Source organism: Mesocricetus auratus, unplaced genomic scaffold, assembly GCF_017639785.1.
Source record: "Mesocricetus auratus isolate SY011 unplaced genomic scaffold, BCM_Maur_2.0 Super-Scaffold_100020, whole genome shotgun sequence".
In the NCBI taxonomy this organism is placed as follows: domain Eukaryota; kingdom Metazoa; phylum Chordata; class Mammalia; order Rodentia; family Cricetidae; genus Mesocricetus; species Mesocricetus auratus.
In genome coordinates this window covers 21,442,261-21,514,349 of record NW_024429201.1, presented here as the reverse complement: position 1 = coordinate 21,514,349, position 72,089 = coordinate 21,442,261, and the positions used below count along the sequence as shown (strand labels likewise).

Genomic DNA, 72,089 nt, shown 5'->3' with positions numbered 1-72,089 from the left:
GCATTCAGGCTTTCACTTGAAAACAGTTCGCTCCCCGCCTCTACGGAGGAACACTCATTTTCAGCTCTTCCAGGGCTTTTTCCTTCACAGGCACTGCATTGTTTACCTGTTGTTAATGGCTCCACACAAATATTTACCGAGTGTTTCTAAACTGTCTGCCCGGCCTCTGACAGCCTCCTCTTTCGTACCCAGCCTTTTAAGGTAATCTCTCTGTTGGTATCTGTGCAATTAGCTGGGAGCATTTTAATAACAGGCAATAATAATTGCTGTTTGCTGATCGTTGTGAGGAATTTCCCGCGTACATTTATTTTTAGGAAGACTAGATTGCTGTGTAGCGAATGGGGACACTGATAATTGTAATTACTGTGTGAGAGGTTTAGGAGGACAGGGAACAAGAATTTGTGTGTGTGTGTGGAGGTTTCATATTTTGTGGAAATCTGTGAAGCGAATCTTTAGTTCTTATAATTGCTAAAAGCGTAATGCTTATGGAGTGAAAGGTGTTCACAGATAGTCCTAAGCCTATAAAAATGTTTGTGTGCAAGACAAAATGTGCAGACTTTAACTGACAGCAAATAAAAACTCAAAGTCTATGTTTTTTGCTAGTTTTTTTTTCAGAGAAAAGGTTTTTTTTTTTATCATGGGCATAGATTAATTCTATAGGTATTTTTTCTGGAAGAAAAATCAGTGTTCCCCCAATTTAATAGAGTTGCATTTGCATTTATGTTTTTTTCTAAAGGAATAACAAATGGCCAGCTCTCTCTATTAATTTAAATGTTAATTACAACAGAAAGAATTATTTATACCTAATCCTTCCCCAGTATTCATCCCAGAGATAAAATGTTCAGATTTTAAATAACTTTTGCCTGAGTAATTAGGTTCAGGGATCAAAACACTAGATGAACTTCATTAACACATATATGTTCATGAACCAGCCACACTAACCTGCTGTTAACAGGACAGAAACATTAAATTCCTACAAAAATTCTAACTCAGCTCAGATAGATTCTGGGGAATTTGAACTTATACAAAGCAAAAATAACTACTGTTGCTATTAATGTGTTTTAGTTTTATTTTTGCTTAACTTTAGACTCATTTCTTGTTTAGGTGAAGGCTAATGGTTTTGCTGGCTTAGTAGTTATATAATAAAAGTAGACCCACAGACAGTTGACCCTCGTTCTCGTTGGTGGCTGAAATCTCAGTTATATCACTGATGTAAGGGGTGTAGTCCAGTTAGTGATGAGGTCATTGCAGGGTTCTGCTCTTCTCTTCTTCTGGAGATGACATCTAAACTCATAGATGGGAAGATGCCAGCAATGCCAGAAGTCTGAGTTTGGAAACTCCTAGCCTTCTAGCCTGGGGCTGGTACTCTCAGGGAGGGTCTTAAGGTTGTTGGCCTCAGTCTCTCTGAATTCTGCATCCTCTTGTAGGTGGGGCTGCTATAATAAAACACAACAAACTAAGTGGCTTATGCCCAGGGTGGTTCTGGAGCATGGATAGCCCAGGATAAAAGGCATCATTGGGTTTGGTATCTATTGAAAATTTTCTTCCAGATATTGTCTGCTGTGTCCTTGAAGGGCCATGAGAGTTTTTCTCCTGGTACCTGCCATAGGACACTTCCATCCTGGTGACTTGACTTCCAAAGGCACTGCCTCCTGACACAACCTAGGACAGGGAGGCAAGCATTGTCAGACTCTGAAGTGGCCTCCCCTTAACGGTCTCATACACACTGCGTGCTTGTTGGTTTAATTAGGAGAACCTTTGGATCTGTGGCCTCTCCACAGAGGAGCTCTTATGCTGTGACAGAGTGACCTCTTGGATAGCATCATTGGGACTTCAAGCCTGAGATAACTTTGCTCTGGGCTGAGCCAATGTGGTTTAGGCGGGAAAAGGAGGTATCAGTAGGGACATGGTGCTGTTGCCCTCACCTAATTTCTCAACACCGCACCCTCTCAGAAAGGTTTTTAAGGCCTCCCAGCCCCCCATGATGGTTAATTTTGGCTGTCGACTTAATTGTACCTGGAACCAACTGAAGCGCAAGCTGCTGGGCACTTCTGTGAGGAATTTTCTTGATAAGATTATTTGGAGCAGGGAAGACCCACCCTAAACATCAGCACCTTCTGGTGACAGCCCGGATAAAAGAAGCCAGGCAAAGAGAGCTTTGCTTTTTGCCTCTTACCTTCAGTCTTGATGGCAAGTTCGTTTATCCTGCTGCTGCAGCGGCATCCCTTCCCTGATACTAGAATCTGCGCCCTTAGGATTCCAACGTAGGCTAAAGACCTGCAGCTCTCCAGGACTCCTCTTGGCCTCCAGTGCCAGACGGGGACTGACGAGATGTCCAGGCTTGTACAGCGAACAGCTACCAGATTCTCGACATCACAGTATGAGGCAGCCAAGACCACATCCTGTAGGCCAGTCTAATAAATCCCCCTCTAAGTGGATAGTGGACACTATGTATACATATATATATGTATATGTATATATATATGTGTGTGTGTATAATACATTAATATTAATTCCATGTGTTCCTTTGGGAATTCTGACTAGTACACTCAGACAGAAACATAAAAAACAAAACAAGCAACAGCAAAACAGACAAACAAATGAAACAAAAACAGCTTCCCTCTATTATCTTCAGACAGCTGAGCTTCTTGAAGTGATTTGAATGTCAGGTGTGCCTCATAACTTCAGGTACTGGAACACTGTAGTTGGTGGTGCTGTTTGGGGAGGTTTAGGAGTCAACAGCCTTCCTTGCTGAGGGACATTGTCGATAGAGACAGGCTTTGAGCTCATGCAACCTCACCCTTGTTCCAGTTGACATTCTCTGCTTTTTGCTCGTGACTGAGGTTGTGCTCTCGGTTTCTGCCCTTGCTGCCTGCTCCCATGCCTCCCTGTCATGATACTGTTAGCCATCTTGAACCAGAAGCCCAAATAGACTTCTTTCTGTCAGCTGCCTTCATCACGGTGTTTACCATAGCAACAGAAAAGCTGCTAACACAGCACAGGGCTGTCTGTTTTGATTCTGAGACTCTCTGTACAGCCCATGGAGGCCTTGACCTTGGATTGGCCTCTGCCTCCTGAATACTAGTCCCCGGGTCAGCTTAGGTAGCCCCCTTAGTGCTAGCCTCACCACTGTCAGTTTAGAGGAGCTGTATGTATCCATCTCTGCTTCGGCTCTTGACATTCCTAGCCAGGCTTGTGGGCCTCAGAAACTCTCTGAACACACTGAAAGCTTGGCTTTCTGGAGGTCTCAGGGCCTGGGTTTAAGACCTTGGTTTGTACCATGAGCTTTGAACAAGGGCACTTAGCAACGTGGTTGCTTTATTGGCTCTACTGGCTTTTGCCTTCTCCGCAGCCATAAACCTCAGAAATCTGGTTTTGATGCAGTAAAAGATGGGGAGTAGCTGGGAAGAATGACAAAGATGGAAAAATAAATGCAACGGAAGGAAGAAGAATACACTGAGAACAAAAGACCGTCAGTAAATGTTTCAGAAAGCCCGTTTGCAGGCCTCGGGAGGGGAGCTACCTGACACAACACCAGGTTTCCTTTATCTAGGACATGGCAGTTTCAAAATCACCCCACGGTGCCAGCTTTCTTTTTCTTACAATCGTAGAAAACACATTTTTTGAGAATGTTCTGAATCCGACCAAAATTTATGACCTAATTTGCCCTAAAAACTATTTTTGTGTCTCTACCGTGGTGCTCAAATTTGCCAAGTGTGAGATCCCACCGCGAAGCCATTTCTTGAAAGTGATTGCTGACATCGAGGAGCGGGTGATGTAAGACACTTTTCAAAAGCCATTACATAAAACGTAGGGTGATGTGAGACAGGAATCGAGGGCCATGAAGCAGGGACACGGTGCCAGGAATGGGGAAGATGAGATTTTGTTGATTCAAACAAAATAGTTATTACTAGATTACTGCTGGGGTCAAATAACCCATTATCCGGCCATATGTCAAGCCCAGGATGCTGCTTTCTGCCATCTAATAATGCTTCTCTAAAGCAAACCAAACAGAAGTCTTGTCTGGATCTGGCCTGGAACACAGGATATATTCCCAGTGGCTTCTCATGGGGCTGAGACTGTCAGAGAGGCTGGAGAATGGTGCCATTCCACGGGCCATCACCGCATCACTTGGAAAAGAAACTGGGAAGGAGAGAAGGACATGGACCAATGAAGGAGATGGGCCAGGGTTCCCAGGGTGGCTAGAGAATTTTTTTTATTTAATTTTTTGAGAACACCTTGCTCAGCTCATCATATGATACCAAGTTTTCCCTGACTCTCAGAAGATTAGGACAGAACCCCTCCCCGTTTAGAGCAATCATGGAAACTTAAAACCAGCTGAGGCCCAGCCCCGTTGAACGTGATAGCTCTCTAACTGAGAAATAATGTGGTATTGGTGAGCTTGAGTTCTTACCTTGGCTATTTTTTGTTGTTGTGTGTTTTAAGTAACAATCGTGGTTTTTTCTCTTAATTTAACACAAATATGTAAAGTTATGTGTTCATGTGGAACATGTTCTTTCAAATCCCTGCTCCTCATGTGTTTGTGTTGTCCCTCCCATCTGGAGTTGGAGTGTGCACTGCTCATTGGGGTGTGTCATCTGAATGCTATTATCAGTCAGTCATTTCTTTTTTTTTTTCTTTTTTTTTTTTTTTTTGCCAGTCTTGCACTTCATTGCCTTCCCATCAGGCCTTGACTTGCAAAGCAGGTACAGCCTCTCCTTCTTCTGCTGCTTCTTGGTCTTCAGCTTCCCTTCATGTTTGGTGAGCTGGCGGCACATGGCTCTATCATTCATTTATGAACCTACTCGTATATGGGGCTCTGTCTAGATCATTGGTTCTCAACCTGTGAGTTGGGCCGAATGACCCTTTCATCGGGGTCCTCCAAGACCATCAGAGGACACAATTATTTCCATTATGATTCATAACTGTAGCAAAATTAGTTATGAAGTAGCAATGAAAATAATTTTATGGTTGAGGGGTGACCACAGCAGGAGGAATTGTATTAGAGGTGGCAGTGTTTGGAAGGTTGAGAACCACTGCTCTGGATGGACATAGGGCTTTGGCGCCAGAGAAGCTTAACGGTCTTGGTAATTGTCAGGCACTCATGCTGATTGCTGTGCTGGCAAGGTCAGGTTGTGTGACCAAGGCACCGCCACTTCATGTGAGAGAAAAACAGGGACTCCTGGGATCACATGGGACACAGAGGCTGATGCAGAGGAGGGAGAATTGGGTGAGAAGATGGAACTGGAAAGACTCAAAAGCGATGGTTGGATTCAGGAGCTGTTTCAAAGGGAAGGTACAGAGTGGATCGCTTCTGCCAAGAACAAATCCAGACTGGAGTGTGTGCTTCAGACACACCATTTGATTAAAAAGACTGAAGGCAGTTTGTTGATCCTACCAATAGACAGAATAGTTTACATCCCTTTTGTCTTGGATCTGGATTCTAAAGAGGAACAAGACAGTCCCTGTTTTCCAGGGGCTGTCAATCTAGTATCTGGTATGGCAGTATGTCATTAATGACTTCCATGGAGAAGAGGCTGGCACTTGGGAAAAATTGTTCAGGAGAAATTACACTCTGTACATCTGGGAACTAAAGCCTGTGTGCAGCGATTCCCTCCAAAATAAAGCCATTCCTTTTAGAGAAGACCCAGGATGTCAAAGGGAAGGTAAACATCAGGGTATCAAGTGGAAAGGTCTTTAGGACAGAGGATATCAAAGGGGGGTGAAATACCAGGATTTTCTAGCAGAGGTGAGATACTCCATCCTGCAGGGAAGCTCCTTAAACTCTGAAGTAAACAACTCAGTGGCTTCAGGAAGTTCCTGAAACTGATCAGAGTTCCTAGGCCTTTCCCTCCTCAAGCATATATAAGTAGTAAGGTACTCTGACAGACACACTCCGACCATCTGAGCTGCCTACAGCAGGCTCAGACCAGTTGTCTTGGTTAGTTTCATTGTCAAATGGAAATGAGCAGGGTCATTGGGGAAGAGGAAAACTCAAATGAGAAAATGCATCCTTAAGACTGACCTGTAGGTATGTCAGCCATTTTCTTAATTAATGAATGATGTGGGAGGACTGTACGTGAGGGTTGGTTGTATAAGAAAGCAGGAACAAGCCAGTAAGCAGTGTTTTTCCATGGCTTCTGCTTTAGTTCCTGCCTCCAGGTTCCTACCTTGAGTTTTTCCTGTGACTTCCCTTCTTGATGGATTGTATGCTGTTAGGTGAAATAAACCCTTCCCTGCTCAAGTTGGTTTTTGTGAGTGTTCTATAATTGGGACAGAAACCTAACTAAGACATCAGCCAAGTCACCTGGACTAAGCAGGGGCTATTAGAGCTGTCTGGAAGAGGCTCAGACAGACTGAGCCACCTGGAAAGGACACTCTCCCCCTCTGGAAAGGACACTCTCCCACCTGGAAAGGACACTCTCCCACCTGGAAAGGACACTCTCCCCCTGGAAAGGACACTCTCCCACATGGAAAGGACACTCTCCCCCCTGGAAAGGACACTCTCCCACCTGTTGAGCTGTCTGTGGGCTGTGTAGTCAGTGCACTTCAGCTTTTGGGAACTGTCACCTGTGCTAGAGTGGCCTTTGGTGATCCTGCTGTCTTTGAGTCATTTCTGCTTCTGTGAGTAACCGCTCATCAACACTCCTCTAAAGAACCCCACTAAAACTCATTGGCTCACCTAGTAGGACTTTGGTGGTATTTGTACTTTGGTCTGTCAGTGGCTCCCTATCTAGAGTGAGTCGATGTTTGTTCAAGTCTTCACAGGAATAGTGCTGCACCACAAGCCTGCAGTAATGCAATAAATAGCAGAAAACGACACACTGAGGACAGAGATTACAAGGCACACTGCTTGCGTTGGCATACGTTGCTGGTAGCTACGTGTCTGCTTGAGGAATCACACAGAGAGTGAAGAGCCAGGGATACAGAGGGAGCCGCCCTGCTCTTTCCTGGTTGCAACTCTGAATGCCACGTATTGCTCGAAAGAACTGTATTCAGGGCTCCTAAAAATAATGTTAGAAATAAGCCCACTCAGTAGAGAGGTGATACATTGTCTAACCTCTGGATGCAGTCACGCCTGAAGCAGGATCTCCTCTGAAATCTACTTCACTTAGTTTTATTACCAGGATCTCACTCTGACTCCTCTCCTCAACTATCTAGTCCTCCTGTGGTCTCTGTGGAAACATTTCAGAATGGCTTTGTGGTGGTGGTACACACACTTTAATTCCAGTGCTCAGGGGGATCTCTGAGTTTGAGGCCAATCGGGTCTTCAGAATGAGTTCTAGGGTGGCTAGGGCTACACAGAGAAACCCTGTCTTGAAAAAAAAAACAAACCAAAAACCCAAAAGCCAAAATAACAACAACAACAACAACAACAACAGATTTCAGACAATATACCAAGAGCATAGTGTAGAAGATGGGTGGAATTTATTTACCAAGTTGGGTACGCACAAGGGTAAGAGTGGGCAGTGACCAAAGAGACCATTGTAGAGGAAACACTCTCAAAATGTAGAGTGGGCAATAACCAGAGAGACTGCTATGCTATTGTAAAGAAGGCTTTACAGTATTTAACTCCCTCAGAAAGATGGTTTTCTGAAAGACAGTTTCCTGTTCAGGTGATTGACAGGCCCAGGTGGATTAACTCTTAAGGGGTGGGGTAATAGTATGTCTTTGTTCTTTGCTAGAAGCTTCTGGCTAGATACTAACCTATGATCTTTGTGACAGTTTATTTTCAACTCAAATCCTATTCTTAGACTAGTAATCAATGTCCTGTAGTTGAGATTTCTGTTTTTGCAAACATCTGATTTTGAGGAAGGGGTCCATCCTTAATGTCTGCCAAGCCTGCTAATGTCTGACCTTACAGTTTGAATTGTGATGTGCTAGCAGGGATTTTCTTTGTTTGTTTTGGAACAGGGTTTCTGCATGTAGCCCTGGCTGGGCTGAAATTGGTTATGTAGACCAGAGTGACTTTGAACTTGGAATGATCTTCATCTCTCTGCTGCTTGATATCTGGGACTACAGCCACACACCTTTGGGTCTGGTGCTACCAGAAAATTTAACTGGTACAACTGAGCAGCAATGGCTGTTCCCATAGCGGTTCTTCCAAGTCCTCTGATGCTGGAAGGATAGTGTGGAAAGTTAACAGGAATCCCAGGAGAATGCTGGTGCACAGATTGGGGAAGAGGGCCCAAGAGATACCACACAAAGATAGGCGAATCTACAGGCTGTCTGGGTGAGCTGACTGAAAGATGGGGTTCCAGTCTCTAAGTTTCTCAGCTGTGCAGTTGCTGGGAACAAGGGACTGCCTGTTGTACTGGGGGAAGCCAGAGGAAGATGGTAATAGACTACCAGAGTTTTGGGAGATTGAGAAAAATGTCTCTTCTGTCACTCTTGATTTCAATGCTCTACCCAGAGCCATGGAGTGAGGGAAGTTTTGGACAGCTCAAAGTAGCTGGGACAGCAGTAATTGCTTGAATGTGGTTTCTAAAGACTTTTCTGGTTACTAGAGGGGTGGCTTCCAAGCAGTCTTCTGGCAAAATGTGCCTAAGAGAAACTCGAAAAGGGTGTCCCCAAGGCAGTGACAAACACCCACCCTGTGGCTTTAGAGCTTGATGTTCAAGTTGTATGGTAGCCAAGATTTAGGGAAGGAATTAGCCCGGAGCTAGGCTGCCCATAAATACTGTCCCTGTCATTAGGTAATGAGAAGAGAGTTTTAAAAGCTTCCAATTCAATTTCCTTCATTTAGGATATTCTTATTTAATTAGCCACAACCCCAAGGGATCAGCCTGAGATACTGTCGAAAGTAAAGAGAAAAAAAAAAGAAAGAAAAAAAGAAAAGAAAATGAATGGGATAATGATTGTAATGTCTTGTCACATAAGCTTTGGGGTTCTAGTCAAAGAGTTCCTGATTATCAGAAAGACGCCTTTTGATTGGGTAACCTAAGATCTCACGGCTGGTTACCCAAACAGAGGATCGAGTGTGGCATGCCATGTCTGTGACAGCCACTGCAGACCAAGGATGCTTCAGGAGGCCACATGAAGTGAAGAGAAACAGAACATTCAGCTTCATCCTGACTGAGTTCCTTGCACACGGATATAACCAGATTTCCTGGATTCATAATGGGGATGCACATAAGATCAGAAACACACACAGACCTGCAGAGAAGGTGGATGGTGGTCAAAGCCTGGTACTCCTCCAGTGACAGCTGGGAAGGTGAACCGAGGGGACGCAGGCAGCAGCAGCATCCACGTGGCGTAGTTGGGAGAGCCAGACAGAAAGACTGTTTCTTAGGATGACCTCTCTGGATGTCATGAGAGGAAGAGTCTGCTTTAATTGATTATCTCGGGAAGACCCTCAGTGCTTTATTTGTTTAATAGAACAGATGCTTTGAATTGACTTTGGTCATCTTAGCTCATTTCCTGGGTGATCCAACAGTGAGTGTGAGCAGGCAGAACAGGATGTCATTCCTGAGTAAAGCATGACTCATGCTGGCCAAGAGATGAGGTTTCTAGAAGCCGGAGCTCAGAGCTTAGAGCCATGGTTTTTGTTTGGGTTTTATTTCTTGGCTATTTTAAGTGTAGATATGCGTCTGTATATGTGTGCATGCATGCATTTGGTGTGTTTATTTGTGTTTGTGGATATGCACACATGTCCATGCCTCAGCATGAACATGGGGTCAGGGGATAATTGTGTGAGTTGGTTCTCTCCTTCCACTGTGCGGATTCTGAGGATTGACCTCCAGTTGTCATGCTTGATGGCAAGCGTTTTTACCCACTGAGCTGTCTCCCCATGCCCTGGTTTGATTGTTTTGGAGGTAAGGTCTTACTATGTGGGTCTGAAAGACTGGGAACTCACTGTGTAGCCCAGGTTGGCTTCAAACTGTGTGACAATCTAACCTCAGCCTCCTAAGGGCTGAGGGTACAGGATGTGCCACCACACCCAGCTGGGGGCCAGGTTCTCAAGATCACAATCCTGGTCAACCAGAGAAGAAAGCCAGTGTATCTGTCCCGTCATCAGTGACTTCCCTTGTTTAGTCTGGGAAAACTTAGTGACCTGTTTTGCCAGTATGCTAATACCATGAGAGTGAAGACTAATTTAAGTCCCATCATGACAGCCAGTTCTTTCTTTGGAACTGAATAACAAATTCCATTATATCAGCTATTCCATTATATCATTTGAACAGGAGGCTCCTGAATAATTAACATGGTCTGGCTTTTAATACTATGTTGGGTAGCGTGAAAGTGAAGACAGTTCATCTTTCTTCCCCTTAAACTAGAGGAATGACAGTTGTACCTGCACAACTGTATCAACGACAGCCAAGTACCCTAAGTGGGAGAGTCGGATGCATTCCTCCACTCATCACACTTTCAGCCAGGCTCTCTGAAGCGAGACGAGTGCGTCTGCTCCTTCTTGACTTCGCATAGACTTCGCGCTCTGCCCTCTCTCACAGTGCTGCCAATCTGCAGTGGCTGCCACACCTGTGGTCAGCCTCACCCGGTCCCGTTAGGGTAGCCAGCCTTGGTTCCTAGAGTGTGTGCTTACAAAATATCTATGGTTATTTGTAGGGAGAATTCCACAACCACTAGTGCCGGTGTTTGAAGCGATTACCTCACTTTTCTTGTGTGTGTGTGTGTGTGTGTGTTATTCAAAGTGTTTGTTCATATTTTTATCTATGAATCACTAAAAGGTTACACCTAAAAAGTAACACGGTTGAGTGTTTGCTTTCCAAAAGATGATTTCCAGTGTTGCAGACATGTATCTTGTATATCTTATCACATCAACTCATATTACACTTACCCTGTCGCCTGTTAACTTGGCTTCCATATCTGTACTTCTGGGATAAACTCCAGGTACAGAGGTTTTGTATTTGTTGTTCCTATTTCCAAGTCCTCTTTGTTTTCAGATTTTCACAAATGCTCAGGGCCACTCCGTGTAAAGGCAGAGTAGCAGAAATGCCTAACATTGGTTGGTAAGGGGTTGGGGCATGGCTGATTACATCTCCAGGTGATGGCCTCTTTGCAGGGTGTTACGGAAAGTTTCTTGTCCCGCCAGGTCCTGCCACTTCAGCCCCAAATGAGGTTTTGAAAAAAAATATTTTATTTGTTGTTTTTATTTATATGTATGTGTGTGGTTGGTGTGTGGGTGTGTAAGTGCAGTGTCTGAAGAGGCCAGAAGAGTCTGTCAGAACCCTCTGGGGAGTTATAGGTAGTTGTGTGCTGATGTGGGTCCTGAGAACTGCACTTGGATCCTCTGGCATCTCTTAACCACTGAGCCATCTCTCCAGTTCCTGATTTTTGCAGTTTTAATTAGTTTTTACTTGTGTGATGTTGAGGACGGAATCTAGGGCCTCCTGCATGCCAGGCAAACAATTTCACATAGAGTTATACCTCCAGCCCTACTCTGTACATTTAAATATGCTTTTAAAAAGTCAAAGACAAATAAGTAATGTCTTGTGTCTTGCAAAAAAATGATATGAAGGGGCTGGAGAGACGGCTCTGTGTGTAAGAGCACTGGGTACTCTTCCAGATAACCAATGTTCAGTTCTCAGCAACTACACTGTAGCTCACAATCGTCTGTAACTCTCAGTTCCAAGGGATTTGATGCCTTCTGCTGATTTTGTGGGTACTGTACACACATAGTGCACATACATAATGTGGCCCCCATAGGGAGTGATACTATTAGGGGGTGTGGCCTTGTTGGAGCAGATGTATCTTTGTTGGAGGAAGTGTGTCATCTTGCGGGGGGGCAAGTTTTGAGGTTTCCCATGCTCAAAGCTACGCTCAGAACACAGACTCCTTCTGCTGCTTCAGATCAAGATGTAGGACTCTTACCTCTTTCTCTAGCACCATGACTGCCTACATGCTGCCATGTCCTGTCATGATAATAATGAAACTATAAGCCAGACTCAATTAAATGTTTTCCTTTGTAAGAGTTGCTGTGGTCTCTTTGCAGCAATAGAAAGCCTAACTAAGACACATACATGCAGGTAAAACACCCATATACATAACATTGGAAATGAAAGAATTTACATGAAATATAAATGCTTCCACCCACAGTAAAATCTTATTAGTGAGAATACTGTACTATGACTTCCATGTGGTTTGGGCACACACTGGAGTTTGGGGATCAGTAAGATAAGCATGGGTGTACTGTGTTACCATCAGTGGCTTCTGACAGTGTCTTAATTTGGTGATTTTCCATCCTGGCTACACACTAAGATCACCAGCAGCATTTGAGAAATCAGAGCCTTAGTCTTACCCTAGAGGCTCTACTAAATTTTGCTGGTGGGGCATTATATATTTGTACTGTAAAAAACAAAAGCAAAACAACAACAAAAAACCTGCTTGGAAATGTTACTATTACTGTAGATGTTAATGGAAGGGAACAGGATGTATTATACAGAAACCAAAGACAACTAAGAGTGATGCCAAGTAAAGTTTTAGGAAGATTTGGCATACAGCTTTTAGAGATGGTCTACATGGTGTCCTGGAGCTTGAAGAAAACCCATGTAGGTTGGACTCAGAGGATTTATCTGGGCTTTAGCAATGCCTAGTTATCTTGTCTTCAGCATACTTCATCCTTTCTCTGGCTTGGTTTCTCCTGATGTAAAATAGCAACACACCTATTTCACAAGGCCTTTCTATGGTGGTGGAACAGGACACGACCTTATTTCATAACACACTGAAAATGTCTCTACAAGGAAAGATTTTACTTCAAACATTGTTAACTCTAACCGAATCCGGAAGGAAAACAATGGATCCAAAACTGGCTTATTTTAACCTTTTGTATGAACTACTGGTGTTTATGGTCCAGTATATTTAGGGCCCATGTAAAATAGAAATAACAAAATCATAAGAGCCAGGTATCCATTTATTACTCCCCCACACAGAATAATATAAAACATTGAGTGAAAAGAACTTAGAGTAGCATTTACTTTCATGATTTCAGAACATTACTACATTTTATTTATTAGTACTCTTGTTTGTATCTATGATGTGGTGTGTGTGTGTATGTGTGTGTGTGTGTGCGTGCGTGCTTGTGTGCCTGTGTGCAGGTGTTCATGTGCCATGGTGTGCGTGTGGAGGTCATAGGATAATTTTGGAGAGCCAGTTCTCACCTCCACTGTGAGGTCATCTGGGCATTGAATGTAGGTCTCCGGATTTGAGTAGCAAGTACTTTTACTTGCTGAGCCATTCCACTGGCCCTGATTTCAAGTTACTTGAAACTTCACTCAGCTAAATTTGCAGAGCAGCACCAACAAAATGATCAGTTTTCCCATAACCAGTAGTCATAAATGATAACATGAAATATGAGCAAAATCATGACACTACTAACATGACCTTCATTTCCCATTTGGGGTTTGGTAAATTGTGTGCTTTACATTGCGTTAGAGTTAATTTCTATATGTATCATAATGTTTTCCTGTGTTTGCTGAAAAGATATGTAATAGTGCAGACTTTCCACTATGAGACAAAAATGTTTTCCAGCTGCATTGCATTTCTGGAAATGGAATCAACCGTAACCACTGGCACCAAATATTTAGCAGTCTGGACCCAGGCAGACGGCAGAAGGGAGGTGTTTGAACTGCTCCCAGACTGCCTTTGCCACAGGGCAGATATTAGAATGTGATATTTTTATGCTCAGAGTAATTGAGCTTATGGGGAATGCCAATATGGATAGTGCTCAGTGTCAACCCCATCCAGAATTAGCATGCTCTCCCTTTACCTTGGGTTTGTGGGGAGGGTGTCTTTTTCCAAGGGCAGCCAGCACTTGCTTATCTGCTATGTGGCTAGCGCACTGCATAGTTGATTCACATTAAACCTCAGGCCATGCTGGGATCTTTTCCTCCTAGCTGTACAGTCACCCACTTCCCTCCAGTTGGAGGTGTGCTGAAGAAATCAGCCCTAGTGCCGTCATGCTAGCGTTTATCGAATGCCTAAAGCATTTCTACCTTTCTATTAGGTCAAGTCTTCATGTACAATTGAGGATAAAAGTGCCATCATCTTATTTTCCAGGTTAGAGAGCCAAGATGCTTTTGTCTTAAACATAGATTTCAGTCCAGAGTAAGATGACATCTAGGCTAACTGCAGCTTTTGATAATTTAAGTCTTAGACACTTCCAGGTTGGTGTGGCAAATGCTAAACTGGTTTCTTTTCATATAAGAAAAACTGGATGTCATGTAACGTCTGAAAGGACAAGGAATAGTTCTAATTCGTGCTATCAACATCCAATTTGTAATTTTTATTAAAGTTTTAAAAATAAAATAGGGCTGGAGAGATGGCTCAGCTGTTAAAGGCTAGGCTCACAACCAAAAATATAAAAATAAAATAATTTGGAACAAAGGTGGCTAAAGTATCTTTTCTATCAGTTGTTATTTTGTATGGTGGATTATAAATGTAGGTATGCATGCACGCACACACAAACATTTATATATATATAATTTATATATATATAATGTTTGAAATACATATATATTTCAAAATGTTTTGCCAAAGGAAAGAAATTTCTGTGTACGTTGCAGATGACCCCTTTGTTAACATCCTTGTTTAGACCCCATGATGTCATTCCTTGTCCTACTGTACACCACCATTTCCATAGCGACAAGACAGTAATGGGAAGGGGCAGCCATTGGCTCTTGAGATGATGGAAATGCATGGACAGTTCCATCTTCCCCAACAATATGCAGATTACTTTAGCATATGATAAACAACAAAGAAAGTGAGGCCTTTTTTGAGGAGGCAGCTTACTTGGCTTTTGGAGTGTGTCCATTTTTCTGACAGCTTTTCTATCATGCTATCTTTCCTGCCCCCCCCACCCTCAAGACCAAAATAAAATCATTAAAAAACAGCCTGACATTGCATGTGACTCGGTGACAGATGTAGGGGTTTGTGCTGGCAGAAATAGGTCCCGAACAGAACGCTTGCACAGACTTAATTGCAAAATGAATTTGACTTGAATAAACTTCAGTTGTCAGGATATGACTGAAGAGTGAGATGTTTCTTTGAAATGAAGAGTTTTATACATACATGCATGCACACATATACACATACATATACAGACACACAGTTACTGTTTTCTATTATGTCTTGCTAAAATATTGTTGAGGTACTTAGATACTTAATGCATTTAGTAGATGGTCTTAACTCTGGGTAATATGATGTTCTTTCTGGGACATCAGGAAAAGTGTCTTAGATACACATTTCTATTATTAAGTATTTTCAAAATCGAGTTCTTTAAGTTTTTTTGTGGTTTTATTTTGTGTATGAATATTTTGTTTGCATATGTAATTGTGCACCATTTGTGTGTCTGATGTTTGCAGTGGCCAGAAGAGGGTGTCATATTCTCTGGAACTGGAGATACAGGTAATTATGGCCCACCATGTGGAAGCTGGGAATAGAAACTGGGGCCTCTGGAAGAACAGCCAGTGCTCTTAGCTGATGAGTAAGCTCTACAGCTCTGAGATATTCTTTTATTGAAAACAATTTTTGGTAATTCCCTGAGAATTTTGTGCAATGTATTTTGATCACATTCACCTCCTTTTCTTCCCCCAATTTCCCCCAGACTCAACTCTATCCCAATGGCTTCATGTCCTTTTTGTTTTTAAAGAGACATTCTTTTTGAGAAGGTCATTAAAATTGAATGAACAGTATGTGTGCTTTTATATATCTTTGGAAAGTGGAGAGTCATTTTAAGTATTCCTTCTGTGTACAATGTACACACTGTGAACATAGTTTATCTCATGGGGATAAATACAAGTGCAGAAACTGTTTCCCTGGAAAAATGAGGAAATGTCTGCATCATCTCACTTTGGGACCAAATACAGTTGTTCCTCCCAGCCAGTCACTGCTATCATTACTGGCATTGCTTGTTCTTAAGACTTTTTCCCCTCTAGGTTCAACTTGGTCAAACAGTCAATGTTGGTAGACTAGGGAGCAGTGACTAAACACCACAACATGAACACAGAACAGCTAAATCCTGTGCGAGCAGAGTTTAGGGCTGAAAGCACAAACTCTACAACCACGCACCTCTCCTCTAAACCATGTTAGTAACATGAACAGAATTCAGGCTGCCTGTCTTTGGTATCACATCCTGATGTGAGAATTCCATTCACACAGCCCAGAACCTGCTTCATTGGTACTCACTTCTGCTTTTGTTCTATTTGACGAAAGTCAATGACTAACATATCTCAAGCAGTTCTCCGGACTCCTCTACCAGAATGACATGGGTAAAGTGCAGAGCCCCCAGCCCAGACACAGAGTTATGTCTGGGTGCAAGATGTGACAACATGAATTTTCAATGGATTCTCTTCAGTTATTACTGTTATTCCTAATGATCACTACCTTTTAAATTTACTTGTCTATTTATTTGACACAGCATCTAACCATGTAGCCTATGAAAATTGAGCTGGCCTCAAAGGCACAAGAGATCCACCTGCCCCTGCCTTCCCAGTGCTGGGATTAAAGGGGCGTGCCATACACACACACACACACACACACACACACACACACACACACACACACACACACACACACACACACACACACAGCCCATGGGCAATACCTTTTGGGAAGCCTACCCTAGGGATCAATGAGATGCTCAGTGGGTAAGCTTGCTCGACATCAAGGCTGATGAATTGAGATTTATTTCTGGAACCTACATGGTGGAGAGGGAAAACTGATGCCTACACACTGTACAAATACACATGTAAAAAAATAAACAAGTGTAAAAACACATTTTTTAAAAAAGAAGCCCCTTCTGTAAGAAATGTGGAGGGTGGTGCTGTCCCTGGTGCTAGGAAAGCCTTCAGGCGCCCTCTGCATACAGGGAGTTAATGCCTGCTGTTCTTTCTGTTGTTCTTCTCCAGGGACTCTCTCTAGCCCCTATTCTGAGCCTATCATTGTCTTCCTAGTCAACCCTTACTAGACCATGCAAGTTCTTCCTTGTAGCTCCCCCCCCAAAGTCTAGAAGAAACTGCTTCGTTTGTACAACATTGTTAGGGATGGGTGCATGTGTTTGAGGGGAAGGTAAGCTGTAGAGTTGTGTGCTTTATGCTCAAGAGCTATGCTATGTGGGATAGCCTTGACTACATGAACTCAGGTCTTCCTAGCTTCCTAGCATCCTAGCATAGGGACGGAGCCTTGACTACATGAACTCAGGTCTTCCTAGCTTCCTAACTTCCTAGCATAGGGACAGAGGCCTTGTGTATAAACATTTCCATTTACCAGGCGTGGTTATCTCCCTAATAGTTTCATTCAAGTCCACACAAATCTCAGCTATCAATTCTTAAGAATAAACTAAATTGTGCTTAAAATGACTGCCTTGGTTTAAATAAGACTGGCTCCCATGGGTTCATAAGTCTGAATATTTGGTTCCCAGTTGCTGGAACTGTTTGGGAAGGATTAAGTGGTGGCCTTGTTGGAGGAGGTGTGTCACTGGGGGGAGCTTTAGGATTCAAAAGACTTGCTTCATTTCCAGTGTGCTCTCTGCTTCCTGTTTAAAGTCTGAGATGTGAGCTCTCAGCTGTCCCTGCCACTGAACTTCCCTCCACTGTCATGGACTAGAACACTCTGAAACTGTAAGTCCAATAAAATGCTTCCTCTTACAGGTTTCTTTGGTCATGGCTATTTATCACAGCAATATAGAAGTGGCACAATGATGATGGACATTTGGAGAAACTTACTTGGAAAGCTTTAAAAAATCTACCAACAACCCTCCAGGGAATAATTTTGAGCTGGCCTAAAATAGTCCGGTTCCAGCTTAGTGAGCTGACATGCTGGAGGCAACGGTAGGAATTAAAAGGACAATCCATCTACTTGCCACTGGCAGGGAGCTCCAAATGAAGCCTGTTTTGGAATCACAGGAAATTTCACTGGTTGAAGATGTAGAGAAATCACAAGAGTTAGAAATCCATATGAACGGTGGCAATCACCTTTATCTTCCTCTAGGATGGGCATGGCCTGGTGTAGAGTGGCACTAAGGACTCCCTCTGCCCTTGCTGAGCTGTGAAATTTGAGAAGTCAGATGGACCTTCACCCTTTTGAGTTTCTCACCATTTAGTGCTGGTACTGAAATCACCCTGGAGAACTTGGTGTACCTCACAGGTGCTCTCTGACCCTTCCTCTTCCTGGCATTGGTTCTCAGCTGGACCAGGCCATACTTAGCAGAGTTTATATCACAGGGGAAAGGGGAAGGAAAGGGGAAATGTCCCTGATACAGAGGCAGACAAGGCCTGTGAGTAAGACCTGGTGAGGATGAGGGAAGCATTCTAACAGAGTGCTGGGCTTTGGTAGATTAGCAGAGTCATATAGAAAATTCCAGACAGGAATATAAGCACAATAAAAGGATGCTACTAATCCAATCACTGGCAAATGCTTGAATGTGTTCTTTCCTTTCAGAATGCCTCAGGATGTGGAGGTGACTGTTAGCCCCAAATTATAGATGAGACTCAAAGGCACAGCCTTCTGTGTGGGACTATGATACCGGCTGACTGTCTCCAAAATGTCTCCTCTTTGACACTCATGGATAATGAGCAGCCTGCATTAACTGCCTGCCTCATGATTTTTGCCCAGGCTTAGGGTGAGAAGCAGAGTGGGGGAAACAATCAGAGAAGAAGGCAAAGATTCAGCAGACACCTTTTTTTGCCCAGACTGGCTTCTGATAAATGGAGGTCTCTAAGCAAAGGTGTTTTGTTAAGCAAAATTGCGTAATGGACCCGGAATATGGGTAAAGCAACACCTCCCAACGCACTTCTAACCGATGAAGCTGAAACCAGATCTGCAGAGGTGAAAGATGCAGGTATTGCCCAGTGATAATGGACTTCCAGGTGGCCGGCCCACCTCTGTCTCTGCCTTTGGACGGTAAAGCTGGCCAATCACTGCTTTCTGTAATAGTTCATGAGATACAGTGTAGGCAAATGTTACATGCAAATCACCTTCCCTTGGGCCTTTTTATAAAGCCACCCACTGCAAAATCATTCACTTGAGAGCCTCAGATGAGAAAGGTTCCGTGAAATCTGAAGGTGAAAGTATTCCACACGATCCCTTTGTGGGGGCAGATAACATCCATGTTTTTTGCCTTGTACAAAACTTAAGTCCAAATGGATCAAAGATCTCAACATAAATCCAGCCACACTGAAACTTTTAGAAGAGAAAGTGGGAGATACTCTTCAATGAGTTGGTACAGGAGACCACTTCCTGAACATAATACCAGTGGCACAGACACTGAGATCGACAATTAACAAATGGGACCTCCTGAAACTAAAAAGCTTCTGTAAGGCAAAGGACACTCAGTCAACAAGACAAAAAGGCAGTCCACAGAATGGGAAAAGATATTCACTAACCCCACATCTGACAGAGGGCTAATCTCCAAAAATACAAAGAACTCAAGAAGCAAGTCTCCAAAACACCAAAGGATCCAATTAAAAGGTGGGGTACAGAACTAAACAGAGAATTCTCAATAGAGGAGGCTAAAATGGCCAAGAGATACTTAAGAAAGTGTTCAACATCCTTAGCCATCAGGGAAATGCACATCAAAACAACTTTGAGATTCCATCTTACTCCTGTCAGAATGGCTAAAATCAAAAACATCGAAGACAATTTATGCTGGAGAGGATGTGGAGAGAGGGGAACACTCCTCCACTGCTGGTGGGAGTGCCAACTCGTACAGCCACTTTGGAAATCAGTATGGAGATTCCTCAGGAAAATGGGAATCAATCTATCACAAGACCCAGCAATTCCACTCTTAAGCATATATCCAAAAGAGGCAAATTCATACAACAAGGGCATCTGCTCCACTATGTTCATAGCAGCATTATTTGTAATAGCTAGAACCTGGAAGCAACCTAGATGTCCCTCAACTGAAGAGTGGATAAAGAAAATGTGGTACATTTACACAATGGAGTATTACTCAGCAGAAAAAACAATGGAATCTTGAAATTCGCAGGTAAATGGATAGCACTGGAAGAAACCATCCTGAGTGAGGTAACCCAGTCACAAAAAGACAAACATGGCATGTACTCACTCATATATGGATTTTAGACATGGATCAGGAGAGTGCCAGTCTGCACTTCCAATGACAGAGAGTCTGGGAAACAGGAAAGAACATAAAAGATATGCATGGTACCCAAGAGAAGAGAAATGAGGCAAGATTCTCTGAACAGATGGGGAACACGGCGAGGGGGGAGGGGGAGCTGGGAAATAGGGGGAGAAGTGGAAGAGAGAGTAGGTCATTGGGGGAACAGGAAGGTTGACTGGAGGGGTAGGATAGGGGGAAGAGGGAATCATAGGTTAGAAGACAGATCAGGCACCATTGTGACCTCTAATGATCTAAAGGGATGACACCAATTGGCAAGCTAAGCAATAGTGTAGAGACCACCCGAATACCCATTCCTGATAATGAACTTGATGTCTATGACCATCCTGGAGCCTTCATCCAGTGACTGATGGAAGCGGAGGCAAACACCCACAGTTAAACACTGAACTGAACCCAAGGAACCCAGCGGCAGAGAGAGAGGAGCGATGAGCAAATTGGCAGAGAATGGGCTGGCAAAAACAGCAGAGACAGCTGATCCGAACAGGGGAGAGCTCTTGGACCTCAGACCGACAGCTGGGAGGCCAGCATGGGACTGATCCAGACTTCCTGAATGTGAGAGTCAGTGAGGAGGCCTGGGCAACCTATGGGGTCCTGAGCAGTGGATCAGTGTTTATCCCTGGAATACAAGCAGACATCGTGTGTCCATAGCACAAAGAGGGATGCTCTCTCAGCCTGGACTCTTGGGGGAATGCCTGGGCCCTACCCTGAGTGAAGTGACGGGGACTCTGGATTTCCCCTATGTGGAAGGAGTTGGCAGTAGGATGGGGGGGATGGGAGGATAGTGGAGGGAGGGGTTCGGGGGGAGGGGAGGGAGAGGGAACTGGGATTGACATGTAAAACAAGCTATTTAAAATTAAAATAAAAAAAGAAAAAACATACACACAGAGAAGGTTGTGGAATGAAGAAGGGAAGGGGAAGGTATTTGTGAGTGGTGAGTGGTTCTGTACAAGCCTCTACCATTGCCTTTCCAAGCATTTTCTCTCACAGGTGTAATTTTAAAAGCACTGTGAGTGACAGCCAGAAAGGTAGGGGGAGTATCCTTGATGGGACTGTCATTTTCTCCTGGAGAAAACGGTTATTATCTTCTGGTTTATGTAAATGTAGTTTGTCTTCGAGGGCCTAGCTCTCGCTGGTGGATGAGTCGGAAGCTGTGGAAATGTTGACATCCTTGGATGCTTCTTTGACATGTGCTTCAAGGAGATTGATCCAACAGAAGCTGGTAATTCCACCTCCTTCCGTGAGGGCTGCATGTGAACTTGTATGGGAGGAGTTATGAGGAGTGTGCACAGGTGAACTCCTTCAGTGACTTTCCGAAGTATGTCATGTACTTGTAGAAGATGTCCTTATGAAACACAGTGCCGATGTACTGTGCATGTGCAATCTGAAAATTATAAAAAGAAAATTCCTGAAATAATTATCGATTTTAAAATGAAAGGGGGAGCAGCAAGATTGCTCGGTGGATAAAGGCGCTTGCTGCCAAGTCTTTCTTTTCTCTTTTTCTTCTATGCGTTTGGGTGCTCTGCCTGAATGTCTGTGTCAGCACCGTATGTATGCCTGGTGCCTAAAGAGGTCAGAAGAGAGCGTCCGATTCCCTGGGATTAGAGTTTCAGATGGTTGTAACCTGCCACGTAGGTGCTGGGGATCGAACCACGGTCCTCTGGAAAAGTGTCCAGTGCTCTTAGCCGCTGAGCCATTTCTCCTGCCCCAATTTCCAAGTCTTTCTATCTGAGTTTGTTCCAAGGACCCACGTGATAGAAGGAGAAAGCCGACTCCTGTAGTTTGTCCTTTGATCTCTACATGTGTGCTATGGCATGAGTGTGCACATGCACAAAATAAATAGACAAATAAATAGAAAAAAGAGAAACAAACCTCAGTAATGTGTACAACGAATATACATACCAACAAAAATATTTTCATGTATTTGAATGTATGTATGTGTTTATGTGGGGATGGAGTATGAGTGCACATATATGTGGAGGCCAGAAATTGTCACTTTTCTGAGACAAGTTCCCTTGCTGAACCTGGAGCTCTGCAGACACCTAGACTGGCTGGCCAGCAAGCCCTGGAGATCCTCCTGTTTTCCCCTGCCGTGTTTTATGAGGGTGCTGGAGAGCCGAACTCAGTTCTTCACGCATGCTTAGCAACCAGTTGGAGCCATCTCCTTAGTCCCCTACACCAACAAATTTTAATAAAAACAGTTGCCTCGAGTGGTCTGGAGAATAAAGTATTTGAATGTCCTCTCCATGTCAGAATATAGAACACTATTGTGAGAAGCATAACCCTGGCTGGAAAAGGTGACACTTAAGGAAGCCAGCTTAGGCGGCAGAACCATGAACAGGGCATCCTGACACTGTGTATCCGGCACATTGGTGCTACTGAGGTCCCGTAAATATGAGTGTTTTTACATTTCCACTAAGCTCGTAGCAAGACTCAGGATTAAGGGGGAACATGAAAACTCCGCTTTCAGGTTTTCAAGAGAGAAAAGCTGACAGAATTGCCTGTCACTCCCATCTCAATATTTGCCACGCGCATCTGCAGAGTGACAGCACTGTTCTGAAATGAGGGCCAAATAAAAGTTGTCAACAATATGTGGCTCTTGGTTTCATAGCTCTCCTCTTGCACAGTTTGCAGCTAGACCCACGCATGAGTGTGGGGGCTATAAAAAGCAATGGTGCTGAAATATTACAAATAACTTTTTAATTTTGTTCTCAATGTGACTTAGACGTAGAGGAGTTTGGATAGTCATGAACACTTTCTTAGCCTCTCTTGCCTTGCAACAGGATAAGGCATCTTCCATTCTTTCAAATCAGCAAATGGTCAATGAGTGCTTATTCTGTGACATGCTGTCTTCTGATCATGCTACCATCTTCTTCTGTCTAATCCGCCAGCTGGGAGAGGAGACCTTCTGTTTCCAGAAGTTTATCTGGGGAAAGTTATCTGGGATCAGCACTCAGGTGGCTGGAGGTCAAGGCAGGGACAGAAAGGGTAGAGAGACAAGGGGAATTTCTGCACTGGATGGGATTGCAGTGATGGTCTCCCTGCTGTGCTCCTCTCTGCTGGTCCCAGACCTTGACCTTTAGAGCTTGCCCATCTAGAAGCAAAGAGGCATTTTAACCCTTAATGTACTCCATCAGTCACTGGATACCAGATGGTCCTGAGAGAGATGTGATTCTGGGCAAGATTATCACATCAGCTCAGAGCTCTGCTGTCAGTATTCCTAGCAGCATTGGAGTGGGCTGTCTGAGAAACCCACCAGAACATCCAGCATAGGGGTCACCCCATTTTTACGTTAGACAATGGACTCTGAAGAGTTTAATAACCTCCCCACACAAATGGAGGGGCCAGGTGAGCCCCACATACCCATATAGTTTGGTTCTCAGTTCTGTAGCATAGTTTTGTTTTTTAGTTACTAGTACTACAGATGCTAGTACATGAGTGTGCTGGTTAGTTATCTTTTGTCGACTTGATGCAAGCTGGAGTCATCTGGAAAGAGGGAACCCCAACTGAGAAAATGCCTCCATCAGATTGGCCTGTGGGCAAGTCTGTGGATTAATGATTGATGTTGGAGGACCCAGGCCACTGGGAGCTTTGCTACCACTAGGCAGGTTGTCCTGGGTTATACAAGAAAGCAAGCTGTGCAAGCCATGGAGAGCAAGTCAGGTAGCCCCATTGTTTCTGCCCCAGCTTGAGTTCCTACTTTGGCTTCCCTCAGTGATCGATTGTTATCTGGACACAGAAGCCAAATAAACCCACTAATGGGCTGCTGCTATCAACATGGCCCCAGGTGGCTGCACAGGCCGGCCACACCAACATGACCTCATGTGGCAGCACAGTCCATGGACAATGATGTGGATTCAGGCAGTGGCACAGTCTGTGGACATCCACACAGGCCTAGCTAGTTAGTAACACGCGCCATAAGCATCAATACAGCTCCCAGCTACAACCGCAGACCCAGACATGGCCCTCAGCAGCAGCATACACCTCGAACATCAACATGGCCCTCAGGCTTCATCACAAGCTGGGACAGCAGGGCACAGCACTGATGGCCTCTGCGGGAGTATGGCTGGTCCATGGGTTTCTGAGGGGTCCAACCCAGGAAATGAACCATTCTTCACCTCATCTGTCCTGTCACTGCTCTCCACGGGGTCCATGTGGCTGGGCAGCTTGTTTAGGAACTGAATTTGCTCAAGCTCCAGGCCGCTGCATACCACCTTGCCCACCCTATTGGGCAATGGCACGTTCTTCCATCGATGGCAGCCATCTCTCACACGTGTGACAACTGTCAAGTCTCTAGTTCCACTGCTCTCCACCTTGTACACACCATCTTTCCCATCTCTGCATTGCATATTTGATCATCGTAGTGGCATTGGAAGCTGCAGTTTGTCACACACACACTATATATATATTGCCCAAACACCTTTATATGCATATGGCCGTTGCAATAAGTTGTTGGTCTGGTTCAAGGCTTCTGGTTTCTGACACCATCAATACTGGACCATTGCTGAGGCTCCGCTCGGATTTCCTGCTGTTGTCCAGATCCCGTGGCTCTGGTTCTGCAGGACGGGCTCCTTCAGCAGCAGCTCCTAGACAGAGTGGGTGTTGTGGTGAGCCAACTCAAAATGCTGGATCTGGGCCTGAATGGGCGCTGAATTGGTCAGCCCAGGCCTTTGGCAGGGCCTGCTTAGCCTCCCACCCAGAGCCTGCCAGGCCTGCAGGGCCTGCCTGCCTAGCCTGCCTGCCCTCTCACTGCCCATGTGAGTGGCGGGGCCTGCCCAGTTTTGTGAATGTGTTTTTATTTAGATTCTTTTTCTGTCTTTTTTTTTCTAAGACAGTCTTACTCTGAAGCCCAGTTCATTATGGCCAGGATCACCCTGAACTCACTGTACTTCTTCCCACTTCATCCTCCAAAATACCTGGATTATAGGCATGCACCTCCATGTCTCGATTGTGAGCATGTGTTTCCATGAGACTGACATTTAGCAGGCATACTTTGAGTACAGCAGATACACCTCCATGATGACAGTGATTCTTATCCAAACTGTTCAAAGGTCTCAGTAGATCAAAGACTGACCTCCTCCAGCCATTAATGAGTTCAGATAGGGGACTGCGTTAGACTTTGTCTCAGCACCAGCTCTTCTTGGTAAGCCAGCAGAATGCTCCTGGACTTCAACCATCGTTGTTTTCTGAGTCTCAGCCTTCTGTGTGCCCCCATATACTGTGGTGTTCTTTTGATGTTATAGGTCAAATCTGAGGATTGGAAATGTGGAGTTAGCTCTCAACCACTGACCTATACTCCAGCTCAACCTCTCAAAATGAATCTTTCTCTCTCTCTGCACACACACACACACCACACGCACACGCGCACACACACACACACACACACACACACACACAGAGAGAGAGAGAGAGAGAGAGATTTTATTCTTTTTTCTCTGACGATTCTTGATTAACAAAGGCAATTACAATCATTTGGAGAACCTAAATAAATAGTATCTGCTCCAGAGATGAAAACACTTTTGTAAAACAGTATAAAAATCTACTAGAGATGATTTATTAATTAGCAGGAGGGATACTAGAACTAATGTTTTTACTGGTGGCATAGATTATATTAATTGCTGGCTAGGAGGATTTTTCAGTGCCCACCAACCTTACCAGAATGAGATGTAAGAACAAGGTAAGCCTGGTAGCCTAGAGCCCCGTTGGGGTGCACCGTTTTTCTGCAGACACAGGTTACTCTGCCGGCGCTAACTTTTCTGCTGGAGTTGCTTCAGGCCTGATGCTGACTGACCCTTTATAGGTAGAGCTGGTGTTATGCCTCAGACAAAAAAGAGGGACTTCACCCATTCCCAAAGACAGGCCGTGTGACTGTTCGCTGTGTTTTCCTAATCAATATCGTATGAGTGGCACTCAATGTGAGCTGTGCTCTCGTTCTATCTAACATGAGCAAACACCTTCAGTGTCTCGAGGCTGCCGCCGTTTTACCTGTGGAATTTAGCATTATTGAGCAGCTTAGGTAAGTTCTGGGAGAAACTAATTCAGAGATGATGTAGGGAGGTGTGGGTAAGCTCCTGGATGGTGGCTTCAAACAGTCCAAATCTGAATCCTAGATCTGTCACCTGCTCATTGTGTGACCCTTGTTAACATCGTCTTCCTTCTCACTTTGCCTTCATCGCATCTGCTGCCAGGGACGAGATGCTTGGGGGCATCACATAGATCAATGCCTAGGACCGCTTCCTTGGTATCGAGGTACCCAGCGGAAGTGTCGTTAAGTCTTACAATTGTTCCTAAGTCGTTCTGTATGACAGAGCCTTTCTGGTGATCTCTGTTACAAAAGGTGAGCCGTTTTGATTCACCTGCATTTCATTGGTCTTAACAGGGCAAATGTTGAGAAACAATACTATTGGATGATGCCTCCTGGGAAGAGAAGTGCAGGTGTTTGTGACAAGACGGCTGAAGACCAACTCTCTAAATTATCTAGGGTAATACATGCACACCATGTTTATCCTTCTATGAGATTCCAGTTTAATTTGTAAGTGGTTATGTATTACCGATTTAGAAGAAACCGCTTAGAAGGACAGTGCTAGTCTCATGTGTGTGCCTTGGTGTGTTTTCAGAAGAAGCCGGGCAGGCAACTCTGTCTCTATAATCTCCTATTTTATTCTCATCTTTTCTATTTGGCTTAGATGCTAGTTTTTGGCACCATCAACAACAGGGCCAGTGAGAGACACTGTCTGCCCCAGTGGACATGCTGTGCCCAGCCTGTCTTCTGTCACCTCAGCTATTGTGGCTGCTACTCCTGCTCAAAGATGCATCTTCATGGTCCCCTGCAAAGCTTAGTGTGAAAGGCATCTCAATATTAATAAATGGATGTTATTGTGGTTAGAAGGCCACTCTCTCACTCCTTTAAAAAAATGGTAATGCTAACATATTGTGTTCTTGGATCGACATTCCTGTCATGTGACAAGCTCATTGGTATTCACGCAGTGCTTCAAAACAACTATGTGAGCCTGCCGATTCTTTTAATTAAATAGCTGGAGAAACGTCTACCATTATCTCATTTGAACTTTCAGAACTGTAATTGCTGGTTTCCTCCACTTTTTCTTTTCTTTTTTTAATGTATAAATAAAGCCTCCGGTTTTTAATTTCCCTGGGACTCTTCTGTATTCAGAAACACTGTCCTTCCTGACAGCTTTTTGAATCAGTTCATCTAAAATAAAAGTTTACCACTTTATATTTTCAATGCAGTATTAAAAGGCAGATTGCTATAATTTCCCATTAGTAAGGAACTGCTACTAATAAATATTTCACCATTGTTGCGAAACAGTAAGGTGTACACTTTCCTCCCCTGCATTAAGCTTCATTGTTTAACATATGTGAGGTTGTAGTATTATTTGGTGGTTGATCCTAGGGACCCATTCTTTCCGGGTAATGTGATCTGGAAATATGGTCTCCAAAGTGGTGGGAACTGGTTCACAGCTGCCAGGATACAGACAACTTATTGATCATCTAGGAATATCTTTTTTTCCCTCTGATCTATAAAACAAGACTTATTAATATGGGTTTTGGATCTGTATGGTTACAAGATGATAGAAAGGACAATGTGCATTTGAGAGGGCTTCCCTGGGCCTGCAGCTGAAGGCTAGCTATGTAGTTAGAACTGCGTTAGGGGCAGCAGCAGGAGCAGTGATCCCTCTGAATCCGGGAGTTCCCCTACCACGCAGAAGGATCACAACATATTGAGGTGTTGCTGGTCTTCCTCAGCCCACCCAAACACTCATTTTTCACCTGAGAGAAGCCGTGGGGGACCCAACTTATCTCTACAGCCTGGGTGCAAGCTGCTGGCTTGTCTTCTGCTTGGGAGCCAAGACTCCAGCCAATGGGGCTGGTGTCCAGAGTGAAACTATGACGTGCAAATATGGCTGCTGCACTCACAGCACTGTGAGCTGCACAGTAGCCCTCAAGAAATGAGTGGCCGAGAGGCAGGGAGCCACTGAAACTTTTTTCAACTCTGTAGACACTTCTCAACGAAGCTGTTATGAAGGCAGAAGAAAATAACATGAGAACACACCCCTTGAGTGTCTGACATATTTCAATCCACAACTGGAGGGGGAAATTAACAAAAAAAGGATATATGTTTTCGTGTTTGAGAAATATAGTCTGTGATGAGGCTGTAATTATAGGGCAAGAAGCATTGTGGCTCAACATGGCATCCAATTTGCTTTACACATACAAACATTCATTCTGGAAGCGAACTTCCCAGAAAGACTTCCCAAAGGCTCTGGAAGCTCACACCATCCCAGGGCTATAAGAAACTCTCCCCACCCCATGTGAAAAGATTTATATATTTTTTTTAATTGAAAATGTAGGGTCTGGAGGGATGGCTTGCTGAGTAAAGGTATTGTTGCTCAGGTGTGAGGGTCTGAGTTTGGATCCTGAATTTGCACAAAAGTTCCCAGCATTGGCAATGACAAGGCAGGAGGGTCCTGGAAGCTTACTGAGCAACTAGTGTAGCCCAAACGATAAGTGCCAGGCCCAGGGAGAGAACCTGTCTCAAACAATAAGGTGAAGCCAAGCATAGTGGCACATGTCTTTAATCCCAGAACTCTGGAGGCAGGTAGATCTCTGTGAATGCAAGACCGGCCAACAGAGAAAGTTTTAAGTTCCAGGTCATCCAGGACTAGATAGTGAGACCCTGTCTAAGAAACCAGGTGGACAACAATAGAGGAAGACATCCGATCTCAATCTCTGGTCTCTCTATGTGTACACATGAGCAAGGGCATCTGTACACACACACACACACACACACACACACACACATACACACACACGCGCACACACGCACATGGGAGCACACACACGCACATGAGTACATTCACACACATGCACATCAGTACACACATACACATGGGTGCACACACACGCACATGAGTATACACACACACCACACACACACATGCACATCAGTACACGCATACATTCACGCCAATACACACACACAACATGAACTTAGTACACATACACACACACACACACACACACACACGCTTAAAATTTTAGCTGAATGTGTAGCACAAGCCTGTAATGTCAATATTGGGAAGCTGTTGAAGGAGGGTCACGATTTTGAGGCCAGGCCTAGGTTATTTAGTGAGACCCTGTCTCTGAAAGCCAAATTAAAGAAATAAACATTTCTTTTCACCTTGTAAGAGACAAATGTTCATGTTAACTTAGAAAACACAGAAAATGCTTATAAAAGGCATCCATATGTCCATCATCCTGAGATGGCCGTTGCTTCATATGAAGTATTTCTCCCTTTCTGAGATAGAGAAATCACCCACATGTCCACATCTACATCTCATTGCCGTTTTGAACTTCGGTTGATTTATCTATTTGAAATATTTGAAATATTTTACTTGTTTTCAGGGGCTAGAGAGATGGCTCAGCACCTAAGAGTAGTTGTTGCCCAGCAGCCACACGGCTTGCACACATCTGTAACTCCAGTTCCAGGGGATTTGATGCCCCCTTCTCACCTCCACATGTGTCAAGCACACATCTGCACAGACATATATGTAGGCAAACACTCACATACATTAAAAATGCAAATTGTTTCCAGTTTCGGCAAGTGTAAATAATGGTATAATGAACTTTTTATATATAAATCTGTGTTGCCAGTTGTATGTCAATTTGACACAAGCTAGAGTCACTGGAGAGGAGGGAGAAAATGCCTCAATAATATAGTCTGTTTTCTTATTCAGTGATGAATGTGGGAGGACCCAGTCCATTATGCATGAGTCCACTCCTGGGTAGATGATTCTGGGTTCTATAAGAAAGCAGGCTGAGCAAGCCGGTAAGCTGTACCCCTGCATGACCTCTGCATAACTCCTGCCTTCAGGTTCCTGCCTGAGTTCCTGTCCCGAGTCCCTTCCATGATGAACAGTGGTTTGGGAGTATAAACCAAATAAACACTCTTGGTCATGATGTTTCACTGCAGCAACAGAACCCTAACTAAGACAACTTTGCTCAAATTTGTGATTATTTCATTGTCCAAAAAGACAATCCAATTATCTTTTATAAACAGGAATTAGGAGAGCAGATGTCTCCCCACTGCCTTACCAGTAAGCAATAGTGGTGGCTTATTGTTGTTTGAGTCTGAGCACCTATATCAGTGATTGATAATACCCTGAAATTTATCTGATTATATATACCTATCTTTTGAGTCACTGTTTTTCCTATTAATTTATACCAACTCTTCCTATATTAAGTGATACCTGTAAGCTCAGTTTTATTGCTGCAATATCCATAGCAGAAAACACATGGACAACTTGAATGTCTTTCAGTGAGTGAATGGACAATGATGATGTGGTATATTTATTTACATAGTGGGATATTATGCAGTCATTGTAAAGATTGATTATTTTTCTGTCGTTTGAAGCAGAATGAATGGAAGTAGAAGACATAGGCTAAGTGAAGTAAGTCAGACATACATAGAATAATACTGTGCGTTCTCTTTTGTCTGTGAATGTTAAGAAAAAACTTATCTAGATATGTATTAATTGTTATTAGAGGCTAAGAAAGGTGGGTAATTGAGGGACTTTAAGCCATGGGTCCTCGAAGGTAATAAGTTCCAATATTTTTCTAACTTCTTAAAAATTTTATTTATTAGTATTTTGCCTGCATGTATGTCTGTGTGAGGGTGTTGGGTCTCCTGAAGCTGGAATTACAGACAGTTGTGAGCTTCCATGTGGGTGCTTGGAATTGAGCTCCAGTCCTTTGGAAGAGCAGTCAGTGCTCTTAACCACAGAGCCATCTTTTCAGCCCCACAAGTTCTGGTATTAATAATAACTTATTTCATAGCTGGTGACTAACTAGAAGAGAGGTTCCAAACACAAAATAATGCTCAGGTGAGTAATTCACTACTATTTAATCAGTGTGCATTATAGTTCATATTACATAAACATATTGCAACATTACACTGTTGTGTGACAAAACTTTTCCTGCAGAAACATAACACACACATCTACTAACCCCAGAGATCACACAACCAACTAAAGTACGGATACTGCCAAAGTCCAATTTGGTGAACCAACGAATTTTATTGGAACTACTCATAAGAGGTGAGGGTTTACTTACAGAAGCAGAGATGGCTCAAAGACAGCTGTATTACCTAAGCCCACCTGAGCATGGGTGGCAGCTCACAAAAGCTGTAACCTAGAGTACACTGCACAGCCTGCAGGCAGTTCAAAAGGTTGGAAAGTGACTCTGGTCTAAGCATCTTCCTAGAAGTTTGGCTGGTTTCTGTTTCTTCCAGGCTACTGATCTGGTCTCAGAATCCTCTTTGCAGCTTGGCTGCTTTGAGAGAGATTCTCAGCTTTCATTGCTTACTCTGGCAGGGAGGGGCCTAGTGAATCTGATCAGTTTCAGAAACTTCCTGAAGCTATTTATTTGAGTTGTTTACTTTCCTGCTTAAGGAGCTTCCTTTCAGGTTGGAAGGAAGGAATAAATGGATCTTGGAGGGAGCTGTTACACAACACATACTGTGCCCGTAAGTATCATGAGGATTATTATCATGAGTCAATCAAAAGTTTTAAAAATGTTTAAGGGGATGGAAATGTTAACTGCCTGATGTGATGATTACATACTGTATGTACTGAGTTTGCACACTACATACTGTAAATGTGTTGTATTAAAATGATAATTTAAACACTTTTCATATCTAAAAACAGATGTTGTCATTTGGTTTTCATTTTCTTTAGTACATTCTCTGACAGAGAGATGTTTAGTGTTTTTTTTTAATTTATATAATTTTAATGTAACTTACATTTAGATATTTATTGGTACACTTGTGCTCCATGATATACTGTTTAAGAAGCAATGTAATCTTCTGATATTTGGGAATTTACATAAGAAGAACATGCATGAAAATATATCAAAATGAGGAAAACGAGACAATTTAATGTGATTAAAAAATCATTCTAAATTATCTGTTTTGTCAGGTTTTATATTAGGAAGTGGGAATCAAAAAGGACTATAACCTCATCTACCTTAGACTTCATATAAATATGTAATTATTATTATTAGATAATTACATGTAATGAGAGGTTCTTTGTCCCTGCCTGGTCCTGCTGCCCTTTTCAGTCCCAAATAAACACACAGACAATATATTAGTTATAAAACTATTGACTGATAACTAGGGCTTCTTATTGGCTAGCTCTTAATAATTAACCCATTTCTATCAATCTATGTATTTCCATATGGTTTTGGCCTACTGGAGAAGGGTACAGACCTGCTACTCCTTTGGGGGGGGCTCATGGCAGAGATGTTTAGTGTTTTATGTGAGCTCATTATTGTGGTATATGTCTCTAATCCCAGCACTTGGAAGACTGAGGTAGAAGGATTATGAGTTTGAATCGAAGTCTTCAACATAGCAAGACTCTCAAAAAGTTAAAAAAAAAGTTTATGTGGTCAAACACACAAATGTGTGTTTATTAAACTGTCAAATGTGTGAGCTTGTTATGCAATTCTTTTGTCGATGAAATAAACTGAAAGCCATGCCTCAGTAAAGACCTTGTGGGTTTCACTCATACTTTAGAAGCTATTCTACTCCTGGTACCAGTTCACAGATTGTGTCCTTCTCCCTTGCTCTGCTTCCTATGGGGCTATGCGAACTCGACATGCAACTACAGTCAATGTGCCTGTTTTCCTCCTACACTGCAATCTAGACTCTGCCAGTCCTCAGTATCTAGCAAATCTCCCTCGATGTTTGTTGACTGAAGGACAGAGCAATCTCTGGGAGTGGAGCGACCATAAGAAGGATGCCTAAGAGTGCTGACTAGACAGAGGCAACATCTTCACCCTGAGGCTGTGGTGATGTCTTGGAAACAAGAACTTCTCGACACAGATTTCAGGGTAGACACTCATGTAATTGGTCAGCACTGGAGCCAGCACAGTGAGGATGCACCTGGCCCTCCACTCATGTATCTCATATCCATGGCTTAAATGGCATGTGGTCCCTGATCACGGGTGTGCCCAAACCCAAAGTAAGGGCGTGAAGCACAGGGTGAATGTAGACACCAGAGGACAGACTTTTGGTGCTGGTCCTTGCCCGTTTCTCTCCTTTTGATGCTTACCGTGGACGCCAGAATAGCTGACGTGTAAGTTCCCAGGGATTCTGTCTCCCTCCCATCTTTCTATAGGAATGCTGGCATTGCAGACATTGGCTACCACACCCAGCGTCGTGTGGCTTCTGAGGAATCTGAACTTAGTTCTCACACTTACACAGTCAATGCTCTAAACATGAGCCTTTTCTGCAGGTCCCACTGTACAAGTTTGCACTGGGAAAGGTTTGTTGGGGAGGGGAAGCCAGGGTGGGCTCTGACTTCTGAAAGTATATTCCTTGAGGAACCAGGACATGTCAATTTCACCGTATTATCTAAAATGGCCAGAAAATTGCTGAACAAATCGGAGATGCTCAGTGAATAGTAGGGGATTATAAATGATCTCTTCTTTTGCAAATCGTTATTCTGAACAATTTTGTCTAAGATAAGGCTTTGAAAGACGTTTTTCTCCATTTTCATTTTTAAGCCAATGCTTTAAAAAATATTCAAGCTGAGAGTAAATCTAAATAGAATACTAAATTTTCATAGACGATATGGGTTATTATTAATACCATTTTGAATTCTCATTTCAGCCCATAGTTCCCTTGTAATTTTGCCCCACAATCAGAGTGCTGGAAGATCCCTCTTATCTAAAAGCAGTTGTTTCTGCCTGAGATCTCCAAAGCAATTTGTTGCAGTAATCCTGCCTTTTTCTATCTTTCTTGGTTTCAGATGAGAGGCAGAATATCAGTCAAGGACTGGAAAACTAGGTAGCACAGCAGAGTGATTTGCAAAGCGATGTTTAACTTCAGGGGACACAGTGACTGAGACACTGAGCTGTATAGGTTAGAAGGAATTGTTAGCCACACAGTAGCTGTGTAAGAAGGAACTTAAATGTGTTATCAGCCACTAACTTTAATGGCTCCTTATTTAGCAATAAAAGAAAAAGAAAAGATGAAGGAAAAGAAAAAAGTAAAAAGAAGGAAAGATCAGGAAAAGTAAAAAGTAAGATGCCAGGAACTAAGAGTTCAGTGGTACCATTTGAAATTGCCATTTGTGGGTCAGTGAGGGGAAAAGTGCAGTGTGGGCCAGTGAGGACAGAGGTGCAGTGTGGGACAGTGAGGACAGAGGTGCAGTGTGTGTGGATCAGTGAGGACAGAGGTGCAGTGTGTGTGGGTCAGTGAGGGGCAGAGGTGCAGTGTGGATCAGTGAGGACAGAGGTGCAGTGTGGGCCAGTGAGGACAGAGGTGCAGTATGGGTCAGTGAGGACAGAGGTGCAGTGTGGGTCAGTGAGGACAGAGGTGCAGTGTGTGTGGGTCAGTGAGGACAGAGGTGCAGTGTGGGTCAGTGAGGACAGAGGTGCAGTGTGGGTCAGTGAGGACAGAGGTGCAGTGTGGGTCAGTGAGGACAAAGGTGCAGTGTGGGTCAGTGAGGACAGAGGTGCAGTGTGGGACAGTGAGGACAGAGGTGCAGTGTGGGTCAGTGAGGACAGAGGTGCAGTGTGGGTCAGTGAGGACAGAGGTGCAGTGTGGGACAGTGAGGACAGAGGTGCAGTGTGGGTCAGTGAGGACAGAGGTGCAGTGTGGGACAGTGAGGACAGAGGTGCAGTGTGGGCCAGTGAGGACAGAGGTGCAGTGTGTGTGGGTCAGTGAGGACAGAGGTGCAGTGTGGGACAGTGAGGACAGAGGTGCAGTGTGGGTCAGTGAGGACAGAGGTGCAGTGTGGGACAGTGAGGACAGAGGTGCAGTGTGTGTGGGTCAGTGAGGACAGAGGTGCAGTGTGGGCCAGTGAGGACAGAGGTGCAGTGTGGGTCAGTGAGGACAGAGGTGCAGTGTGGGACAGTGAGGACAGAGGTGCAGTGTGTGTGGGTCAGTGAGAACAGAGGTGCAGTGTGGGTCAGTGAGGGCAGGGGTACAGTGTGGGTCAGTGAGGACAGAGGTGCAGTGTGCATCAGTGAGGACAGAGGTGCAGTGTGTGTGGGTCAGTGAGGACAGAGGTGCATTGTGGGTCAGTGAGGACAGAGGTGCAGTGTGGGACAGTGAGGACAAATGTGCTAGCATAAGTTTTGCTGCTAACCCTGATGACCTGAGACCCACCCTGGGCTGCACATACGTGGAAGTAGAGAACTGACTCTCGCAAGAACTGACCTCCATGTTTGCACCATGCCCTCGTGTGTCCATGAGCATGCACACATGCGCACACACACATAGTAAATAGCATTTCAAAATTAAAATTCACCAGGAAGTGGTGGCACACGCGTTTAATCCCAGCACTTGTGAGGCAGAGGCCAGTGGCTCTCTGTGAGCTAGAGGCCAAGTTCCAGGACAGCCAAGGCTGTTACACAGAGAAACACTGTCTCAAAAAACAAAACAAAACAAGCAAACAAACAAAAAACCCACACAACAACAATAAAAAACAAAAACTAACCAACCAAACAAAAACCAACCAGCCAAAAAAAAAATCTGAGACATTTTCTATATCCTGTATAGTATTTATTTCTTTTAACCAATGTTTTTTATTATCATTATCACTATTTTGTCTATTATATTTTCAGGCTGAAGTATAACATTTTACAAATTATTTCTCCATGTTTTATTGTGATAAAATACATAGAACATACATTTGACCTGTTTGTAAGTACATATTTTAGATTTAGTGATGGTAAGTGAATTTGTAGATTTTGGGTACCAGAGGTTTTCTTTTCATTTATGCCGGATTCTCAAGGCAGCTGGAGGACAAAGAGTTGACTCTTGGTATTGTATGAATGAATTTGAAATTCTTATCATAGTTAAAGCTTTTAGATGAATTGACTTTGGAGTTCTTTTAAAAACGTTGATGGTGATGGTGCAATTAACCACGATGCATGGCTTCGTTACCAACCAGGACATCAAGGGCACTTTACTGGTGTGGTAATTCCTGTGGGCAGTCTTTGAAGCCTGGGACTGAGTGCTGCTCACACACTGGGGCTGCTTCTCTGCTGCGGTGTTCAAGCCTTGGCTGGGCTCCACTTCCAGCTTATCTGAGCCGACTGCTCATGTCTGCAACAGGAATCTCTTTGCCCTCACATATCTGTCCGTGTCAGTCTTGGGGGATTTTAAGAAAGTCTCCCTCTAATTCCGTAGCACCCTTCCTCCTGCAGATGATGGCACCATTCTTCACCTTTCCAAAGAACTAAAAGACATAATGAACTCTGTGCTGACAGTGTTTAGGCCTGGCACATCCCTCAAAGGCCCTAAGTGTAAAAGGCTTTGTCTGGGACAGGATGGCACTACTGGGAGGTGATGGGACCTAGAGCAGGTCTTCAGGTCGTCGGGAGCTTGTCCTCAGAGGCCATGGTAGAACTCCTGTGCCCATCTCTTTTCTTCTACACCACGAGGGAGCTACTTTTTTCCAATCTCCCACAATATGTTGCCTCATCACCAAAGGCCATACATCTAATAAACCATGGCTGAACCTCAAAACTGTAAGCCAAACGGAGCATTTTCCCTTTGGAAGCCGCTTACTACAGGCATTGGTTACAGTAGAGGGCCACTGAAGAACGCATCTGTGAATAGCACTTAGACAATTGCGCAGCTTCCGTGGTTTTATGATGTGTACCAGAAGTCTCCAGCATCCTGTGGATGAGTGCATGCAGAGGATGTATGTTGCTGCTTTAATTAGCCACTTCCCCCTTTATGCACCGTCCCACAGGAGCATGGGTAGCTCTCATTTCTTGTTGCTCGCTTGGCAGGAATTCTGCCTTGCCCCAAGCGGGCGGTATTTGCCCAGCAATCCTACCAAGTGAGCAATAAAAAGCGGCACCAGCTCAAAGCTTGGCTGGACTTGTATCTTGTTTCAGCGAAATACCTTACGAGGTAAGGGTTAAGTTCCTTCCTCCCACTTCTGTTGCTCTCTCCTTCTCTTAACGCTTCCCCACTTTCCCTCAATGAGGACACTCCACCCAGTCAAGACTGGCTTTGATAAATGTCAATGCACTTTTTGATCATCACAATAACAGATGCAACTGTTTCCTTGACTGGAGATGCACGTACTGATCAGAGCTGGTAGCCTCTGCCCTTGCATCTGCTGTGTTCCTGCCAGTACAAGGAGTTTTGCTATTTACATTTTTTAAAAAAAATCCGGTTTGTACTTTATAATACCCTGTACTTAAAGAACATGATTACTGCTAATTATCATTTAGAAAATTATTTTTTTTGCTTGATTAGAGATGTTAGCTGTGTGTACTGAAGTCTAGTGGGCCTTCATTACATGCTGTACTTTGTAGTGGATACTGGCTTAAATATTAATATATGGAAATTCAGCTTCATCTGCTGTACCTTTTGATGTCAGAAGCATAATCAGTATAATTGGCTTAGAATGTTTCCCCCCTATTTGTATTTCATACTAGCTAATGTCATTAGCGAGCTAACTACCGAGTGGGGATCTGTGTTGGAGAACTGCTTCCTGGGTACATTATTACCATTGATTTTGATGATTTTCATTCCCAGCCACCCCAGGCAGGCCCTCAAGCTGTGCCATATTGTTCAAAGACCTGCTCCCGCTGCCGCCCCCATTCAAGAACCAGGCCTCCTGTGTCTGAAAGCCCATCAGTGTTCTGATGAATGCTGATGCTTTTGGTGGGTCTGCGGCCAGCTTGCTTTTCATAGCACGAGGCAGAGGATGGCTGGGACATTGTCACCACTGGTGTCCACAAGGAAGCTGGAACTTGTTCTGGGTGGCCCTCAGGGATCTGCCTGTGGAACTGACCTGCATCTCAGAGTCTGGCATCAGGGTTTTGGCTTTTCACAACCACTGTGTTGCCTTCCTGCTGACCTGCAACTGTCAGAGTTCCCCTCTAGCCTAGGGCTTTCAAGTCTATCTTTTGTACTTAGAATACGATGGCTGGACCTACTTAGGGATTGGAATCTAACTTCCTTTTGGGTTTTGATTATATTCCAAACCAACTGTAAAAGGAACCCCACATTAAAGTCTAAGTTTGGCTACGGTCAGCCACAGATTCTGCTAACCCTCCGGCTGGGTTTTTGTTGGTGGCAGTAATGAAGTCATTTGTACTTGTACAGAGCTTGAATATTAAGGCTTCAGGGGAACTTAACGGAGCCGGTTTCTACTGCTTTTTAATGGATGAGGAAGCAGAGGCTATAGGCGGTAAATGACTGACTGAGCTCACACAGCTACTGAGTGGTTAAAGAGTCCCTTAGCCCAAGCTGGGCTCTTTACCTCTTAAGTGGTACCTTGTTCATGGATGATGTGGTGTGGCAACATTTTGGACACACCAGCTAATCCCTCTGTGTGTGATTGACAGCTGCTATGTGTACATGTAGTCCAATGTGGTTTGGGGGCCAAGAGCTTCTATAAGGGAAATGAGGGTCCAAAAGAGAATAAAATTAAAAGCGTGTGTGTGTGTGTGTGTGTGTGTGTTTGCACACACCCAATCTACACGTTAAGGATGTTAGCAGTGTGATTCTGCCTGAATGGGATTCACCAAAGTCTATGTTAGTTTTCTCTAGAGAATCAGAACTAGTAGGATATGGAAAGGTACAGAAAGAGATTTATCATGAGGGTTGGCTCATGGAGGCTTTAAAAGATCTGCTGTCTGTAGGTTGATGCCCTCAAGAAGTTGCTGATGTCATTCTAGAACAAACCGAAATGTTTGAGAATCAGGGAGCTGACGGTGTCACTGCTAGTCAAAGTCCAAAGGCCTGAAAACAAGGGCTTTGGTGTTGGGGGTTGAGAAGGTGGATGTCACAGTGGGAGCAAATTTGCCCCCTCAAATTGGATGTTGTCCTCTGATGTTGGTGACAGCAGCCGTCTTTCCCTGATGTATGGGTTTAACCACTAACGTCAGCCAGAAACACACTCAGGGACACAACTCAGAAATAATGTGTTGTCAACAATTGACATGTAGCTTTGCCGTTGTCAAAGTCTTTCTGCTCTTTCTCTGATGAGGAGAGTTTTCTGCTGTAGACTTGAGGAAATGCTACTATCTAGTCCTTCCAGAAAGTGGTGCTGAGTGAGTCCCTAACTTGGCTTAGTACTTTTCTTCACTGTCCAGCTAGAATCCATGACTTTGAAATGCACTCCTCTTCCTTGAGAGAGCAGAGGAGGTGAATGGGGGAGGAATTTCCTTTCTGAAATTTCTATTATATTTTAGAATCTACCAAGGTGTAATTCCTAGTGAATGTTGTTACTACAGTGATTCTTAATTATTAAAGGCACTTTGGAATTTTTAACAGAGAAGCCTCTAGGGTGAATATTTTAAACTATGTGACATTAGTGTTAATAACCAGCAGTTCTTCTAACAGTTGGTTTAAGTTAATTTGGCTTCATCAAAGGAAGCAAATAAAATTAATCTGGACAATATTTTACCACATATGTCTAGAAACAAGACTCTTAATCCTAAATAATCATTTCCTGCTGTTTCTTCTGAGAGCCAGCCTGCTCCATCTTTGAATTTGTCAATATATGATGCAGGGAAATGAGCTAATGATTTTCTCTTCAAGTCACGTGTGAGGCCTGGTTTTCAGATTTACCTGGCCTGTGCCCATGGTATGCCGCCTTCCTATCCAAGTCACTTGAAAATGTCAGACAAGTGGGTCACCTGGCACTGAGTTGAGCTTGGACATAGCCAGACATTTGGAGACTGGCTTTTGTCTCAGTTGCCAGGGAACTTTCCAGTTGAGTAGATTTAAACACATCCCATGATACTTTAGTAAGATTAAATGGATCCATGAAATACTGGGCCAGTGACACTAGACTTCTGGATTTCACCAACCCGTGCAATTTCTAGAATGGTTTTGGAGACCAACACAGGATTATCAACATTGTTTTCCAAGTAGTATCATGAAAGAGTACCAAAAGGGTAGCCTTTTGTGAGTACAATATTGGGTATGAGAGAGAGAGAGAGAGAGAGAGAGAGAGAGAGAGAGAGAGAGAGAGAGAGAGAGAGAGAGAGAGAGAGAGAACATGCTTAGTTTAAAAATTCTACAAACAAAACATGATACGGTGACTACTGAGCCAAGAGACCAACCTCTTAAAGCCCCTTCTAGATAGAGCACTGACTTGAATTTAGGTTGTAATCCACCATGACCCAAAGGTGCTTTTCTTCCTGTCCCTGAAATATGAATCACACACTTTAGAAGGGTAAAGATGACTATTTATTGTGGAAGGTACTTACAAGAGAAACCAGCAACCCAAGTTGGTCTCAGCGGCTTCTGAGACACGACTCGAATCCCCAGCAAGAGAGCTTGAGCATCTCTCCTCCCTGGCCTTTATTCCCTGCCTCCCCCATGCACCTGTGACCATGCTCAAGTGGGCGTGGTCATTGCTAAGGGTACGAGAGATCTCTCCCTACATCTTCCTGGCTCATTTTTTTGTCCTGTGAGTTTTTCCCTTTTGACCCATTTACTTCTCTGCTTCTCCTGTCTCCATCCATAGCTGCCTTCCCTGTCTACTCTCCTTATCATTTTCTTCTCTCTAGAAACGTTGTCTACTTCTAGGAAGTCTCAGAATAGTAGAAAGGCAGTCTCTAGATCCAAAGAACTATTTTCTCTCATTGCTGAAGTGTTGTTCCCAACATTTTATTGAATGTTCTTTTATGCCAAATCTTTAAGTCGTAAGTTAAAATAACATAATGACATCTGTTTTAGGCCAACAATGCAATACAGTGGGTAAAGGTGCTTGCTGCCAAGCATGGTGACCTGAGTTCAGTTCCTGGAATTTTAGGTAAGCCATCATACACACCCTGCTTTACATGGGGGTCTGAACCCTGTTCCTTTTGCTTTGGTATAAGATCCTTTACCTGCTGAGCCATCTCTTCAGAGCCTGAATGCTTTTCTAATTAGTTATTCTTGCCACATGAAATCAGAAAATAAAACAAAACCAAAAAGCAGTGGGGCTGGGGAGATAACTCAGTAGTAAAGAGCACTGGCTGCTCTTCCGGAGCATCTAGGTTCAATTCCCAGCACCTACATGGCAGCTCACAACTGACTGTAACTCCAGTTCTAGATGTTGGAGGAAGTGTGTCACTATGGGGGCTGGCTTTGAACTTTCCTGTGCTCAGGTTACCACCCAGTGTCTCAGTCAACTTCCTTTTGCCTGCAAGACGTGGGATTCTCAGCTCCAGCACCACTGTCTGCCTGCACCGTGCTCCCCACCATGATGATAAAGGATTGAACCTCAAACTGTAAGCCACCACCTCAATAAAATGTTTTTCTTTATAAGAGTTGCCATGGTCATGGTGTCTCTTCACAGCAGTAGAAACCCTAAGATGCTGAGCTTGTTTTCTTTGACTTTTGTTTGACTCAGAATTTATAGTTACCATAGGTCTAATTGGTTTTCAACATTTGACTTTATAGTTTCAATAAAAGGTTTCCAAATTATGAAACAGTGCAGAGCAAACTCCTTTTTATTATAGATTATACAAAAAACTGTTTTTGATATTAGTAGAGCCAGTTGGATTGACTTCTTATTCAAATAAATATTGGGGAATTGGTTTCTTCAGTTAATATGAAACAAAGTAATTTAAAAAAAGCCAACTACAGACTTGTATTTGAACCAGGATAGAACACATTCTCAACTATATATTGACAACTTAGCTTATTTGTACAAATTTGAATTCGAAGACTAGATACTTTTTAATTAAAGGTTCTTTAAACCTTTGGGTATTTATGTCTGTTTTGTCAGTGAAAATACAAATGTTAGTAAGGTGCAATGAATCCTAAAAATATATTTTGAGACATTTTTTTCAGAGATGGCATTTGACAGCTCTGATGTGATTGTGAGCTCTATAAATCAGGAGAGTCTGAGATCTTCACATAGGGATGTTGTGGTCCACATTGTCTCTCAGTGAAAATCCAAACTGGTGGAAGGTGGCAGTGAGCTCTTGGCTTAGCAATGTGAGTCTGAGCAGTGCAGCTCTGAGAGAGCATGCACTTTCGTCACCATGTCAGTGTGTATTTAAGCACTGAATGTACACCGCAGCATCCAGTCAGCTGCAGGGCCCTCCCCTCTGAATGATTCTGTCCTACCTCAGCAACGGCAGAGCGCTGAGCGCTGAGCTCAGGATGCTAGATTTAAGTCCTAGCTACCTCTTAGCCACTCCTGACTGGGCACCACCCTTCCCCACCCCCACGCTGAGCCATGGTTCCCTCATCTGGAGGATGGCAATATCTACTCAGTATGAAGATTAGACGACATCAGAGTTCCTTTGGTATTGTGACCAAAATTCCTGAAATAACTTAAGAGAGGAAGTACTTATTTTGGCTCATGGTTTCAAAGGGTTCAGTCCATTACACCTGTGAAGACACAGATTTTCTTGCAGTTGGGGTATGTGGCAGAGGCTCTTCACAGGAGGAGGAGAAAGCTGCAGGAACTAGAGGCTGGGTATAACTTCTAGAGTACCACACTCCTGGGGGCCTACACTGTCTGCTACTCTTCAGCTCCTAAAGGTTTACAGCTTCCCCAAATAGTGCCCAAAGCTAAGGAACTAATATTCAATCAAACAGGGGCCTCTGGATGACATTTCGGATTTAGAGAAGAACGTGAAACCTGGCTGGAGATATTTTATGAATTCTGTATTCCTATTTCCTATCTCTTCCACTAAACCTCAACTGTACAAACCTGCTAAACAGATAGGCAGGAACTCACTGCAAACATCCTCCTCTCCTTTACATTCTCAACTAACCAAGCTTGACTCCAGTTCAACTTTCTGCCTTCCTGTGTCGGTTTCATAACAACAGTGGGCATCAGTCTCATCACACAATTATATTAGGTCTCGTAATACCATCATATGGACTCCAAGACAAGACAGATTCAAACTGAGGATGCTTTGGGCTTGAGGATAATTTATTCCAACCCCAAAGTGTGAGATGATTTGCCCTTTGAGCACAAGGTTAAGAAAATTAGAATCTGTCATCTGGTTGGGGCTGGAGAGCAGACATTTCTACCCTGTGGAATCTGAGTGTGCTGTCTCCACAGAATGGTGGCCATGTGGAGACCCACGCTTTGTTCTTGGCACCAAAGGCCAATCCACTGGCTCCTTGGCAGGAGAGAACTACAGCATCTGCTGGGGCAAAGAGGAAAGTAAAATGGAGTTAGTTTCAGTTTCTAAGTTTCTTGTCACCAGGGATGAACAAACCCAGTAGTGGTCTATGTTTTCAGAAAAATCTTGATTTATTTTTCAACCATTTGGGTTTTGGCTAAGTTTTACATGTGTTTTGCCAGTTTTCCTTCCTTAATTATTAATATTAAACCCATGTGCATGAAGTAGAATGGAAATTTAATAGCCATTTTTGTATTTATTTACATCATTGCATCCCACAGCCGTGTTGAGAAAGGGCTGTTGTATCTTGTAAGCGTCTTTGAAGATAGTTTATAAAAGTTTCTCTTCACAGATGTCAGTCACACCAATTTTACCCGTTCTCTGCACAAAGACATTCGGCCTTGAGGACGGTGGGGGTAGCATCTGATTCCAAAGCCATGCTTATGGCAGGTTTTGAGTACTACAAAGTGAGACCTGGCTGTCATTGCCCTTGACTCTGAGGCAGTCCTGTCGGCAAAGCCTTCAGCTGCGTTTTCAATAAAGCAGATGCTCTTTCAGCAAACACCTTTTCCCGCCTCCAGGTCTCACACACAGCTGCCAGAGCCGTGGAAAAGCAATCGCCATGGCCCATCATTGTTTTTCCAAGCACAGCACATAGATTGGTTCCAGGCAGTAGGAGATGGGGAAAAGAAAAATGTTCATTTCCAAATAAATAATTCTTACCTTCTCATTACCAAGTAGCTCATCTGTGTCTCTCTTATGCTCACACAGTCCTCCTACATTAGAAACACTGATTTAAAGGAACAGGTGTTGTTTTTGTCAATGACATAATAATGGTATTATTTTGTTATAGTCACAAAATGCAATAGTATGCATAGCGGCCTGTCCTGACAGCTGGGGCATACCCTAGACTTACAAATGCCAGGGGTGGGGGTGGGAGAGGAGGAGTTTTAGTGATGACTGTTACAATGCACTTGCTTCCAAAGAATCCAAAAATGTTAAATGAAACATATACAACCATGGTTTAGAATTAAATTATCCTCCATTGTCCAACGTAATTTTCTAACAGAAAATATTGCATTTTAAAGAGTTTTATGTTGGAGGTGGGGAAGGTATTAAAAAATCAGATATGATTATAATTTACAAAGTTATCTTAGAGGGTGTATGATTTACCATTTTAATTACATACTTTATTTTGAGATAGCTACAGTTGTACATGCAATTCTAAAAAATGGTACAGTGATCCCAAGCTGTTTTTTTTTTTTTAAACCTGGTTTTACTCAAAGCTAACAGTATAGCACAAGGTCATGACCAAGATACGGACACAGTCAGTAGTGACCATTCCTCTCCCACAAGCATCCCTCATGGTGCCCCTTCACCACCAAACCCACAGCACTCTTGTCCTGTTTCTGCCTCAGCCCTCAATACTCCAAGGGGTCACAACTACTAGGCGGGTGTGAGACCTCCACTCTATCTGACTTCTGGGAAGGGTGGTAGCAATGTTCTGTTCCTGCTGAGAACCCAAGAGGTGTACGTACCTTGGTTACTGCTGTCGCTAGTGGTCATCATCAACACCCACTAGGTCTCCCAGGACAACCTTACATCATCCAACAGGCGGTCTTCCTATCTGGAAGTGGATGTGGGACTGAGTTGGATCCCTACTGGGTGCCTGGGTACATGCTCTGAAAGATAAACGTCTTGGCTCCACCCACTTTTGTTGGCACCAGCAGAAGCAGCGCCATAACTTTTCTGTGGTTGGCTGGAGCGGGGAGGCGGTTGTCTAGTTATTTCCCTGTATACTACTCGTATTTGTTGGAACTTACTGTTTCATTGCTGTGTTGGATGTTGGATGGCGTTATGTATGTCCGGCTTCCTCCACTTCATGTCGGAGACTTCCGAAGCAAAACACGAGTCAAGGAAAATTACCGCCTTTTGTTCCTCCAGCCCCCAACAGTTCCTTTTCTTCAAGGTCCGTTTCTTTTGTCTGTGAGATTCGCGTTTCATTATGCTCCTTGGGAGGAAGAAGGGGAACTGTATCTCCTCTACCTCCCCATTTCCACATCAGAACAGGACAGGAGAGCTGAAACTGTTGCCGTTTTTTATGATTCGCATGCATCAGGAACAGCAAATTTTGTTTTGTTTTTAACTGCCAGCCATACATTGAGCCAAACATTCACTGTGACTGCGATTGCCTTCTCAACTCCCTCCTCAGCTCCAGAGCCGCCAGGTTTCTCTTTCCACCGAGGCTGATCGTTTGTAACAGTGAATTTTCAACCTTCCCTGCCAGAAGAAAACACTGGAAGGCAGTGTCACAGCCCCTGGGAAAGCTCACATTTCTGACAGCTCCAATTTCTTCCACTGTCTCTCTTTCCTCCTCACAGATATTGCAGCTTATCAGCAACTTTGCCTTATCATCCAACACAGGAAAAAGTTTTGTGTACCTACTTGTACACTACCATGAACAACATTTTGGGTCCATTAAAAATGATTCTTCCCACTGAAGCTCTAGTTTGAACAGCTTTTTTTTTTAATGCTGTTAACTTTGCCTTGAGAAGCCTGTACATATGTTTTCACACACATACACACGTTCAGAGGCTCCAACCTGAAAATTGACTCTTAGCATTCATCTTTTATTGAGCCAATAAATTGTGAATTTAACATTTTAGCCAAATCGAACGCCAAGTGTTTCATTTCAGACCTTAGTGTCCATATTGACAGGACCTTAAATCTACTACCTGTGCATCTGGAGCTTGTTAGATTTTATAGTTTGAATGGAGCCAATTGTCAGTGGCACCTCTGGTCCATGGAGGGATCCAGAACACATCACTATTCTGCTTCCATGAGGCAAGAGCATGCCCCTGAGGACCAGGCTTCCACTGATCCACTCTATGTGAGAAAGGTCCTGGATGGAGAGATTGGCTGGGTCTATAGTTGCATGCTTTCTCATAATTTATCCCAAAAGTGCAAGGGGTGTATATATATATGCTCACAAAGGCATGACACGTCCTGTGATGGGCGTATCAGCAGATTCTCTGGAGGAGAGCATGGGCCAGGAGAACTTTCTGTAATGACGAATGCTCTGGGTCTCTGCTGTTCAGTGCAGAGACTCTAGCTGTTGTGGCTGCTTAACATCTAAAAGATGGCCAGAGCAATGGAAAGATTGACTTTTAAATTTAATATTAGGACATTCAGTTTTCATAAGCATGCATGGCTATTGCTCACTGTTGTTAATAGCCTGGTGATAAGACAGAGTGAGGAGTAAGGAAATATCAAGAACTGGTTCCGTTTTTCACCCATAATTCCTCAGAAAAATGACATTTTATCCCATCCCTTTGCCTCTCCACTATTTACTCCTGAAACATAAACGAGTGTTTGTATGGGAGCCCTGTGGTAACTGTGGGATACCCTGAACCACATGCTCTTCCAAGTCTTTCTCCTGGATCGAAATGTCCTAGTAAAACGAATTTCTTGGCTCAATACAGCCTCTAAAACACATGCATTACAGATTCAGACAGACTGTGGCTGTATTACCATCTTGGCTATGGTAAGATGCCTAATCCCCCAGCCTCAGTTTCTCCATGTATAATGCGGAATTAAAAACCACCTGTGGCCGGGCGTTGGTGGCGCTCGCCTTTAATCCCAGCACTCGGGAGGCAGAGGCAGGCGGATCTCTGTGAGTTCGAGGCCACCCTGGTCTACCGAGCGAGTTCCAGGACAGCCTCCAAAACAATGCAGAGAAACCCTGTCTTAAAAAACCAAAAAATAAAAAAATAAATAAAAACCACCTGTGTGGATATTGCCATTGTGCTCTCTGTATAAATGCTCTCCTAAATGATCACAGGAACAACATTTATTTCTAGATTTCATTAAAAAGTTGACATCCTTCTGACAAACCTCTGGTTTCTACAAAATTCTTCCAGAAAACCCAGGATCCTAGAAGTCTTCCCTAACGACCATGCCTCTTAGGTGAACACATTTGTAGTACTGATAGAATACATTGGTAAGGTTTTTGAAATTATATGATCTGCCTCACTACAAGCTAAATAAAATCATTTATTATTGTCTACAATGATATAGGATTGAAAATTGTAGCTAAGCATTCCCTATAAAATAAATAAATTAAGTTATCAGGGAAAATAATTTCAATATGTTAGGGATATTTCTGTTATCAAAAGAGCATAAAAAATGAAATAAGGTAATCCACCTGTGGTGACTACTTTTTTTTTATATCATCTTAACTGGGCCTCGGCACCTAGGCATTCAATGGAACATTATCCTGTGAGGGTGTTTTTAGATGAGGTTTACATTTTAAGCCATTGAGTTTTGAGTAGAGAGCAGTAGGGTGAAGGATTATGAATGTCTAAAGACTGGAAGGCTATCTGAAGGATGAGTCAGAGAATTCCCTAGCAGTGTCCAGCCTGTGCTAGACAGGCTCTTCCGGAACCAGGAGCACATTGCAGTTCAGGGTTCAAACTGTAACTCCTGAATGTCCAACCTGTGGCTTCTCTCAGAAGTGTTTGAACTTCAGAGACTGCTCTCACTTGTGAAATAAGTCCTTTTGGTATAGCTCTCCTATACATTTACACACCTGTTATGGACCGAGTGTCTGTGTCCCCTCACTCAGAGTCACATGGTGAAGCCATGTCCCCCAGTGTGATGGTATTTGGATGGACCTGTCTTAGTTGGGGTTTTCTACTGCTGTGAAGAGACACCATGACCATAGCAACTCTTATAAAGCAAAACATTTAATTGAGTTTCAGAGGTTCACCCCATTATCATCATGGCAGGGGGCATGGTGGTATGCAGTCAGCTGTGGTGCTGGAGGGATAGCTGGGAGTCTGCATCTTGCAGGCAAAAGGAAGTCAACTGAGGCACTAAGCATAAGAATCCTCAAAGCCTGCTTCCTCCAACAAGGCCATCCCCACTCCAGCAAAGCCACAGCTCCTAATAGTGCCACTCCTTATGAGATTGTGGAGGCCAATTACATTCAAACCACCACAGGGCCTTTGGGAGGGAATTTGGTTAGGTTAGTTAATAACGGTGGGACTGTCTTTTTGGGATTAGTGGCCTGTGAGTAAATAGATCACTTAATAGACTGTCACCTGCAGATCAGGAAGTGGGTCCTCAACATCCAATGTCTGATTTCCAGCCTCCAGCACCGTAGAAGGTATATTTCTGTGCATTAGGCTACCTTAACACGGGGTTTTGTTACACCGCCTATAGCTGACAAATGTTTATTCTATTGGCTCTTTTCCCCCTGGAAAACCTTGGCTAATATCTCATTCTAATAAAGGTCCTTGGAGAACCTAACCAAGACAGGCACAGTATGCCTGGCATACAGGAAGCATGAACCAGCCCCTATTGTATGCCCGGCATACAGGAAGCATGAACCAGCCCCTACTGCAGACAGATCTCTCCCCTCACTTGCTGCTTGTCCCAGCTCAGGGACTTCCATCCCTTCTCTAGTATTCACATTCTAGCCGCCATATTCAAACTGGCTCCTATCCTGTTTTGTCCATTGCAGCTTTTCTAGATGATTCCAGTAGAAAATGAATTTCCCCCTTTCAAACTCTAGTCTATTTAAAATCTGTGCCATTGATATCTTCTGCACACGCTTCTGTTTTGACCCTCTGAACAATAGCTACCATTGAGAGAGATGTATTAGGCCCCAGGTAGAAAGCAAGTACTTAGGACATGCAAGCTTGCTTAGTTCCCAAGGGATCCTTACACAGTGGGTGTTAGCACACCTACTTTTCATTTTTTTGTGTCAAAGCCCACTTTTCATTTTTCTAGTCAAAGACATAGCATGTGTGATGTGCTCTGGCAGAGATGACATTTAAAAAACTCCCTGATGTCTTTCCCTCTTGGCATTCTAGAGTTTCCTTTATTCTTTTTTAATAATTTAGTTATCATTATTTTCTGTACATTGGTGTTTTGCCTGCAGGTCTGCACATGAGAAGGACCCAGATCCCTTAGAGTGGAGATACGGACAGTTGTGAGCCGCCATGTGGGTGCTGGGAATTGAGCTTGGGTCCTCTGGAAGAACAGCCAGTGCTCTTAACCTCTAAGCCAGGTCTTCAACCCGAGTTTCCTTTTTTTCTTTACTAATCTTCTACTATTAAAATTAAGGGATGGGGTGGGGGTTGGTGGGGGGCATGGGAGGAGAGGGAACTGGGACTGACATATAAAATAAGATTGTTTCTAATTTAAATTTTAAAAAGGAAAAACACTGATCATGAGTTTCACTGGCATAAAAGAAAATGAGGCTGGCATGGAATACGAGGCTCTGGTACATATACTGGGTTAGCCGTTTCCTTTCCCAGCCTCCTTGGCGTCAGACAAGTAAATTCCTACCAAGGTGTGTTGAGGAGACATTCATAAGAGCTTAGGGAGAAAGGGTTTCTTCCCAAGGGTCTCATAAGTTGAAACTCATGTCTTCTTTGTCTTCCTTTAGAGGCGATAAGCAAGGCTTTGCAGGTGAAACCATCTTGGCAGCCTCTGAGAATGAGCATCTCCATTGCTGCTGGGCCGCAGAGCAGAGCAACCCTTGGTTTGTGCATGGCATAGCTTCTTGTCCGGGGTGGGGAACAGATCCCCCGGAGTTCAAGCCTGTGATGAACTGTTATTACAGCTAACTGCATTCCCACATCTCCAGGTGCATCCTGCGTGTCAGCTTCCACTCTTTGGGGTCCCTAGTGAGGCGATCATCTTGAAAACTAGACCGTCTTTGAGAAACAGATGGATGTGTGGTTCCAATGTCTCCTTGCCCCGACTAGGGTCAGCACATAAGAAGGAGGAGAAGAAAGTAGAAGGAATTGTTCTCCTAGCTTGTGGGCCCCCTGGGAAGTGAAGCCTTTCTTCTGCTAGCTGGAGAAAGGAATGCATTTCCATTCCAAGAGATGCCCCCAGCATGCAGATCAGAGGAAATAAAGCAACCAAAGGCCAGGGAATAGAAAACCCACGCTACAGAAGCATGCTACTGCTGGCATGGGAAAATGGACAATAGATGCTATCTGCCCAAGGTTTACATTACTTGTGGTGGGTATATGGGGAATAGATTGGGTTACAGACCACTGGGTCCCTGGCATTTTATATGCATGCACTGAGCGGGGCACGTCTCAGGGAAACTAGGGTCTTGTGAGGAAGCAGAAATGATTCCGAGAAGGCTGTCAACAAATGTCTCTATGCTGGGGATGTCCCCACCCTGTGTTGCAGTGATCCGGGAACTGAGAATGGGCGTTATACATGAAAACTTGACAATAGGATTTTTTAAAAGATTTACTTTCTTTTTATATGGCTCTGAGTGTTTTCCTGCATATACGTCTGCGTACCAGCTGTGCCTGGCTCCTGCAGAGGCAGAAGAGGATACTCAGTCACGGGGAACTGTAGTTCCAGGTCACTGTGAGCCACCATGTGAGTTCCGGGAACCAACCCACCTCTTCTGCAGCAACAGCAGAAGCCATCTCTCACACCTCACAAGAATTTGTTCGTTTGTTCCTTGAAGCTAATACTGAAGAATTTGGGTTGGCATTACAAAAATCTTTTCATATAATTTCTCATCAATTAATTTGTATTATATTTTATAATAGTCTGGGAAGTTTTTTTTTCTCATCTTAAAAATTAATATGGCCAGGCGATGGTGGCCTTTAATCCCAGTAGTCAGGAGGCAGAGGCAGGCAGATCTCCATGAGTTAAAGGCCAGCCTGGTCTACAAAGCAAGTTCTAGGACAGCCAGAGCTGTTATACAGAGAAACCCTAAATTAATTAATTAATTATATAATCAATTAATTAATGTGTAGTTTACATAGAGGAAAACCACCCCTTAGAGCAAGTTTGAGATCTGCATATATTTTGTTAGCTGTATCCCCACGGAAGTGTAGAAGGATCTCGTCCCTCCCATAGATCTCTCCATGTCACTCTGCTGTCAACTCCTCATGAATCCTTGTGTGGCTGGCAACCATAATCTCTTCCCAGTCCTGCATCTATGTTTGCAAGAATGTTACAGAGAAGGGTCGTTCATATACAGTCTTGGAGCCCGGCTTCTTCTGCTTGGCACGATCCCTTGGAGAGTCTCCATTCTTTGTGTATGTGTGGCTTGTGTGTTCCTGTTTATTATTGAATAGTATTCCATAGTTGTACCAGGCTTCATTTTCATCAGTTCCCCCGTTGAGGCACATTTGGTTGATTTCCAGTTTGGGACAGTTATGCATAAAGCTGTTTCCAACATTTGTGTTTACTGTTTTCTGTATATGTGTGTAAGCATAAGCTTTTATTTCATCTGAGTAAACATCCTGGGATTGGAGTGATGGAGCACAAGACAAATCTATGTTTAAGTTTAAGAGAAACTGCAAAGCTGTTTATGAAGTGGCTGCCCCATCCCACATTCGTTCCAACTGGCAATGCACCAGACCTCCAGTTGCTCCATCCCCTTGCCAGCACTAGGTGTGGCTGGTTTAAAATTTTTCTGCCTCTGTTATAGGTACGTAGTAGCACCCTGCTCTGCTTTAGACTTACTTTAGCTTGTAGCTGACTTTGGCTTGATTCTGTATTAATACAATGGGCATCATGCCATGTGACCATTTGCCATCTGTATATCTTTGTTGATAAGATGTCTGCTCAGACTTTTGCCAATCGTAAAAAACAAAGGCAATAGCTAGCTTGTTTCCTATCAAACTGTGAGCATCTTCTGTGGGTTCTGGATAGGAGACCTTTATCAGATACGTGCTTCAGAGAGATTTTCTCCTGACCTATCTTGTCTCCTCATTCTTTAGAAGTACTTAAGAGTCGTAAACTTCTGCTTATCAGTTTCTTCTTTTAAGCATCATATTTTGGGTATCATAGTAGGGCTTCCAGAAGTGTTTCAGTTTAGATTTTGCATTTAGGTCTATAATCCATACCATGCTAATTTTTGTGAAGGATTAACGTGCAATTTTTTAAACATGTAGTTGCCCAATAGTTTGAGCACTATTTATTGAGGAACTCAGCAATAAACAAATGGTCCTTCAGCAAGCACAACCTGAGGAGTGCCAACATTCACAACAGTTTCATTAACTGACGCCTGGGTTCTGATATCAGGTCATGTCCAAGATGCTCAATGTGCTTCACGTGATGCAGAGCTGCTCACCTTTCACTAGTGCTACTGCCTTTCAGTAGTGCTACTCCCTTTCACTAGCGCTATTCCCATTCACTAGTGCTACTCCCTTTCACTAGTGCTACTCCCTTTCACTAGCGCTACTCCCTTTCACTAGCGCTACTCCCATTCACTAGCACTACTCCCTTTCACTAGCGCTACTCCCTTTCACTAGCGCTACTCCCATTCACTAGCACTACTCCCTTTCACTAGCGCTACTCCCTTTCACTAGCGCTACTCCCTTTCACTAGCGCTACTCCCTTTCACTAGCGCTACTCCCTTTCACTAGCGCTACTCCCTTTCACTAGCGCTACTCCCTTTCACTAGCGCTACTCCCTTTCACTAGTGCTACTCCCAGACTGGATTAATAAAGCAGAAATGCTCTCATCTCTTATTAATCAAAGAACAGCTTCTTAGCTCTTTCTATTTGGTACAAAAAAAGGGAATGCTTAGAAATCTGGTGCAAGGTGTTCTTTCTTCCTTTGTTTCTTTCTTTTCTTTTTTCGTCCTAATCTTTGAACAATCAAACTTGCAATTTTTCTTTCCAGCATGTTACAAATCTCTCTGACTGCCGGAAACATTGGGTAAAGATTCCCCCTCTCTTCTCTTTTTATTTCACATTTCTCTGTTCGGAATAGTTAGAAACAGCTGGATTTTTTTTTTCATTAATCTGTGGGAAAGTTGGAAATTGTCAAAGGCTGGCAAGCAGCTCAAATGTATGTGTGAAATGCGACATCAGATTCCGGAAGAGAAAGCATTCCAGCTCACATGGCACTGGTTAGCAGACTCCTGCAGAGGGGTATTTGGCGGTAGGGAGTATCTTGTTTATCAGAGTGGTCATGCTTACATTTCTGGAAGAGAAACTAGGGCCCCATCTCCTGTGCTGGCACCTGAATAATTAGGCCAGCCCTCATACTGGCATGAGAACTGCTAACCCAGGTTGACATGGTAACCTAGTATGGGTGGGAATGATGTACTATTGCTGCAAAGTGCATATCATCACAGGAAGGATAATCAGTTATTCTTGGCAAGGCTGTTTGTCCTGACATTGAGGCTGACTCCAAGGAGAACAGGCACAGTTCTCTACTCCCTCTCTCTCCTGTAGTGTGCTGGGTTAACCTCCTTGCGCTCAGCTGCAGTAGAATCATGAGTTGTGTTGGTTTGAGTCTCTGCAACTCTGTTGAGTGGTTTGGAAATTCAAAAACTTGCTTATCTAATTCACCTAAGACCATTTCCTAAAATGAAAAGATATCACATAATTGGTGTTAAATGTATGCAATCCCTTTCCTGATCTACTGAAAAGGAAACGGAATAAGACTGAGAAACCTGAAAGTACTGGTCACTTGAGTGTCACACTGTCTCCCAAGCTGTTTTTGGTCTCTACCGGGCCCAATACTTTCCTATTCTTACTTTAGGAATTCTTTAACTAAGTAGGGAATCGCATTTGGCCCTGGAACCCACAGGTATGTGGAGGGACAAGAGGGTTCTTACTCTCTTCTTGTTAGCTTAATTTCTCCTTTGTTTGCATGATACCCCTTATTTCTTTTGTACTATGGGGCTACCCTAAGCTCAAGTCTCTAGTGAAAGTGTTCAACAGAGACTAAGGGGCCTCTGAATCCTGTCTTTCTGAGACCAGTTTCTTGGCCTGGGTCTGTCTTCACTTGGATTCTCATTCCTCATTTAGTCCACATGGCTTGGGGCCAGTGTTATTGGGCTTTCTGTGGGGTCAAGACCAGAATGATGGTCATAGAGATGTGGCAAGACAAGCAAGCTGTCCAAGAAGCCCACTAGACATGCTGCTCTGTACGTGTCAGAGTTTTAAGTATAAAGTGAAGGAAACGCTAAGTGAAATGAGTACTGAACCCTGTTTAGGAAGAAGGGCAGGGCCCCATGTAGCTTTGCTATCTACTGCTGGGGCCAGACTGGACTGAGAGGATGTGGGGAGATCTGCACAGCTGTGCCTGGTGACCTCACAAAAGTGGATTGCAGAGCCCGTCTCCTTCTCTATTGACTTTGCAGCAACCTACACAGCTGAACAAATCAAATCATTCTCTATGCCAGCTACAGTGTCCCTGGAGACCCTCAGGGACGCTTATTACTACATTCAAATGATGAAATAACAGCTATCATGGTACTTGAAATATGGCATAGGCCTTCCACAAAATGACCAGGGAAGTCTCCACACAGAGAAAGGAACAGTGAGGGACCTAACAACGTTTTCTTATAATGTAGGATCAATAAGAGAGGAGAAACCGCCTCATCACACACTCCCATTTTTAACACATTAGCCTCTCCACTTCTGTCTTCTTTCCCACTTGTCCTCCTTCGCTGTTCTGAGTTCCGATTGTACGTTTGACAAGACAGGACTTCCCGAGAAACAGCTAGTGGTGGGCTCTGAGAGTCAGCAGAGAGGAAGGTAGTGAACCCAAGGAGGGAGGCAGGAGGGGAAGAGGAGGAGGAGTGGGGGAGGATGAGAGGAGGGGAGTAGGAGGGGAGATGATCTGGAGAACTCACGCTCACCGAGAGAGAGGAGGAAGAACTAAGTGGGGACATCCAGCCCTGGCATGGTGTATCTGTGAATCTCCAAATGCAGGATCTTTCCCTGTAGTCACATTGGTGCTTTTCTCCCAGGGGGTCCTGGAGAAGCATGAGAGGGGAGAGGAAGATTGAGAAAGGGGCCGTTTTAGCTCCCATCTGATCTCCCAAGGAACTATGCAGGCAAGTAAATTAGTCCTTGGAGGGAGGACTGCTTTGGAGTAGTGTCTCCTGGATAAGACAGAAATATTGCACCCATGGGAGCTCTCAATAGTAGGGCTGCACATACAAGACCACACCAGTCAACATTTCCGCATGGGTGAGGTTACGGCTTACAAGGTCCAATGCCTAGTTAAAGAGCTATGGACAGTTCAAGCCTGCTGAATGAGGGAGAGTCAGTTTTCTTCAGGAACAAGCTGCCTGATAGATCGCTCATCCCCTAATGGTCAGCCCTACATCCTAGAATGTATGGACAACTCTAATTGGACTCAGTAGAGCTAGATATGGCTATCAATGTCATATGTATAAATAATAATAGATAACATATCACTATAATAATATGAAAATAATAACCTTAAAGGAGGAGAACATGAATTCGAGAGGAGGTTGTGGGAGGGACAGTAGAAGAATTGGAGAAAGAGGGGAGAAGGGCAGATTTGACTAAAATAATCATGCTCCTGTATGAAATTTTAAAAGAAAATACAAACTTAAAAGAGGCATACATCAATCCATGCAATGAAACAATATCATTCTGTGGGCTGATGTCTTGAAATAAGTAAATAGGTAGGTATTAGATAAAGTAATTGGTATCCTACTATGCTAGACACTGGGAACGTGCTTAGCTCCCCAGCGGAATCTCTATAAGGTCCTTGTGGAGGTGAGATTTTAAATAAATAATTACAGTGTGTGTGTGTGTGTGTGTGTGTGTGTGTGTGAACTCCATCAACAAAGTGCCTTGCAATGCTTCTACAGAGGGCCATGGGACTGTGGGGACAATGGAAGCAAGGGTCTGTGTCCATCAGCACAGGGCACCAGGGACTGCAGTGTGTCTCACAACAGGACTCTCCTCCGGCAACAGAGGCTCTTCAAGCCCATCTAGCAAATGTGTCTGTTTATAGGCAGCCTGCTCCTTCCCGCTTCTGGGCTCCAAGCAACATTTTTGATAGCATTGTGTGAAGCTCTAGGGAGGTGAAAAGAGATGATTAAAAAAGGGGCGGGGGGGGGGACCACCAACGGATTCTTTACACAAGAGAGCAGAATGTTTCTTTGTGTGATGCCCAGGACGCTACACTAAAATTCTAAGTAATTTTGGTTTTTATTGTTGTCAGCAGCCTTTTGATCTTAAAAAATATTATTGAGGTAGAAATGACAGATGTGCCATACAAATATGTTGATCAGTAGGTAAGTGTCTTCCACTGCTTCCAGGTCGAACCTGAGAGAATTAGAGAGAGTTAAGGGTAACAAAATGCTTGAACTCTAATCATAGACTGGGTGCCTTCCAATCAAGTAAGGGTATGTACAGTGAGGAAATAAACAATCTGGTTGGCCAGGAGTCCCAAGCATTGTTTTTGCTTCTCTCTACAAGTCAGGGGATCCCCATATACTGTGGGTAATATAAGTCGCAGAGTAGAGGCATTGCCAGATGGAGTCATCTTGTGTCCAGACTTAGAATCTGCGTCTCAATGTAAACTGGCTTATAGGATGTTTCCCTGGGGCATAGGCTCCCATTGCCCAGATGGCAGGGTGACCGCGGTGGAAGAAACATATGGTAGGCTCTATCTGTGATTCACAGAGCAAGGACAAGTACACTGTTTGTAAGAGCCAATTAGCGAAGAGTCAATGCCACAGACAGTGGGCCTCTCTGACCACAGCTGATCCAAAAAGCCAAACTCTGAGAACCAGGAAAGAGGAAATATCTCATAGGGATGCTGAACTTTAGCAGAAGCTGGGGGTAGTGGGGGGGGGAAGTGAAATTAGGGGCTGGCTCTATATGGTGCTTTGAGGTTCTCTATGGTGGAATTGCCAATAACTACACAGCATCAGCTTTTGACGCTCACGTTTTCTGGAGTGATTGCCTTAGCCTGGGTGCCCAGAAGGCCATGCTAAGATCAAGTTTGAAGTACAGGTGTAATTCAGAAAACACTGGAGGGGGAGTGTGGAAGAGAATCAAGAAAGGGAGAGAATGGACAATATTGGGCGACCTGTGAAGCCAGCCACCAAGATGAGCCGCTAGGACTGTCTCACGGGGTGGGGGTGGGGGAGCCATTGAAGTCATCCCACCCTGAACCCCTGACTCTGCTTGGTGGTGAGCGCCCGCCCACCCGCCCGGAGGACTCCTGGGGGTTTCAATCCCTTGATCTTTAGTCTGTCTGCGTAGCAACACCGTGAGCCCATGTACCAGGAAGGCACTGAGGACAGAGAGACTGTTCCTGCCTTTGGCAGCTAGGCGGGATGTGCTGTGGAGGGATGTATGACAGGACACCAGCAAGGCACCGAGAGCATTAGCGACTCTAGTTTTTCTGGTGATAGGATTTCATAGTGAGGATCTGATAACAGAACACGCGCATTTATACAAAAGAAATGACATGTTTTTACGTATTGAGAAAATTATGCCTGTGTGTGATTGGAAAATGGCATAGAGAAGAAATGTAGGAAAATCTTCCAGTTCTACTTAAGAAAATAAACAGTCCACCTTTCTGGTTTCTTCTCTGCTGCTGCCACCCATTTTGAAATGGGGTCTAGCACGCGGAAGAATGAATTCCTGGGGCTAAATGGCATTTGTAGATAAAGACTCTCAGAGTGACCAGGAGTGTGAAACTTGCTGGGAGCCTATCTGAAGTCTGTGGTGTCTCTCTGCGACACCATCACAAGCTGCGGGAAGAATGAAGCCATTCCCATGGAACAGGAACCATTGTGTCACGCCTATTGCAGTTTTATGAGGCAGCTCATTGCACGGAGTTAAAAAGAGGGATATTTGGTTATTGGATTGACTTTATGAGCTTCCTGCTATAAAGGGGAGTCTAAGGAATGCTTCACCTTGATGTTGACATAGACCTTTTCCCTAGGATAACAAATGAACATAGGACATAAGACATTGCAGTCTCCCTGTTTATGGAGAGAGAAAGCGAGATGGAGGAGGCTGTGTGTGGCCTGGTACTGTAAGAATAAACACAACAGAAAAGGTTATCTATTCTTATTGGTCGCACATGGCTCCAAAGCTTCATCTCCTTTCTGTGAGGGAGAGAAACACATGGGTGAGGTGTCATAGTTCAGGTCAGAAGCCAATAGGACCAGGGCCAGGATACACTATCTCCTTGTTAAGATCCCAATGGAAATAGACGAGAAGTGCATAGCACATAACATAAGATATGGGCCACAAGCCGGGCATTGGTGGTACATGCCTTTACTCCCAGCACTCGGGAGGCAGAGGCAGGTGGATCTCTGTGAGCTTGAGGCCAGCCTGGTCTACAGAGCGAGTTCCAGGATAGCTTCCAAAACAATACAGAGAAACCCTGTCTCAAAATAAATAAATAAATATATTAATAATATGGGCCACAAAAGGTGTGGTTGTTATAATTAAAATCTGATGAAAAAGGTGTGTGTAGAACAAAGCTGGTGGCAAGAATTACTCACAAAGTTGAGTGACCAGCTCTAAGATGGCTTCTTTTGTGTTGGCTCTGTCTCTTATGACGTAAAAAATATGATGTTATTTTGTGAATTTAGAATATGTATGGTATAAATGCACAGATGAAAAGCAGCTCTTTAGAATGGAACCTGAGTGGGAAAGATCCTGAAATTGGAAATTTCCTGGTGATGGGTGGGACGCTGGGGAGCTAGCCTGGTCAGATGGCTGCGCATGACCTTTGTGGGCTCCTATACTCTTAGGTAGGTGATTCATCCCCTTCCTCACATCTGTGTGACTTTGGGAAGGCCACACCACCTCTCTGCAGATGGAGTTTCTTTCCCGCCTGGTCCTACAGCTGTTTAGGCCTAAATAAACACACAGGGGCTTATATTAATTATAAACTGTTTGGCCAATGGCTCAGGCTTCTTATTGGTTAGCTCCCTCTCTCTTAATCATTAACCCATTTCTATTAATCTATGTATTTCTATGTGGTCTTGGCTTTTTGGAGAATGTCCTGGTGCCATATCTTCCCAATAGCTACATGGAGACTCCTCTGGTGACTTCCCTACCTCTCTTCTTTCCAGCATTCTCCTAGTCTGGTAGCCCCACCTATACTTCCTGCCTGGCTACTGGTCAATCAGTGTTTATTTACCAACCAGTACAGAAGGACATCCCCTATTCTTTATTTCCTCTCTCTGTAAGACAAGAACATTATAGTCCTCATTGCATAAAGTTACTTATAAAATATTTAAAGATTTGTTTTTTTAATTGCATGAGTGTATTGTGTTTGTATGCATGTGTGTACATGCACATGCATATCTGTGTGTAGGTGCCCTCAGAGGTCAGAGCTATCAGATCCCACTGGAGCTGGAGGCTTAAGCCCCATGTGAGAACAAAACTCCAGACCTCTGCAAGAACAATGCATGCTTTTATCTGCTGAGTCATCTCTCCACTCCTTTATAAAATGTTTAGAACAGTGTTAGGCACATGTTAAATAATATAGATGCTTAAGAAATAAAATATATTTAAAAATTTAAAATAAAACAAAAACCAACAAAAAAAGAAATACAATATATTACTATGTGCCTGAATGAGAGTCCTTTTGCTATGTTCTTCCATATTGCAAAGAACTTTTTAAACATTTAATTTAGCAAATGTTTACTAAGCACTTGTCTGAACTGGGCACATACCAGGTTCTGGCTAAGAATGAATTGCCATATCCTTTGCTCATTCCGGTGCTCATGAGTTTATAGTCTGTTTTTTACATTGTTGTTATTTAAAAATTGAAAATAATCTAGCCAGATGTCAGTGGTGTACACTCTTAATCCTAGAACTCAGGAGGCAGAAGCAGCTGAATCTCTTGGTTTGAGACCAACCTGGTCTACAGAGCGAGTTCTAGGACAGCCAGGGCTACACAGAAAATCCAGTCTCAAAAAACCAAAATAAAAAATAAATACATTTGAAGCAATAGTAAACTTACAAGGCTGAAGTACAACATAAATGATTTTCTCTCGTTCTTTTTCATAAGATATATTTTTTATTACTTATGTGTAGGGAGGAGTGGGGGGCGGTGTGTCTCTGTATGCAGATGCCCTTTGAGGCCAAAACGGGACAGGATTCCTTGTGTGGCAGGGCAAGAGAGCACACAGGTTCCTCTGACTTGTGTTCTTGCTGGGGACATTTCAGGTTTAATTAGAATTTGACTTCCTTGATGGAGAATCCTATGGAAAATTATCAAGCTCTAATCTAGAAGCCCAAGGTCAAGATGCCCCCGCTAACTTAGCTTCTGTTAAACTACCTGCTTGTGCAAACCTCTCCCTGAAGTTGTCAAAGAGTTTTGCCTTTGATCTAAATGGTCAGGGCTACATTTAATTCCAGAATACCTGAGTGTAGTCCCAGCCGGCTGAAATAAAGACATTTAATTGGCTATAAATTGTGTCTGAGGGGTCATCTCTGGTGGGCTCGGCATAATACTTGGAGTTGGTGTTCCAGGTGGCTGTGAGCCTTCCAGCATGTCAACTGGGGACCTCTGGAAATGCAGAAAGCACTCTGAAGCGTCTCTTTAGCTACTCCCCTCATTTTGTGAGAGTCAGTTTCTCACCATCCACCTGCGCCTAATACAAATAGGAGATTCTCCATAACCTAACTACTGAGAGGGTCGTTACCATTAGTCTCCAGACCTAATTCAAGTTTTGCCTCTTGACATGGTGATGTTTCTATTAACAAAAGGACCCGTGTTGACATTTCCTTGGCGCATCTCTTTCACAATTGGTGTGGAATGCACCCCTTGAACTCCTTTTGATTTGTGTGACATTGGCACTTTTGAAAATGGCTGTTGGGTTCTTGTGTTATGTATTTGTGATTGGATCTGGGCTGAGCCTTCTTGAGAGAAACCATCTACAAGTGATTTGCATTCTTTTCAGTGTCTTAACCAGGCATTCCTTCTGACTACTCTGTTAGCCTCCTGTCGGCCAACCTTCCCCACAGGAAAGTTCTCTCCTGAATCTGTAGGCATTTGGCATGGAGGTTCTTTGCAATTACTATCCTGACCCCTTCAAGCTTCCAATTGGTTTCTGGTTTCAGAATGAACTCACAGTTGCCCATTGCAGACAATGGATGGTAATCGGTTCATAATATGATTTTTGATTTGACCAGTGGGAATCCAATCAAGCAGATATTTGCTCCTTTTAACATGTCTATCTTCCTTTTTGACTTGTCCTTTTTGGCATGGCAAGATATTATCTTCATCTGGTATTTTCTAAATTTCAGTTATAAATTCAGTTGTCTATCCAGGAGTTGCTGATGTCCTGGAATAGAAGCTTATTGTGGGATATTTGTACACTACATGCAGATGTATTGCTGTGACTGGTGTAAGAAAAAGCTGAATGGTCAATAGCTAGGCAGGAGGCATAGGTAGGACTTCCATGCAGAGAGAGAGAGAGAGAGAGAGAGAGAGAGAGAGAGAGAGAGAGAGAGAGAGAGAGAGAGAGAGAGAGAGAGAGAGAGAGAGAAACTGGGAGGAAGAATCTTGGTGAGCCAGCCGTTTTGCCAGTGAACTTGGAGCAGGTTGGGTATGCTGCATTAAGAAGTGGTAACTGAACTATGTGGCAGAACTAGTTGGGGAAAGGCCTAGGCTAAGGCCAAGTTTTCATAATTAATAATAAGTCTATTTGGGGGTTAGCGAGCCAAAGATAGTTCAACAAGAAAGCCTGCTACAGAGGCTGGTATTTAGAAGTATTGTTGTGCTCAAATTCTGAACCCCCAAATCACCAAGAGGCCCATTTCAATGCAAAAGCAGAGTTTTATTGTAGATGTTTAACGAGCTAACCCCATTAGCTTGAGCCCTTCACCCCACCACCATGGAGGATGGCTAGAGAAAGACCCTGAGCAACCTTGAGGCAGGGATCTTAAAGGGCAGCGTAAGGGGAGTATGAAACAGTCTCAGGATTGGTGAGCTTCCAGGTTTGGACGACCCGCCCTGTGTTGATTGGCCAACTGGTTGTTATGGCCCATAGGCCCTCCAAGGGCAGTTGCTATGCTCTGCATGTCACTGTTGTGCACTGTCAGTAAAGCACACCCAGAGCCGTAAAGCACAGCCCCTCCAGCTAACTTCTGATTGGTTCCTTGCTTCACGGAGGGCATCTGACCTTAGTGACCAGGACAGGAGCATATGGTAGCCTGTCATGGCTGCTAAAACGGGGAGGCTGGTCACTAGAGTATCTGGCGGGCTAGGGTTGCAACTCCATTGGTAGAATGCTTGGCTAGCATAGATGAAGACCACAGTTGGGTCTGTATATGGTAGTACATGCCTGCAATCCCAACACTCAGGAAGCAGAAGCAATAGGGTCAGAAGTTAAAAGATGCCCTTAGAACCAACCTGGTGAGTTTGAGGTCAGTCTGGGGTAATGATCACTAGATGTGCTCATTGACACTGTAGCATCATGTCTCCCAAATATGTCATTACTTCCAATATTACAGAGTAATGTTTACTTTTGTATTCATCTGTGTACATTTCACAAACGATTCATATCAACATCCATTTCCAATCCAGGGATACCTAACCTTCCTGCTATCTTTAAAATATTCCCTACCTGCCTCCTCTCTGGGTGGGACTCACTACCCACCTGCCATCTCTGGCAATGCGGCTGCTGGTTCCTTCCTGGGGGCTCTCTCCTCGAGCTGCTGGGACGTTGACTTCCCATTCTGAGCCCCACCTCTAGGAAGCTGTAGGACACCTTCCCTTGGTCTGAATGAACTCTGGCATTCCGTCTTCCCGACTTGTTTGTTTTATTTTGGCTCTAAGGGACACTTGTCTGTCCCTCATGCCGCAGTGGATCCTCTCCTCAGCTATCTCGTGCTCTCCCTCATGGCAGGCTACAGTCTGCATAGAGAGATGCCTTTTCCACCCAGCCCAGGCTACCTTCATTTTCAGCAAATTTTATAACAGTGTCTTCCTGGGTCTATAGAAAAACTGAGGTGCAGCGGTGCGGGGCGTGGGGGGAGCTAAACTCTGAATAAGATAATGAATAATAACTAAATCCGGAAAACAAGATAGGCAGACAGTTTTCATTTTTGAGTGTGTTAAGAATGCCAAGATGAAATTCGTCGCTCTTCCTTTCCACGTTTGCACGGGTATACTACATGATGTGTGTGGGTGATGTGGCTGGTAACTGATGGAGAAATCTGGGGCATCACCCCCAAAGCTCACACACCCGTGGTGGTCCCTCAGGGCTGAGGAGGAAGGGAGCAGTGCAGGCAGGAAGAGGGGTGGTCTTCTGCACTGCCTTCGTGTGATCCCTCATCTTCACTCTAGAGCTAGATATCTCGATTGAGGAATGAATGGAGAAATGGGGACCCGGCCAAGGAGTCCCCGGCCAAGGAGGAAACTGGCGAGAGATGCTTCTGGCAGACCAGGTGACTTAGGGGGGAAATTTTTTAAAAAAGTAATCCAATTTCATGTACGTGCATTTCCTCTGGAATTGCAATCTCTCTGAAAGGACAGAGGAGATTTCATTTTCCAGTTATCACTTTTCCTACGCTATTGAGACAGCATTACTTCAAAGGATTGGACTGGTGAGTGTTTCCTGTAAGGGATGAGCCGATCTCCCTGGCAGGTGGGCTGGGCCTGCTTCAAGAGCGCCCACCCCATGGGGTAGCCAATCTGGGGAATTACTGCTTTCCCGGACTCTGCCTGCTGGGCTGGGGGCCTGGTGAGGTGGTTGGGGGTGGGGTGGGGTATTTCACAGTTTCCTAGTCAATTAGAAGACAAAGCGGGATTGTTTCTAGCTTTGTTCCATGGAATTTCAATGGGGGTAAATGAAGATTCCTGGAGGACAGACGCAAAACCCCAAATTGTTCTTGCTTTATCGTCCTTTTAGAATGTGTTGTGTGCATTCCTGGGCTGGAAGGCAAAGGAAATAAGCCCTCTTCTCTCCCACACACACCCTTCCCCTGACCTACCGTGTCAGGTCCCAAGTATTTGCAGGAGCTCTAATTACAGAGGAAACAGATTTCCTATCTGGTCCCGGCTCTTGTCAGTATAGTGTGCTCTTAAATGTTCCACATGGAATCAGGGAAATAATGATTTGGACAAGTGCTGATTTTTATTGGGCGTGACTTAACTCAAGCTGCATCTTTGTATTTTTTCCTTGTCCCCCCCTTAAGAATAATCATTTCAAAATGATTAATGATGCCTGAAGCCACCGTCTTCACTTCCTGTGGTGAAATGCAGAACCTTTGTGCATGTCTGGGTTTGTAGGAGGGTGGGTTCCAAACTCCTGAGACAGTTTCCCATCCTGTCCAGACAGTTGGGTTATTGTTCAGGGGAGCTGACTCTGTGTGTGGGGGGTGGGGGTCCTGCAGAGTGTGGACCCTGTGCCCCCTCAGGGAGGGACAGCTTCTCTCTAGCTACAGAAGGAGAAATTGGTTACCTGTCAAGGGATCTCAAGGGATCTTAATATTTATTTATCCCAGCCTCGGGCCCCCCCCGTGTGTGTGTGTGTGTGTGTGTGTGTGTGTGTGTGTGTGTGTGTGTGTGTGTGTGAATTAAGAGCAATGCCATGGTCTTTGAAAACCGGTGGGATTATAGAAAGATCATGAGGGTAGGTGGGGACATGCGAAACAAAAGGTCACCACCCTGCTGGGATTCGGCCACCTCTGGCTGTCCAGGCAAAGCTTTCCCTGAGGAACTCCACGGGGGAGCATCCTGCCTTCTTCCTAGGAACCTCCTGGGAAAGCTGCTGCCCCACATAGCCCAGCAATGGTTCAAGCTGGCTCCACCCCCCCCCCCATCGACCCTGGAGATATCGGCAGCAGCTGCAGGGGCCATTTTTATAAATCTTATTTAGTAAAGACTCTGAGTGATTCTTGTAGATGACAAGCAAGTACTGAATACTGAAGCCTGGTTCTACTTCCGTATTCTGAGAGTCTAGCGTTTGTCATGTAAATGCTCCCCAGTCTTCTTCCCCACCCCTCCATTCTGTCTTGGCATTCCAGCTCTGAGGAAAGCCTTTTGGTGGAATACCTACTACAAATTTGCCTTTTGTGGTGCTCAGCTCAGAGCAAACAATAACAATCCCTTCTGCCTACAAGGTACTGTGTGGAGGAGCTGAGCTTTGTTCAGATGGGCTGGCCACGTGGAACTTAAGGGAGACAAGAAGGCTAACCGAATTCTCTCCACTCAAGGGGCATGCCAGGCAGTGAGTGTGCCAGGCAGTGAGTGTGCCAGGCAGTGAGTGTGCACGCGTGGCATGCACACTTGGCTGTGCGAGCTTCTCTCCTAGACAGATTCATCACAGTAGGTGCCAGCATCCTTGGGACTCATGACATTAGATGCTTGTGAGCCTCCATCGGGGATAACATCTGCAAAGAAATAGGAAAAGCATGAAGTATTCCTTCATGGTTGCCTTCTGTTGAAAAGTCAGAGTGCACACACCTACAACCTCCAGACTTGGGAGGTGGAGGCAGGAGGAGGATGACCTCCAGTTAAGGCCATTCTAAGACAGTAGGTGAGTCATGTGTCCGTGTCTCCCCCGACCCCCATTCAAAACCTATGCTGGCTCCTTCTGAGCAGAATTGTTCTTAGGCTGTGCTGTATAAATCAGACTCTCAGTTTGCCTAACTATCCCAGTATCAACTGTATTAGAAATGGTAAGGGATTCGGGCCGGGTTCCCAGGGGGTTAGAGCTGGGAGCGCTGATCTTTATGTTAATATGGAGAGCACCGGCTTGAGCAGTCTGGGAACACAGGTTTTCTTCCCACGGTGCCTTTTCCATGTGAATTAATCTGTTAGCTGGTATGTGTGTCAGTTTATTTGAGAACATGTGTGCTGACAATTGGCCCCTGACTATAAAATATGGTCTTGGGGGAGATCATGATTAATTGTCTGCCTTACAGTGTGTATATGTATATGTGTTTGATGACAAGCATTATCAGTATGCATGTGCCTATAAAACTAAAGACAGACTAAAGGCAAGCGATCATTAAGACTTTGGAAGTGTGAATACACAGAAATGCTCTTGGAGTTATCTGGACTTATGTTCTCCTCATGGACGTGGAGCCAAGGAGATCTTATTTCTCCTTGAAAGCATCATTTTCAGATCTAAAGCAGGAGACATTTCATGTCCTAGAGCGCTCAGTAAGTACTATTGTGACACACGCCTTACTTAAAATAAACAGGGAGGCTGAGTATGGTGGCAATTGCTAGTCGCCTTAGCCTTCTGGATACTAAGACAAGTTTGAGGCTAACTTGAGTGGCATAGGGAGAGTCTAGCTCAAGACAACAAACAAACACACAAAAACCCACAACAAAGCAAAACAATAAAAGTAATCAAAAAGAAAGAAGATCTTTACAGTAACAATTTGTTTGTTTGTTGCTCTTTGTGTCTATTTTTTAAAGATGTGAGTTGGATTCAATGTCATAAAGAAGGTAGAGTTCTGTCTGTCTCTTGCCAGAAACCCAAATATCACACTACTGGATAATATGGTTCCCCCAAAAAACAAAATGTAGGCAATTTACAAGCATGATTTCTGAATGAGATATGGAAACAAACAGCACAAAATGTAGCGTTGCTTCCTTATAAAACTGACACTGTATTGTGAAAACCAAAACATTATCAAAGAAAGTAAAATGTTAAGCTGAAGCACTGGATATGATAAAAGTCTACAGCATTGATGGACAGCTGGGAACCTCTGCGTCATAACCTTGATTGGGGGTGGTCTCCTGAAGACTTCTAATCTTGGCTTCAGCATTCTTCATTGGGACATTACTGCAGTGTCAGAACCCAGAGTACATTTAAGGGGAGGAAAATGGGAGAGCACAGAGGTGGCCAGCTGAGAGGCTGGTCTCCCAGGAGATGTGCATGGCAACCCTGTCTGGAGACTGAGTGCCTGGTGAGAAGTTTCTACACCCGGATAAGCCTCTCCGCCGATGCAATAATCCAAATCAGACCAAATCAAACTGAATTAGAAAAAGTCCCCATTTAATGGATACAACACTCCCAGATGGCCTTCCAGCTCCCCAGAGAGGAGACTGGAAAGGCAGACCAGAAAAACCACAAGTCTGTTCTCTGGGGGACAGTTTAAATATACTGTGGGAGTGGTCTTGAGTATCTCTCTGTTGGAGGGCCCATCATTTGGCTCGATTTCTGAGGTGCAGCAGGGTTCGGAGGGAGACGGGGGAGGGGGCTGGGGTGGAACCTCCACCATAGCATCCCAGACTCTTTGGGTACATGGATGCCAGGGGCTGGGGTGAAGCTTCCACTTAACACCTGGAACACCAGCTCACCTGATCACTGTCTAGTTTTGGAGACTGACCTTGGGACTTTACCTTAATCATTGTGTGGTTCCTGCAGTGAGCTTTCTGGGAGGGGGTGGGTAGGCAGGGCTGGGGTGGGGTCGGGGCTGGAGCTGGTACCTCAGTAAAGCCGACTGCCTGGGACAGGAGAGCAATGCTGAGATGGAAAGGGTGAAGGGAAGTCTGGAAGAGGAGGACGAGTAATCTCAAAGTTCAGTAAAACCAGAAGCACAAAGGGCAGCAATGGAACTGCAGGGGAGGCTGGGCAGGGGGACAGAGAAGAGGGCAGCGGCCGGCAGACTAAGTAGTCAGGAGAATAACCCAGCGTTGCTGTGGCTAGATTAGGGCCAGGGTTAGGTGGGAAGCCAGGCCAGGAGAATGGTGAGCAGTGGGAGCAGGTGGTGACTGCCTGCGCTTCAGAAGGCAGCGGGTGGGCACAGTGAGGGGCTCTTTGTCTTTCTTTCCCGGGAGAAGGGCTTGAAGATTCTTTCACTCAGCAAATGTCTATTGGTGTCCACTAAGAGCTAAGTGCTGAGGAGCTGGAGATGAAAGGAGCGGCCTCTGCTCTGTCTGGGACCTTGCAAAGGGAGAGGAGAGGAGAACAGCCCAGCCTAATATTGTGTGTCAAGAGCCCTGCAGGAAGGAAGGCATAGATAGCTCTTGCCACACAAGGGGGAGAAGTCTTTAGGCTTCCTGGAGAGAGCCAATGGTCAGGACTAATTAGACATTCTCCTGGCAAATCACGGAGGAGCTGCCTTCTAGGCACAGAGAGCAGTGGACTCCGGGACGAAAGAACATCTCCTCCGTGGTCTGGGTGGACCAGGGAGCACAGGGGATGTGGTGTGAGGCAGGAGGCGTGTAGGGGTGGGGTCAGCAGGCCTAGGCGAAGCAGCCAGAATAGTTTCTGAAGCACAAAGGCCATAGCTGAGGGCAGCAAAGAGCAGCTGAGGCTTGAGGAGGACTGGAAAGTGAGGTTTTGAGATGGGGAGGGACGGTGGCCTTGGCTTTCCTGGCAGGGTAGCCGTGGCCATCTGCCACTGCACCGAGCGAGAGCCTGGGAGGAGGGTGCAGGAGGCTCACTGGGAATTCCAGAGAGGAAAGGAAAAGATTGCCATATTGTCATTATTTGAAATTCACAAAGACTTTCGTCTGCCATGGAACTGACTCTCACTGACACCCCAGCCCCACATCTGTTCATCTGCTTTTAAATGTGGTGTGATCTTCCCTCCCAGTATCTGCAGAGATGTCAGTGCCAGGCATGACGGTCCTGGACGGGTGCCAAGGAGTATTGATTACACACTGTCTGGCCTCTTGTCGGAACTTGTTTATGTTCCAAAGTCAAACATCACCCAACAGGAGGGGTTCTTTATGGAACTTCATTGTGAGTCTTGGTTGGAGATTTTTCTGGAAACGAAATCAGGTACTGCATTTGCATCCATTAATATACGTTTTAAAGGGAGTCCCCCATCTTTGTAAATCTCAAAGAGACTGCACAGCTGTAATCAGGTTAAAGATTGTTATTTATTTATTTATCTTCACTTTTTCGAGACAGGGTTTCTTCGTGGCTTCACTGGCTGTCCTGAACTCTCTGTGTACACCAGGCTGGCCTCTAATTCACAGAGATCCGCCTGCCTCTGCCTCTGGAGTTCTGGGAGTAAAGGTGTGCATCACCACTGCCTGGCCAGGTTAAAGATTTTGAGGAAAGTGGTTTTTGTTTTTGTGACTGGAGCAGTGCATTCACAGAGGAGGAAGGTAGGGCTGTCAGGAAGAGAGAGGGGGACAGAAGCAGAGGGTCAGGAGATGTACAAACAGAAGCAGAGCTTAGCGAGATGCTATTGCTGGAGGAGGCCGTGAGCCAAAGGAACCAGGCATCCAGAAACTGGGTGGAACAGGAGTGAGTCTCTGCAGAAGCCTCTGGAAGAAAAGCCGCTCTGCTGACATCCTTACTTTAGCCTCCAGGACCCACGTTGACCCTCTGACCTCACTATGTTAAAGTCATATTGTTTCAAGCCGTTATGATTGGAGCTGTCTGTTATATCAGTGAGAGGAAACATATATAAATCTAGCGAGTGGTCCTGATCACTTGGATTTTGTATTCTTCCCATATTCCAGATGTGCCCTTGATTTCTTACGTGATCTTAATTCACTTCAAATTTCCTTCTTTCAGAAGTCATGTGTGGAACTCAGCGTCTCGAACACGCCAGGCAAGAGCTCTACCGCTGAGCTCCACCCCGTCCTGTAATTGCTTTTAACCACTCATTTCTTTATTAGATTTGAGCTTCCTGAGAGGAAGAATGGCCGGCCCTATTTTGTCTTTGTGTCTCTGAGCTGGGCTGAATGTGGAGTAAGTGCTGTCATTGGTTGAATGAGGGGTCATATCACTGCCTGAAGGAGAATTTTCAAGTGGATCAAAAGGAATTGTGTCTGTCCTCTGGCTTGGGAAGATTTGGGGTCACGCTTTGAAGACAACAACCTTGGACGAAAACAGCTCACAATAGAAGGGCCTGTTCTTCCAACAGCTACTTGATTCCAGCTGTTTTCTTCTCTAGTGCTGGAGTCTGCTGAAGTCTGGCAAGAATGGCGGGCTCACTTGTGTGGGTGTGGGTAATTGAGCGTGAGTGGGCTATGAAAGCTCTTGTGGGGACTAACTCAAGCAATTTCTTTTCCGAGTCTTGTCCAGATCACAGGGCCTGAGTGTTTTCTGGAAGTAGTCTTCCCCACTTGAGTGGATTCTCCTCCAGGGCCCTGAGTATCCCTTTAGCCTCTGCTCTCAGGGCCTGACCTTGTCTTGTCGTTGTCATCATCTTCCTCTTCCTCTCCTCCTCCTCCTCCTCTTCCTCCTCCTTGGTTCTTGCTAGAGTTCCCATGGAAACTAGAGGGTGTATGTGAACTCATGATTTTGGCTTCTCTATGACAGCAGTTCTTTGGGGTTCTTTGCCACAGCGTGGTGCAGAAAGTCTCTGTCACTCCCACACTACTTCTTCTCCCCTCTTTCTGTGTTTCTCATCTCTCCCCTTCTCTGCTTATGGAATTCTGATTTCTCCAGCATTTCCCTTGGGACGTAGCCAGCCCCCAGCCCCATGCCCTGCCTCTGCTTCCTTCAGATATAGCTTGTCTATCTTTGTTCCTGCTGCTGTTGAGTAGCTGCTCAGGAGTTCACATCATACGTTTTCATGGTGAGGACAACTCCTTTTTCAACGAGGTCCCTGGGCACTCAGACATTTCTAAAACGAGGAAAAGACTAGAGGGAGACAAGGAGGATGTGACTGTGTGGCTGCACAGGTCCCCCGAGTGGCGGGTGCTGGATGCCAGGGTAGTGACAGCTCTCTCAAAACACATGCTGGGCAGAAGGACTGGTTTTCCCTGTCAGATGAAGGAATTTCCATAAATATAATTAAAATAATGTGGAAGGCATATACAGCCCACACAATTGAAACCAGGGACTTAACAGATATTTATATACCATCATACACAGCAGCTTTAGTGTATAAGTGGGAAAGAACCCAAACATGCACCAACAGAAGAGATGATGTTTAAATGGATAAACAAATATGGCAGATGCATACAACGGGATATTAGCCTTATAAAAGGATATAATTCTGATACAGGCTACAGCACGAGTCAACCTTGAATACATTTTACTGAGTGAAGTAAGCCAGATATGGAGAGATAAGTACGATGTCATTCCACCTGTATGAGAGACCTAGAACTGTCAAGCTTATAGGATGTACAATGGTGATCCTCAGACCCCTGGGAGAGAGAAGACATGGAGTACTATCAAAGGGGTCAGCATGCTGTTCAAGGAGATCATTGTGCATGCAATACATGCACTTAATCTTTAAGTGTTAATCATTAAGTCTCAATGGAGCTGAACAGTACACTTAAAATGGTAAGACTGGTAAAGCACATGTTAGCTGTCCTTTTACCACAATAGGACAATATAACCACAGTGAGTAGCATGGATACCATAGTTTTGTATAAACTCATAATTCATTTTTCTTTTTGGTCAAGGGCATGGATAGAAGAATCAAAAAATGTACAAAGATTATTGGAGATTCACCTATCAACATAGCTGTTGTTTGTGTACCTTCTTTCTGTGCTGTGCTGCAAATAAAGTTTACTTAAATAACGTTGAAATATGCCTTCCTTCTAAGTAATAGTCCCTGTGACTTCTGTACACCAGTCTAGAAAAGAAAACATATTTATTGAGGCAGATGCATATTTACCAAAGTTACCAAAATAAACTGGGTGACTGTGGCAACCCTTGGAACTGGGCTGGGAAACCTAGATTTTGCAATTTTTACACACACATTGAATGACAGTTCTTGTCCCGGGTTCCCTGACTTCATACAGGAAGTATGTGACCTCCAGGTCCCCAGGCTCTCTGAAAGGGAGCTTTGATTCAGACAAAGCCAGCAGTGGGATTCCTCTCAGCTCAGGTAATTTCAGTGGCTGATAGCCGTGTTAACGTTTTGAAAAACAAATACCACCTGCTTGCCTAATCTGAGAATGGGAATTCGGGTGGAATGACCTCAAACTCGATGACCATATGCCCTGGGTGCTTGGCAGGCTTAGAGGGTGGTTTTTAGTGAGTCATTTGGGCATTCTGTGCTGGCATGCCACAGGAGAAGCAGGGTTGAAAGTGGCCCCCTCACACCTGCCGGTTTTCTTGGGATGACCCCGGTTAAATTCCTCTCTGCAGTTTGGGGAGCCGGCGTGGAGGAAAGAGAGGCATCATCTCCAATGTGGCACAAAATAAAAGCAACAGGAAATCACACAGCCT

The 72,089-nt window shown here is 44.3% G+C and overlaps 3 long non-coding RNA genes across 3 annotated transcripts in view; 2 read left to right on the top strand and 1 right to left on the bottom strand.

Annotated features, from left to right (window-relative positions):
- Nucleotides 1-15,318: 15,318 nt before the first annotated feature.
- On the top strand, nucleotides 15,319-19,175 carry LOC106022627. The gene is made up of 3 exons (XR_001197554.3): nucleotides 15,319-15,363; nucleotides 17,477-17,576; nucleotides 18,397-19,175. It is a non-coding gene; the product is annotated as an uncharacterized LOC106022627 (long non-coding RNA).
- Nucleotides 19,176-43,008: 23,833 nt separating this feature from the next.
- Nucleotides 43,009-44,993, bottom strand: LOC121133211. The gene is made up of 3 exons (XR_005870004.1): nucleotides 44,761-44,993; nucleotides 43,946-44,012; nucleotides 43,009-43,243 (listed from the first exon to the last, which is right to left on the bottom strand). It is a non-coding gene; the product is annotated as an uncharacterized LOC121133211 (long non-coding RNA).
- Nucleotides 44,994-63,136: 18,143 nt separating this feature from the next.
- LOC106022632 overlaps nucleotides 63,137-72,089 on the top strand; it is a 15,322-nt gene continuing 6,369 nt past the window's right edge. The window contains exon 1 of the long non-coding RNA XR_001197556.3: nucleotides 63,137-63,585. This is a non-coding gene — a long non-coding RNA (uncharacterized LOC106022632). The remainder of the gene's footprint in view (nucleotides 63,586-72,089) is intronic.